This window comes from Cinclus cinclus, chromosome 3 (assembly GCF_963662255.1).
Source record: "Cinclus cinclus chromosome 3, bCinCin1.1, whole genome shotgun sequence".
NCBI classification, from domain to species: Eukaryota; Metazoa; Chordata; class Aves; order Passeriformes; family Cinclidae; genus Cinclus; species Cinclus cinclus.
In genome coordinates, this window is record NC_085048.1 from 31503316 (window position 1) to 31575404 (window position 72089).

Consider the following 72089-nt stretch of genomic DNA (forward strand, 5'->3'; position numbering starts at 1 on the left):
TGCTCAAAAGTAGCTGTGTGCATGCACACATGCACCTCTCCTTCAGCTTCCCTCTGTTGTCTCTGTGTTGATGAGTGACAACTCTTTTCCAGCAAAACAGGATCAGCCTGAGTGACACAATCATAGGATCCAGACATGGCCAGCTTGAGCTGTAGCTGCCAGTGTGCACACCCACAAGTGAGAGTCTCATTGTGAAACTAGATCATATTAATTTGGCAAAATAGATTGCTGTCAAAGATTGAAGATATTCCTGTCCCCGTTCTAGATAATGTCTATTTTCCATTACTTCAACCCACTCCCATGCTAGGTAGCAACTCAGGCATCACCTCAAGGAGTGTGCCACCATTGTGTCTTGATTGTATAAGAGATTTCTTCAGTCAATTGATTTCCAAATGGTTTGGAAAAAATTAATTCCTTGTGAATTCCTCTTCTCCTATAGAATGAATTTAAACCTATTTTGTATTATTTTGGTTTTTAGGGAAATTTCCTGACAATCCTGAAGTATTCAATATGAAGGGCCTTGAGGGGAAGCCGTGTGAGGAGCAGCTGAGGGCACTTGGTCTGTTCAGCCTGGAGGAGACTGAGGGGAGACCTCACTGCAGGGACAACTTCATTGTGAGGGGAAGAGGAGGGGCAGGCACTGATCTCTGCTCTGGGGTGACAGCCACAGGACCCGAGGGAATGGCCTGAAGCTGTGTCAGGGGAGGGTTAGGCTGGATATCAGGAAAAAGTTCTTCTCCCAGAGGGTGTTTGGGCACTGGAACAGCTCCCCAGGGCAGTGGTCACAGCACCAGCCTGGCAGAGCTCAAGAAGTGTTTGCAGAATGCTCTCAGGCACAGGGTGTGACTCCTGGGGATGGCTCTGTGCAGGGCCAGGAGCTGGACTCTAATGATCTGTGTGGGTCCTGTCCAACTCAGAATATTGTCCTGTCCAATATTCTGTGATTCTGTAATATGGCAATATTTGAAATGCGAGTAGAATAGTAAAGATCATAGTAGTAATAGAAAAAAAAAAAAAAAGTAGTTAAGAGTGGTTCTTTTGGTAGAAAACTTGCTCTCTGGCCATTAGCTCTTGGTCACAGGCTGTCAGTTTATGCTGGCCTGGCTGCTGGGCAGCTGCACAGTGAGTCAAGCTGGGGTCTGAGCAGGGTTACAAAGAACATGGGAAAATGTGAGTGCATTTGCTGAGCTGTTTCACTTAGTGGCTGCACAAAACTGGTGTAGGAACAAGTGAAGGAAGGAATAATAGCTGCTTAAGCAAGAAAGAATTAATTGTTAAGCTCAGCCTGAGGTGTAACTGAACTGTTCTGTATTAAAATTATCTGAGGGCTGAGAGAGAAGTAGAACAGTAGACAGTCTTCAGCAAAATCCTTATTTATGGAGAAAAGGGTGTGATAGAGGCTAGTTAACTTGGCAGCAAATGAAGTAAAAGGGTGCTGTTAAGGGTGAGTAAAGAAAATGCTAATGAAAGATTAAATTATTGCCAGAAAATAGGATATATTGGTATACATAATATTTATGACACAGATAAATTATTATCCATCTAGAAAATAGAATGAAAAATTATCAACTGAAAGATGCCTTGAGGATTCCAGATACAGCTACTGTGAGTAGAAATTGGGTAGTACCTCATGCATGGATAATTGGCCTCAATGTATTTCACCAAGAGGTACATTTACTGATAATCATATAACCAATGTCTCTGGCATTCAATTTTATCTATTTCTTCATCTGCCTGAGAATTATTTACAAAGTACAGGCTGGTATTTCATGCGGAAACTGAAGATGAGCGGAGTTTTTAGTACCAGGCCTGGCATAAGCAAGATACAACATTTCTTTAAAATACTTATTCAAGGAGCCAGGGAACAGTTATCAGATTCACTGTCCCTTAAAAATAACAATTCTGTGAATATTACTTAAAATCATCCTTTACAAAGCAGTCACGTCTTTTGGGTAAACAGTTCTGTGAGACTAACTGCATGTAATTCACCAGTACATATATAATTATAGCTACATATATAATTATACATCCCACGATGACTTCATGTGTGGTAAATGTCATGCAGGAAATTAACAAAGAAATAGAATTATACTAGAAATGAAGTGTAACTATGACGTCTTAAAATCACTTTCTCAAAGCATGACTCTCTGGTTCATACATTACAGGAGTTTGACAGCCCAGGTTATAACTTTGGAAATTATTTCTACGCCTCTGTTTTATGTAAATTATATCCTCTCCTGGGCTCAGCAGTTTCGGCACATTTTATCACCCTGAATAAGTTGGAGTTTGTTAGTTTTGCCTGCTTAAACTAAGGCTGGAGGTTTTTATAAGTACTTCAGTAGCACATTAGGCTTCCCCTCCCCCCCCCCCCCCACCCCCCGTTTATTTTAAAATGGCTTTTCATAACAAAGAGAGTAGTGAAATTGGTCTCTTGTAACTGCAAGGGCTCCTTAGAACTAGAATATCTTATCAAATAGTTTCTGAAAATCTCGTATATTCTCAAGAGCAAAGAAGCAGCAGCATGAACCAGCACCCTATGGAGGCACCTAGCTGTTTAAAGTATTTAGAGGCTCTTATTAACCAGTAGGCACTGGATTTTAATCCAGTTTTAAATTTACTGGATTAACTGGATTTTAAATTAACTGGATTTAAATTTTAATTTTAAATTTTGGCTTTGAACTGTGGAGAATGCTTTAAATATATGCATCTTAAGGTAATCAGCACTTCAGACAGGAAACACTTTAAGCTAGGTAGCCAGGTTCTACAGGGTAGACCATTTAGAAATAGTGTTAGGCTTGTGGGGTTACACTTTGGAAGTGATTTGTAGCCTAGGGATAATAGGAAAAGCCTAAGAAAACATAAGTTAGGAATTAAAATAAAGGACTTAATACTTTTAAAGTGTTAAGTTATTAGTTTGTAAGTACTTCTTAACCAATCTTCCCAGAGAGAAGCTGTTTTGGAGCTGTACTGCAGCAGACATTGCAGAGCTGAGAGCTCTTAATAAAGATGTGATAGAGTGGGGGATGTGCTGAACCAAGAATGGAACACGGTTCACATACCCTTCCACTAAATCCTGGTAGGGATAAACTTTGGCAGCTTTGTAGAAATGTAAGAACTACCTGAAAATGTGGCAATATTTCCAGTAGTAAATAAAGCTGGCCAAGGGCTGGTGTCTGTCCAGGGGCCACCTGGCACAGCACATGCACAGGAGTGAGTTCTCTTACATCCCAAAACAAAGAGGCATTATTCATACCACCTTCAGGATGTGGTCACCTGCTCATTGTAAACCTAAGGTACCACACAGGAGAAATCTCACCTGGCTAGGGCAAAGCCATAGAGCATTACAGCAAATCAGTGGTGGGAACAACTTCATGCCAGCACACTGACAGATCCCCTGGCCCTGATGGTTTATCAGTAAAGACTTCACCAAAGATTACAGTGGAGCAGATTCCTAGGAACTGTAGGATTACAGACAGCAGAGAGGCCATCTGGGGCAGTAGATATATTTAGGTTTTATTTTCCTCACTGAGGTTAATAGGGTTAGGCATAGGTTTAAGATTTGAAAAAAAGCCAACAACAACCAAAAGCAGGGTTCAAATCTTAGATGGTGTTCAAGAAACCTTAGAAAAGTAAGCTCCAAGTGTCCAAGGACATATTTTCCTTTTTAATGGGAAAGATTGATTTTATGAAGTGTTAATGACATTTAAAGTGAGAGATGACTGCTGCATTTTCTTTCTTGGCTCCCACTGTATATCTGGTGAGATATATAGTATATAATTGTCAAATACCTTCTAAAAGCAAGGTGATAAATAAATATATGTGAATCACCAACCCACAAGCAATCTATCAACAAGATAGTGATGTACTGGATCACTTTTCAAATTCTACTGTATTTTGCAGGCATCAAATGATCATGACAGCTTAAGGGTAAAAAAAGGTTTGTCCAAGGCTGTCATCAATTTCAAATGTGTCTTTTCCTTCAAAGGTTGTCTTTTCAATTTTCATTTTACATCCTTATTATAATGTTACTGTGTATTAATGTAAATAAATTACTATATAGTCTGTGGAAAGACCTTTATATAAATGGAATCTTGACATCTCTTTTCCAAAAAAAAAAAAATTTAGTTTAGTGGAAGTGAGTTAGAGGTGATGGTTTGCTCATATGATGTTCCTAAAGAATTTGATTTGGCTTAGGAATAAATTATGAATATTCTGCATGGAATACTTAAGAACAAATCTAAGAAATGTTAAACAACTTGTTTTTATAGTAGCCAACATTAGTTTGCATTTACAGTTCTACAGATCCTACTGAACTGCATTACAAAGTTGTTACAAGGGCAGAGTTCAAAGGCAGATATTTTGGGAAAGGCAAAAGCAGTCCGTGGTCACAGAGTAAGAAGTAAATCTCTAGTGCCTTTTATTAAAAAGAGTGAGAGAGAGATCAGAACACCTGAAGATTTTTTGTGTTTACCTACAATTTTATATGTTTAAAACTTTGCTGGTAAAAATTAAATCTAAAAGTGGCATGAATTTCTGTAACAGATCAAATGCTGAACTTGTCATGATGCTTGAAGTGGGTGCTTGTACCTTATGCCAGAATGAAATCCGGACTGCTGTGTTTGGCTACCAAAAGAAAATTGTGTCTGAAAGATGGTCATTCAGATTTCTTTTCACTGCCCTAGAGATAAATTCTATTCCTTTCACTGAATTACTACCTTATAAGAAAAGTTCAGATGTCTTCTAATGCTGAATACCTTAGTGGTTCTAACATACATCTACTAAAAATCATGATCATCAATGAATTTTGTATAGTCTCCAAAAAAAGAGCCTGTTCTGTTATCTGGATAAATTCTAAATGTGATTGATGGGTGTAAATAAATATCCCAGTATATTCACATCCTCATGAGCATGAGCTATGGGCTGTTTATTGAACAAGCTTCTTTGTGTTGCTGCACTTCAGCTATTGAGAAGGACAACACTACTCAAATTGGCACAGCATCTGTTGGGTTGTGCAAAACCCTACATACTTTTATTTTTGTTGTAGAGCTGCCAGAAATGTGTTGATTTTATTTGCACATAAAAATTTGACAACTGTGGTTTCAGGAAGTGGTCATGTTTTTAGTGTTGATTTGTATCCTTCTGCCTGTGTGAACTGTGTGAGTGTGAACAGTTTACTGAAGACATCTAAATTAAAAAATATTTATCCTATATGCATATATGTGTATATATATATACATCACAAAAAACATAAAGGCCAGGTCTTCTAGGATAAAGCTACATTCTGTTTTGCCTAAGATGGAAGCTGGCATATTTTTGGTACCTTTTCTATAGAACCTTCAAGCAACACTGAATTCAGAGTCATCCAAAGAGTGAGAGTGAGGCCACCTCTGCAAGCACAGAAAAAAATCATGGGAGATATTTTAGCAGCACATACCTATTTGAAATGTTTGGCCTGCTCACCAGCTGTCCAGCACACAGAAGAGAGTGCAAGGCAGGTGATGAATTTTAACTTATGAATTGGACTGAGCAGCTACAGCACATTTTGAAATTTGCCTTCACCACAAACCTTTTTTAAACCTGTTAAGTACCTTAACAGGTACTTCAAATGTCCTGAGTGTGTAAAGAAACAGTTTATTTCTACAATATTTGATTTCTTTCTTCTTACTGTACTTTTAATGTAGTTGGTGGTATCTAGTGAATAAAATGAGAGTGTTTTAGTAATATTTTATTTCAAATTTATCTCCAAAATAAATAATTCAATCCTGTATGCTAAGTTTGGTCTCTTTCCAATAGATAGTTTGGAAAGATACACTAAGATTTGTAAGTAGCAGATTCCAGCTATGAAACATTTCTAATTTATAAAATGCTATCTTTACATTTTGCCAGGTATAACTATTGAATTGTTATTAACACTACAAAATTACAGATTTTTTTTAAATTATTGTTTTAAGATCAATACTATGAAAGAATGCACAACATTTATTTGTTTTCCAAAGCACTAAAGAATTTGAAAAACTGTCACTGGAAGGCAGAATGTAAGCTTTGCTTCATACACATCTTTATTTCTTTATGAACAAAAGCATTGTCAGATTTACTTTTAATGGAAAGTTACTAGTAGCAGTTTCTCATGTACATTATTCAAAATAGTGTTATTCTTAACATGTAAGCAAGCTCATTATTTAGAAACCTATATAACACGCACTTCATTTGGTACAAGGACTGGTGGCATTCCAGTATTCCAGAATGGAAAATGATTCCTTTCTCAACTGTTATAGACTGAGTTTTACAGATGGTTTCCTCTCCAAAAACTGTTGAAGGGACATGAAGTCCCTCAGTCACTCACAGTCACTTGTTTGTCAGGTCACTAATCTCCTTTTCCCTCAGTGCTAAGGATTGCCATGTGACACAGGAATGCTCCTAGTGTTAATCTGCAAGTCTGATTCACTCAGTCTATATTTGATTTCAGCCTTGGTGTGGTTTTACCTTGTTGAATCTCCGTACTCTCTTGATGGCACAGGAATGACTCCCAAATCATACCAGATTATGCCAATAAATAATAATAAAAAAAAAATGTTCAGTAAGCCTCTTCTCACAGTGAACATGCTGTGAGCCTAGAATTATTCCAGTGTAATCCTCTTTTCATTTACAAGAATGGTCTGTTTATTACTATGTCTTTTTCAGGCATACACATGGGTGAGACATGTAATAGTGCTGTAGTTCATTTTTCTATCCATTTCTTAGTCCTGCTTCTTTTCCATTATTATTCCTATAACACTTTCAAACTTCTAACCTGTAAATATTGTTGTCATCTCTTGAATCTTTCTTGTACAATCTAAATACCTCTTGAATCATCAAGATTTATCTGATGTTCTAGGATTCATTATAAATTAACATCAGAGGTCTTTTCAGACTACTGAATGCTTCAACACTTTCAGGGATTTGGGGCCAGTTCTTTATTGTTGATCTTCAGATGTTTCTCTCTGTTCTTCACAGAAAATATTCTATCATTGTCAGATTGAGAATAATTTAATACAGGTGTTTGGGTCACCACTAAAAATCTGAACAGGCATCAAAAGTAGGCATAAGGATTGAATCTGTCTGTGAAGCTGATTGTAGCAGGTCCTGCTTTGGATTCAGCAGATTGGCTTCCAGCAGCCTCTTGGTCTGAATGGGTGGTGACTGTCCAGAGGAGCCTGAGAGGTGCTTTCTTCAAGAGTCCAATACAACAGAGTGCCACCAGGCATTCTTTCTCCTCTGCATGTCTCTTAGAGCCACATGTCTGCTGTTCTCTAGGAGTCTCAGTCTGTTTGCTATAGTCAGGTTCATTTTTCTGTCTCTGGAACGTCTGAACAGCAGTTGCATGGAGGAAAAGCAAGAGGAAGTAGCAGTATAAATGTATTTCGAAGTTATGACTTAATAGACCTAATAAAGACCTGGTGGGATGATTCATCTAGCAGGAACATTAATATAAGCAGCGGAATTTGTTCCGGGCATGTAGACAGAGAAAAGTATGTAGGTGTTACCTCATATGTTAATGTACACAGAGGCATCTCTTGCTCTGAGGTTAATAATAAAGAGGTTCAAAAGCTGTCTCATAATTTCTGAGTTACAATTTAAATGGCAAAAAGTGTTGCTTTCCTGATGGGAGCCAATCAGGACAACTATCAAGGAAATCACATGATGAGCCTTTTGTAAGCAGAATTATCCAAACTCTAGCACTCAGTGCAATCAGCATACTTTGATTTCAAAAATCTGCACATTGGGGAAGGAATACAGCTGCCCTCGGGCAGTTAGCTAATTTTTAAAAAGTTTTAGTGGAAATTTTCTATGTAGAGTTTGGAAAATGCAAAGAGAGATGACATTTTCCAAATATGATCCTCCCAGTCTGGTAGAACCAGAAGGAAAAAGTAACAGTTAAAAAGCAGCTCGGCACTTCTTGAGCAATGATGAAGCAGCAGAATTCAGACAAACAGGAAGAGATGCAATGTGCTTCAGCAGAGCAGATTACAGGAATTCAGAGAACTAGTAAGTGAGATCCTGTGGGAGACAATTCTAAGAGTTAAGTGCAGTAGGCAGATCTTCAAAGGAACTATCTTAAATGCAAGTTTATGCAAAACTATGCAAAAGAAAACGATGCAAAATTGCAAGTTATGACACTGCGGAGGAAGGGAAGGAGATGAGGATCACTCACCATGGAAAAGAATTTAAAGAAAGATGAATGGATGAACATGTGAGACCAAAGAGAGAGAATTAAAAGCAGAGAGTGAAACCATGTGGTGCATAGGTGATGCATGCTTCTCAGCATGCTGGTGCAGCAACAGGCATAGGAAGCTAAAGAAAGACTTAGCCCACTTCTCTGCAGAGAGAAGGACATTTACAAACAATGCCTGGAAAGCTGATAGATTCAGCTCCTTCTTTGTTTCACTCAAAAGGTCAGTGGTAAGCAGACGGTATAATGACAAAAAGGGCAAAAGCTTAAAAAGGAAAAGAAAACACTTGAAGTTATGCAAGCAAATGAGCTATTTTGTGGTCAGCTACTCCAAAATGTTACTCTGAAAATCCAGAAGAGAGAAGGTGCCTATCTTTTAAAAAGAAATGGAAGAGTGAGGTTAAAATTATAACACATGGAGTTAATTTCAATTCCTGTAGAAATGGTGGAAAAAATAACATACTGGTTATGAACATTTAAATAATAGTATATAAAGAGAAAGAACTGGTCAACAGAATCCACGTTAAGCCAAAATAAACTTAATCTCTAATAGGATAATTCTTCATGTGGCTTCACAATAACATTGGATACCACATCTTGAATTTAGTGAGTCTCCGGACACTGTCTCCTAGAACACTCTTGCAAGTGAGCTGGGAACATATGGTCTGGATGAAAAGCCTGCGAAGGAAAGAAATCAAACTATGCTGAGTGGGTTTTTTCAGGAATAATCTGTGCTTATTCCAGAATTAGTTGATATTTTCTTCAATGACTTGGCTGATGGAAAAGTGTGGGTGCCTTATATATTTGCAAATGATACCTAGTTAGGAGGAAATGCAGGTAGCAGATTAAAACTCAAAACACTCATGACAATTCAGAGAAAAAATGTGAGGCAAACCAGGAGGTAATTCAATAAGAAAAGGTCTGTGATCTGTACTGTGTTGTACCGGACAATAGCTATCTATTCAAGCACTGGACTAGAGTCTTCGTGTGGCTGTGTGTTTTTTTCGGAAGAGTGAGTAGCTCATAGAATATCATGACATGAGAATGATTTGATTAAACATTCATCTCTGAAAAACCACTTGCTATCTGCATTGTGGTGCTAATCCTGGAAGAAAATAAATCAGTTTTCTGGGCTCCGTGCCTGCCCTCGTTTGACCCCACCTTGCATTTTGGTGCTGAGCATTGGTGAGATCCTGTGATGCTTCAGACTGTAGAGATCCTCATGAACAACCTGTGCACTATCTCCTTTTGTTTCTGATCTAATAAGTCCTGAACTTTTTAAATTTAGAACTGTCAGTTCTTTGTAAAACATGCTATTCCAATACATATGCAGCAGCTTGGTCCTGCTTAGGAGTGGTAGCATCCTGTATTTGTTCTACTGAGTAACAATGTCACTAGTGTGTATTACAAAGATAGCCTTAGAACTAGATTCAGACTTGCTGAAAAGCAAATGAATGGTTTTGGGTTTTATTTTTTTCTTTTAAAGTGTGTAATTTCACGATTAGAACTACTAAAAACTTTTTTAAGGAGTTTACTCTTTTTTTTTTCTGTTTACAGTTTGTCCTTGAGTAGTTGTTTACCATCACCTTCCAATAGCTATATTCATTATCCAGACCTGCTCCAAACTCCAGCAAAACCTTTCACCAGATAGATACACTCTAAAAATATGAGAAATTTGAACTATGCTGCCACTGCCATTCCCCATCTATATCATAGTAACAGAAGTGAGATCAGCTTTCCAAGTATTGCTGATATCTGGAGTGTTATCGTTCCACACCAGCTTGGAGCATGTTCTGTTTGTGAGCTATAATGTACAACAAATGTTTTCAGGAAAGTTTTGAAGGTATTTATGACTTACATTGGAATAATTTTGGATTTCCTTTCTTTCTCTCAAAAAGATGGTTGAGTTGCAGCACAGCTAAACAAGTTCATCTCTAAAGGGGAAATATGGAAATGCTATAATGGGAGACAGCACTTCTGCTGTGTGACCAAGTCACTGTATAATGCATTACCTTATCCACCCCCAACCTTAAAAGTCAGAAATGGATTTAGCTTTTAAGTTCTAACAAGATAGGGCCTTAAAAATGGATTTCGCATTAATAAATCACATTAAATCCTCCATTTCAAGTCTTCAAGACAATGTGATGTCCTTCAGGAAAAAACATATATTTGATAAGAAAATGGAGAAATATATTTTCTAGCAGACTACTCCTCTAAATTTGTCTTATTATTATCATTTTAAATCTGGAAGCATTTGGAAGTTGCTTAAGAGGTTGGGATGTTAAATTAATCAGAGATGACAGATTGGTGGGCAGATGAGAACAAGTGCTATCATGAATTGGTGTCATATGACCCTGAAACTTAAGGTACTGTCAAATTGTGCTGTTAGTACATCTAAAAGACATTTATAAATCAGAATTTCCAAAGGAAGCAGAGGTTTTAATACCATTTTCTTCCTGATTTTGATGTTCTCTTTTAGAAGGAAATCATAAACATTAAGTAACTTTATTAAAGACTTTGAGGAAATCTATACATTTTTCACAACTGTGAAAATCTATTTATTGCTTCAGCAGGGGTTCAAAAGCAGCACATCCACCAAAACCTTCATGACCTCCAGAAGTCTGCAACCTGCCAGGCTGGTCCTCTGAGGTGAATCCCCATGATGAACCTGCCACCGAGGGCCAGCATAGAAATTTGTGCAATGGGCTTGAATCTTCCATTTTATTTTTTTCCCAATGTGTTTCTGAACATTTTTCAAATTAGAAGAGTAGTTAATAAATGGATATAGTGTATGGGACTGAGCTAACTTGCTGAAGGAAAAAAGATACACTGATATATTTTTTTTACATCTTGAAACAGGTTGCAAATAGCCAAACCCAGTAAGAAGTAATATGTTAGATTAATAAGAACTTGAATTACACATTTTATTAAATAGGCAAACATAATTGTTTTATTCTCTGGTTTAGGAGGACAGATGGAATGTAAAACAGGTCAGGTGAAGAAGGCTCAAACACAAATTTGTAACAATACCTTAAAAGTCAGATTCTAACCTGTAAGTATGAGCTATGTGATATAAATAAATGATAGCTGTGTGGCACATTTCAGCTAGATATTGGATATAAAATAGCAATCAAATGTCTGGAGAGCATCTGCTTGCCTATCTATAAGACATCTGGCTCTTTTCCTCAGTTCAGGAAGAACTTGCTGCTACATCCAACTGTTGTGTTTCAGAGACCTGTTTTATTTTCCAGCATAAAATCTAAGTGTAATGTGACACAAAGCAATTTTTCCCTTTTAAATTGCTTAGTATGTTTAGGTTTCTTCTGTGTGGATTTATCTGCATAAACCTCTGCTTCTTTTGCCACCCTTTCCTGCTGTCCTTCCTATATACCCCAATCTACTAGTCAGGCATGATCATCACAACCGGCATAAGTTCCCTGACTTTAAAAGGCTTGCTACTTTGTCTTAATGGTGTTCTTATTATTTAACACAGGCAGGGGAAAGATCTCATTAAATGTTGCTTTATGAGACAAATACAGCTTCCTGAATGCTGTGGAGTCAGAAGGCTGCAGCTATTCTTGTGTGCACTGCACTGCCTGTCAGTGCAGTCTCCTGGTGCCCCTTATAGCCTCGAGCTATAGGGCAATTTCCTTTATATCTTTGCTGATTTCTCTCCCTCCAGAGGAATGCTGAAGTGGTTAGAATGACAACACAGAGGTATTCTTTCTCTGAGAGACACACAATACAACAAAGCTATAGTTTAAAAGCTAAAATCTTTATTTTTCCAGGAACACAGAAAATTTGATTTACTATTTAATATGAGGTAAATGGAATTAATTTCTGTCTCTTTGAAAACCACTGAGCTAGATGGAAAGCCAAAAAGCCTGCCACTTCTATCTTCTGCTTTCCTTTTCCTGTTTCCAAATGTTTCCTGAAGAACCTACTGACACAAAATGAAGCTGAACCTAAGGATAGTGATCTTGTGCAGCTTGTTCATTCCAGGATGGCTGGTGAATATGTAGGTAAATTTTTCTTCTGAATTTTTAGGAGCTATCTGAGGTGTAATCTGGCATTTTATTTTTCCATGTAGAAATCAAACCAGTTTTTTTTATTTGTTGGGGTTAATATTCTTCCTTCCTTCCTTCCAAAAATGCAGTGGGAACTCATCCACTGATGATTTTTTTGCCTAAAGACATGATCCTTAATATGGCCTTTTACACTTGATGTCAACTTCTGGTTTATAATATATGATTTAACTACAACATAGATAAGCACAGAGTACTCTTACAAAGCAGACCCTTGAGGGCAATCCACAGAACATGCACCAAATTCACTTTTAGCATTGCAAAAATGATGACCTTAGAAAATTCACTCCTAAATTATCACTTTAAATTTCCCATTAAGTTATAATAGCAAATGAATTCAGAGAATGAGATAACAGATTATATAAGGAGTTACTCAACTATGTTATGTTAGCCTATAAGTGTTCCTTTAGAGTGAGAGAAAAGCTGTAGCTATAGCAGAAAAAAGTTTCTCCTTTCACAGCATTTGGTCTGAAGCCTGTTTGTTTTGGAAACTTTCTCCTTGATTGAGGTTCAGTGGGAGGAGTTTTCACAGTGGGCAATTAATTTTAATCAAAACCATCATCCATTTTAGCTTTAAATAAAAGTGTGTTCGGGTAGGTTTAAAGGAAGAGTGAACCCGTTTGTCCTTTAAAAATGCATAATCTGATTTGGCAAGGCACATTTTTGGTGTCTCTGTGGTAGATTTTCTATTAAATTTATTTAAATACCCCCATCCCTGAGAAAATAAGCTACATGAGTTGGTTTGAGACCTTCATTAGAGGCTACTACAAAGCATATTTTATATGAAAAATGTCTTTGCTACTGAGAATGATTGGTATGTCAAGAATTTCATTTCAGCCAACATTTTTTTATTAGAAGAAGCTTCTGTTGTCTACAGAGTGGTTTTGTTCAGAAAGATATAATGCAAGATACGAAAAAAGCATCCTTCCAGTGTTCTTATCTACTATGCAATACTTCTATTGTAAGCATAGATAATAACAATTCTAATATTTTTTTCATTTCCTTGGGTGCAGCTTCTTACTCACATCTTATAATGGTACTCCTGATTTTACTGCTGCTTCTCTGGGAGCTAGAAAAATAATCAAAGAGCTTGTTTGTTCAGTGTGTTTATTGAAATCTTAGAACTGGATGCCTTAAAGGTGATCATTAAAATCTCTTTTACCTTTTTGTATTTCCCATGTAAAATACAATGACTATCACATTAAAACATGTTTTCCTTATTGTTTTCTTCATCATTGAATCTTGACAGACCCATTTCTCTTCCATTTCCTTTAGAAAGACCACCAGTTTCTGAAGAGTGGAAGGAGGGAGGATTCAAGTAGGTCACAGCCTTTGGTGACATAACTATGCCAGTCCTTTCAAATGATCCCAACAGCCAGATCATCCATACATTGGAGGGAAAATGAGAATCCAATTAAAGCCAAAATAAACAGACCGATGCTTTGTTCAGTAGATTTCTGTGGTTTCTGTTGTGTTTTGTTCTTGTTTCTTTCCTGTCCCACCCTCGCCTTTCTGGAAACTTTATTATCCTATTTGTACACTGATAAGTTTTAAAATTCTCTCAAATCAGTACAACTCTGTGGCAATCCACCCTATAGGACCATATGTAGGTTTCTTTGGATAGCAGAAACAAATTTCTCTGCACCTTTGAATACATCTACCATATTTTATTACTACTGTGACTATTTTTATAAAAAGCCTTGCTTCCTGAGCAGCAACCACATTCCCAGGGACTGTTTGCATATGCTAGCAACAGATAAAGTTAACACAACTGAGGCAACTAAGGAATGGTAGTAACGCACTGGATGGTGCTTGCTGTCTCATTTCTATTTTTTGTTTTGTTTTTTTTTAAAGTGTCCTACTTCATCCTGACAAAAACAAACAAACTAACAAAACCTGACTAAAACAGAAAATGAAAGAGTGTGATGCTTGCTGGGACATAAAACATGTGATTATTTTATATTGCCACTGACATTTGGCTGACAAGGTAGTGATCATTACAAATTCATCACAGCCCCTGAAAGGGAAGCACCACATTTCCTCACCTGATCTCATGAGTTCTCAGGACCTACTGTGAAACCACTGCATGGTAGCCAACAGCAAGAGCTGATTTTCTTAATGCATTGTTTGCCCTTGTCTAGTGTATAATGTACAAAGTACAGCCCGGTCAATAGCAGCCAAAATACCTGCAGCATCTTGAAACCCAGCAATTGTTTGGTCATGGTTAGACAAGGCATCCTAGAAGCAAAGTATACAAAGCAATGATGAAAGGAGAAGCTGGGATAACAGTGTCTGCACCCAGGTCAATATTAAACACAGCAGGGAAGGGCACAGAGACTAACTAGGAATATTCTACCCACCAGCTGAGTGAGCTGCATACTGCTTCCTTAGGGGTGCCCAGGAGTACGTGTTAAATATTCCTGTACCCTATCTCTAACCAACAGGATCCTGTAATTTCCAGCCCTACTTGCTGTTGCTGAATGTCAGCAGTAGGTACAGTTGGCAAACACAGAAGTTGAAGCATTTAAAGGATGTGTCATGTGGAACATGTGGAAGTTATTATAATTTGCAGTTGAACTTGATTACTTAAAGGTCATCTCACTTCTGTACATAATCAGTTTTCTTTGCTCCCAATTTTACTTAAACAATTGTCAAAGTAAAATAATTAAGGAGGAATTACATATGGGGAAAGAAATTGTTTTCATGTACCAAAGACCACAGAATTCTGAAACAGTTGAGGTTGGAAGGGACCTCTGGAGTTCATCAGGTCCAACCCCCTTCTCAAGCAGGTTAATTTAGAGCAGGTTGCCCAGTACCATGACCAGATGGCTCCTGAATATTTCCAAGGATAGAGACTCTAAAACCTCTCTGGGCAACTTGTTCCAGTGATCAGTCAGTCATACAGTGCAAAAGGATTTCCTTTTTTTTAAGACTAAACCTCTGATCAGTCACTCATACAGTGCAAAAGGGTTTCCTTTTTTTTAAGACTAAACCTCCCATTGAAGTTTGCCCCCATTGCCTCTTGTCCTGTCAATTAAAGATAATACTCTGCAGTGAATCAAGTAGATGGAAGCTAATTCATATATTTCATTGTAGTGTCCAACTGAAGTCTGTAGTGATGCCTAAAGATGAGAGTCTCTGCCAAAATCATTGGCTCATTTCTGGGAAAGAAATGAAATTGCATGGTGAAATGCCCTCAGCAGTGTCATCCTCTCATAGATGCAGGTTTGGTGTTGCACATGTCTTTAATTTGAAAACTGTAAAATATTACCTTCAGTAAATTTGACAAGCATCATTCTTCCAACATTTAGCCTTCAAACCTACAAATCTCAGCAGCAAGTACTCCATAAATCTTCAAAAGTGGGCAGTAGGTAGGACCTGCTTCTTTTAATTCTCTTTCTGCCTTTGCTGAGCTGCTGTCCTTTACTTTTCTGCTTACTGCTATTTAATCTTCCTCTGTAGCATTACTACTTGCCCAGATTTTACTACAATGATTATTCATCAATTTTTTTTGCTCTCTTGAACAGTGAAAAACAATAGCCATGACACAGTGATGCAGCACTAAATTCAGACACCAACCCTTTTGATGCCATGGCTGAGTGACTGCGGGTAGAATGCTGATGGTGGCATGGGTGACATGGGAGGCCCAGGATGACTGCCTGGGCTGGCAGGGGCTGATGACCACGGCAATGGGGAGGGGCTGCTTCTCCTTTGTTAATTCTCCTGTCTAATACATCTGGGTGCATGGACAGGGGTGAAAACAGACCATGTCACTCTTCTACCCGCTACTGACTCTGACTCCCTATTGGAGAATATTGCAAGTTTCTGAAAGGATATTGACCTAAGGATAACAAAACACATGCAGTCCCAGTCTGTACACTATCAGGGTTCTACAGGCACCTGGAAAATCTTTACAATCCTGGATTAAGGGAGCTCCATCCTATTCTCCCTCTCTGTACTCATCCTGTTCTTACAAGGAGCTGGAAGCTCCCAGAGCCATGGAAAAATGAATGACCTCATCACCCACCTTCTCTGAGTGAAACTTGATGTAAAGTTTCTGACTCATTAACCCACTGTCTGTTTTTGGTTTGTGCTGTGCTTTTATTGGAAAATTTTAGAGCCTTTTCCTTTTGCATAATAATTGCATAAGCCTAAATTTTTAAAGAAAAGATCCCCCATTGGAAGGCTTTTCCATATAGACCAGGTCTTCAAGGGTAAGGACTCACCTTTCAGTATCTTTCACCCCAATTTCTATTTTCCTTTTTAGTCATATTTTTCCAGTTGTATAGAGCAATTTGCTACCTGACAGCAAAATTGCATTTTTTTTTTCCAATAAAGTGAGAGTTTCTTGCCATTCCCTTTTCTTTCATGCTCTTTATTTAGTGAGAGAGGGCAGATTAGTGACTCTGACCTGAGTAATTCAAGGCTATTTTTGGAAAATCTGCTGAAGATAGAAAACAGGCAGGCTATTTTGTTCTTCTTTTATGAATCCAGACCAGAAGTTACTTTCTTATATGAGAAAGCACTGTAGTGGGACTGAAGCCACTTAAAATATAGTCATACCATGTGGAACTTTTCTCCCCTTTGTTAGAGAAGGATATTCAATAAGTAACATAAGGTAGTTAAAATAACTGAAAAAACGATGCTGTAACAGAGGCAGGGCTATAACACTTTCTTGGAGACCTAAGGTATGGTGCAGTGATTTGTCCTAATTGCTGTTGTACTTTTATCATCCTTACTCATTTTTATGCTTTTCCAATTTTATCTGGGGGTTCCAACCAAGGTTAGGGTTTCAAAACCTTTTATATACAAAACATATAAAATAAGATTGTCCCTTCTCACTCATTCCAAGTTCACATGGGAGTTAAACACAGCACTGACATTTATGATAACATCACAGAAAGATGTTAGTGGTCCTTATAACCAACCCCTATCATAGCACTTGGCAGTATTAAATTTAGTGGAAGAAATTGACTCCAAAGAATAAACAGTCTTTATCCAAGTCTATCACTGCACTAAATTAACCAAGATTCCTGTCTTTAAACACAGAGGTCTTGGCCTGCTTTCTTGGGCAAGATACTGCCATGAGTAATACGGAGTTAAAGATATAGAATTTGAAGAAATAGATCAATCAAAATAATTGAAATATAAGAGTTTCATATCACCAAAACTGATAAACCTTTATACTTTTATGTAAAAAAGGATTTATCAAGATAAGTCCTTTGATGTTACTGAGATGGTGTTAGGAAGATAATAATTGCCTTTTTAGGGAAGAAAAGGAATACAGTTAATTAAGGTAGACTAAATCTGCTCTCATCTTTTGCCCTTGCAGTCCTGCTTCTTTAAAGCCAAAGCAGTAAAAATCTATGTGCAAAAAGAAAGGAAAAATTCCTGCAAAGCAAGAAAATATAGCCCTACTTTTCTAAAGTCTCAGAGAGAATAACTGAATTTAAAAAATTCTCAGGCTACCTCTAAGCAGCCAGCACAGATGTTAGAAATGCTTTAATTGTGTTAGCATAGTACTCCCCCAGGTCTGTTCTCCTGTCTGAGCAATACCATAAGCCCAGGGAAAGCACCTTATTAACACAACTGCACTTCTATCAGGCTGAACCAGCCTGTTCACATTTAGCTGATATTTTGCAAAATCTTGGCTTAGACTGACTTTGATTGCTCTTGGAGAAGTGCAAAGAAGCCAGACACTGGTGGATTTTGGCATAGGGTGGGAAAAACAAATTTCATAAACAAGCAGACTGGTTGCAGTCTGGTTGCTAATGAGAGTCTGCTGCAAGGGTCCTTCCAGCAGCACCTTCAGCTGGATCAGGTGACACTCCCTGAAGTGCTGCTCTGTTCAGCTCTTATAGTCAGCTGAACCACGGTCCAGAGTGACTGCTCTAGCCTGGGCATGATCCATCACTGAGTACCGTAAACTAAATAAAAATCACATCCTAGATATTCTTTTTACACAACCATTTCAACAGCTGAAGGAACACTTTCTACTATTTTCAAGTATCTTATATTGTACAGTTTGATCAATTCTGCAGCAAAAACCACGCACAGAGTCTTTGGGGTGGTCAGATTCTTCACACAGGTTATTAATCTGCACGCTGAAGATGTGTGCAGACTAAGAAAATTATTAATACAAATGGCTGCTATTATCTCAGTATTTTAGCCTTCAGTTTGCCTCTTGATGCTCTCATAATACTCTTAGTTTCTTCATGTCTTACCCAAAATACATCTTGGTCCTACAGGCACTGCCAGAAGTCAGTGGGCTTTTCATATGGCTTTGGAAAAACAATATTTCTTTAAAATATGTTTTTGCATTCCAAATTTGGATAGTACTGCGTACAGTCTTTAACTTCTATTGAGTTTGACAATTTTAGTAGGAAACTGTGCTAAGATCTGTCTATGACAATAAAACCCAGGCCTCTTCTTAACAGTATTTACTGTTACTTATCCTGACTTCTGTGTGATAGAAGTAATCTATCCACTTGAATATGAACATTTGGTTCAGAAAGTATTTTAGTTTTAGTAGCATTTAGAAGTAAAACCAGGAAGTTGGAAAATGGATCTCAACACTTCCTTTCCTTTAACAACAAGATTATCTTGTTCAAAAATTGGTTGCCTGTCCACTTGCATTGTTTCATTTGCACTTGAGTCTGAAGGAATCTGGTCAGTTGCTAAATTTTCATTTTCTGCTACTTCTGGCTTCTCAAACCTATTTAAATTCAGATATTTACCTCTTAGCTGACATGGATTTATGATGTCTTCATTGTTTCAAAATTTGGAGGAGAATAATTTTTTTCTAACCAGTTTGAGTGATACATATTTGATGCAAGCATTTTGACAATCCACAGTGAAACACCTGCATTAGATTAAAATGGCTTTTTGAAATACGGAAGTTCTTCAAAATACGCAAATATATTGTTATATGCTCTTTCCCATATCCCTCTACCTGGGACATACTCAGCACATCATTTCAAAGACAGCACATTAGCATAATTAACTGTGTAATCTGAATGCCAAATGGATATCACACACTGAATCACAGGATGGGCAAGGTTGGAAAGACCCCTGGAGGTCACCAGGTCCAAGATCCCTGCTCAGGCAGGGTGCCCCAGAGCACCATACTCACAATTATGTCCAGATGGTTTTTTAATGTTTCCAGACAAGAAGACCCCACAACTTTTCTGTGCAACCTGTTCCAGTGCTCAGTCACCTACAGAGTAAAGTTCTTCCTCGTGTTTGGGTGGAACTCCCCACTCTGGTCATACACAGTCTCTCACTCTTATTGCTGGAACCACCGAGAAGAGCCTGGTTACATCCTCTTGGCAATCTCCCTTCAAATACTCGCATACATTGATAAGATCCCCTCTCAGTTTTCTCCACTTCAGGCTAATAAAATATGGGGTGCTTCATGAACTTGCATATCATATTATATCATAAATGTTACTTTTCTTCTTCTCCTGATTTATTATTTATCCTGGAAAAATAAGATGGTTACAGTCCCCACATAACCAGCATTTTAGTTGAGAAGTCCCAGCTGGATCCTCCCTTGCCTTTTCATTGTTTCTGTCACATGACAGTAGATGTGGTTGGTATCCAGCTGATTAGAATTACCTTTACTTATATAGTGAACCAATCAGTACCTTTATTTAATACAGAGAACAGTCATTAAAGTATATTAACTGTACCATACACTTATGTAGAATTTCAAAAGATAATCTACCTCCTGCCCATTTGGAAAATGAAAATACAATACTTCTGTTTCCACTGTTTTACTAACCTCTATCAGTAAAGCCACTTAGCAGCTTCGTATGGTGAAAATCAGACAAGAGCAGATACACAGAACTTTATCAGTAGCTGTCTTTCAATTGTAATCCTAGACAAAAGGGGTGAAATTTACTAGTCAAAATTATATTTAGCATCATTTGAAGACATCCCTCAGAAAGATGGAAGGCCCTATATTGTCTGGTAAATTATGTGCAGGTGTCTCAGATGCTCCAGGTTGTCTAAAAGGCCATTAAAGGCCTATGAATTCAACTCCAAGTTCTCCTTGTACTCTTGGTATTATACTACAACAGAATCAAATTTCAATTGAAAGTTAAGTTAAAATAACATCACTGATTATATTTTCATTTTTGTCTCAATTTTCATATATTTTGTTTTTTTTAACTTCTTGAGATACAATAATTAGGGAAAAAAATTGACATGTATACTGCTGAGGCAGAAGAGACTGGTGTATAAAACCCACAAAACCAGAGCAGAATACTGGCAGCTCTTTGAGCAGACAACGCATGTCTAGACCTCTGCAGTAGTCATTCTTGAACTTAATTTTGTTCAACAATTTTCAAACACCAGGGTATGTTTGAAAAACCTATTCCAAAGGTTTTCAGGAAGCTTTAAACATATTTAGTCATACACTTTTGGATTTCCTTCCTTGAGCTCCTTGTCTTTTTTCCCAGCCAGGTAAATGAGAGCATAAGACCTTACTTGTTCATGGTGTACCCAGTCTACTGACTTGGACTCACTTTCTTTTCAAAATGACATTGATAGCAAGCAGTGAAGTCTTAACAATAACCTCCAAGACACATTCAAATAAGCAAGCAGTTACCTTCCTTGGCTTGCCCAGAGTGTATCAGTGTTTGGAGGAAGAGGTTACCACCAGCTGCTCAGAATTTCTTTAACTCGCTATCACTGCTGAGCAGCTTCCTGTGGTTCTTGAGGAAGAATGAAATGAGGCATCTAATTGCATTATCCACTCTTTCTTCAGAGCACCACAAATTATCCAGGAAAGGCCAATGTCAAATTATCTGGGGAACTTAGCAGAACATGAAGAGTAAGAACAATTATCTGACCCAAAGTAATTATTGAGAAGTTTGCTGAATGAAGAATGTGTTACCTTAAATCAATTTCAACACTCCTTTCCATAGACACAATTTTAGGTGGTAGTACTGAGTGTATCTAGTCACAAAATAATGATTTTGAAATTAATTTCAGTTATTTGTTTTTGAGGTTTTGCACAAACTGCCAAGAAAAGAGTACTTTCCTGCAGGATTTTTTAGTGGCATATGAAGTGTGGATAAGCTCTGCTGTGTGCAAGACCTGCATATAAATTAACAATCACATTTAAAAGCAGTGGAGTAAGAGAGGACCTTTTAAAAAGGTATATTTATTTTATCAGCAAAATATTATCTCAATTGTCAATGAGTTCATAATTTTTACTAAAATTTATCTATGATCTATTTTTCTCATACTTTTTGTGGAAGCAAGTTGAAATAACATTTTTTCTATACAGCCAAGATGAATGCATTTTAAAAAGAAACAAGGCAAAAACCACTAATCTTTCACCAAAAGTTTGCTTCTGTTTTATTGACCTTTTTTTTCCCCCTCCCAGATAATCAAAGAAGTGTGCTGGAACTCACAAGAGAAATGCATTTGGGATCGTCCAGGAGAACAAGCTCACTTCTGTGGTTTCACTGGCGGATGATTTGGCACATGCTGTCGATATGGTTAAAGTGCTTGGCTGCACGGGTGAATGTGGAGCAATCCTGAGCTTGGTGTTGGCTTGTTCAGCGCACCCTTACCCAAAGCCTGCACGTCTGAAGTTACCACTGAGTCCTCTGGCAGCACCTCACTCATCTGTGTGCCACACGGGCAAGAATGTGACAGCCCAGCTATCAGAGTGGTGTGGAAGGTGTGGCTGGAACACAGGCTTGACACGCTGGAGAGAAGGATTGTCCGTGGTTCTTCTTCATGAGGCTCAGGACAAAGAAACAGGCATGCCTTCAGCAGAGAGTGTCGGCAGCCTGAGTCAGTACAGATCAAGGAACAAATGACAAGACATGAATTTGACTATCAGCACATGCATGGTTTGGGCAGGCAATTTGGCCTTCCTGAACATCCCTGCTAAGCATATGGCAAATCAAAAACATTCCCCAGGATCTGGCATGCGGTAATTGCAGAAGAGTGAAAAAAGGGGCTACATTTATATTTCTTCTATGTACAGTTCTGTATTTTACAAGCTGTCCCTTTCTATGGGAATCTTATTTTCACTTCATATATAAGCACTACATGAGCAAGCAGTAGGCACAGTTAAACATATAAATCTATTTAAATTTGAATAACACTGTAGAATATCAAAGGAAATATTTCATGAGTAAAGTTTGTCACAGTTTAAAATAGGAAAAGCACTCCACATTAAGATTTTCAGTTTGATTGTTTTGCTTTCAGTTTCTAATTCATATTAGAATACATATGAATTTTTCAACTTGTAGAGCAGTCTTAAAATTAATGTATTATGAAAGTAAAATTATTTTGCTGCACTTTGCATCCTTTTCTTCTTATCCAAGAGCCTTCTGACAGCCACCTAATACCAGCTAGATTTTCAAGTGTCCCTTCTCCTTATTGCAGATAATTGGAAGCATCTGCTCCATTGTTAAAATGTGCACTCCTGTGCTTACAGCTGAAAACTGTGATCTCAGCATATCTAAACATCTCTTCATCTTCCCAGCTTCAATATAATTTTCTACTTCTGATCATGTCCTGGAGTAAGGAGTTGGTTATTGTAAGTAGTTATTCCTTGATTTATGTCAATTTGAAGAAATTGCAGAACTGCTGTAATTTTCCAGTCAATTGTTCCTCCTCACACCACCTGTGAACTAAAAAGGATATGCTGTTTAAAAGATATTCAGTGCCTGATGCTCAATTGTTGGTTCCTTGGCCATTCCTGAAATTTTTTAATTGCTGCATCTTGGCTGATACACCATCAGCAGTTCTGTGGCACAGAGGAAGCCAAGTATTGGAAACTATCAGTGTGGGCATGCTGTACCCTTCAGTTTGTGAGGATCCTCTCAGGCTGACTGCCCTACATATAATCCAAGAAAAAGAGATTGTTGCATTCTGAAAGGACCTGGCAGGTTTATCCATGGTACTTCTTTTTCCAGCTCTTGCTGGTTACAAGGGCCAAGAGCCCATCTACAGGGACTATCTCGATAAGTGCGTTCAGCTTGTGACAGGTTTAGTAAAAGTGGTAAAGAGTGGAAGAGGGCCTGAAAATCTTCAGCAGAGGTTGGTATTCCCGTCTCTGGGGGAGATTTCTTTTGCCTCTACACAATAGTTCCTGCTTGGAAAAGTTCAGATATAAAATGCATGAGCTGCTGTTGCAGGACAGCATTGTGGAAAGAAAGCACTTTTAAAAGAACTTGGACACGACTGTAGGTCTTTCTTTGCTACATTTGATAAGTATTATAGACATTCTAACAGATTTCAACACCCTCCAAGAAATACATATCTCAAGTCTAACTTGATAATGAATTTTTAACATTGAGAATCATTGAGATTCTTAATTTGTGTCTACAAGCAAATTAGGTGCCCAGTGTCCCATTCAAAACCAGTCTCCTAGAAAACCAGCTGATCTAGTAAGTGACTCCTGAGTAAAGCCTCACTCCCCGGGCTCTCCCTACTGGCTCTGAAGAGAGATCAGACATCTGTATCTGAAATAGTAACACCCATAAGTAGATGGTGGGGATGGGTTGTCATAATTTGCAAACTGAAGGATTCCCTGAATCTCCTGTTGTCATTGCACTGAAGGAGATATGCTTCTCTAGGAGTTAATGGTGCTGCACATGAGTGCTTGGGGTACTCTTGTCAAAAATAGGGGACACTGGGATTTCTTAATCCTTCTTCCCACTACTGGTCACTTATGAAAAATGCCTTTTCCTTTCTCTTTCCCATGATCCTCTTACAGAACATAACCCTTTCTACCATCCTCTCTTTAAATCAGCATCATTTTGAAGCTGCTAGCACATAGGGAGTTGTTTTCCCTAGTTTGCTTAATGACTTCTGTGTTTCAAATAGCAGTTTAATGGGTGAGTGTAAACAGTGCTATGGTAGCCTGAACCCCAGCCAGACCCTTTTGTGGCAAGTATTCAAGCTTGGCCTCCCATCCCTCTACAATCTTAGAGGTCCCACTACTTCCTCCACAGCTTTTGTGTTATCTACCTCCCTTTAACTTTCTCTTTCAGCTTAAACATTTCCACCATTACTTTCGTAAGTACCGCAACACTCTGAATCCAACACCCCTCAGAGCCCTTCCACTGTAGCCAGCATTTGCTGACACAATTTTTCTTTTTCTTGAAAATAATGTGACCCCTTTTGTGAACTTCTTCCTGCAGAGAACATTTCTGCAAAATAAGATTTGTTAGAAGCTTCAGCCTGCTGAAAGATTTTATCAAGTAGCTTTTTTTCAGATACTTTTCCCAACAGTCATGCTGGGCAAGGCTGGCTCATTGATTGCTGTACATAACCAAAAACTGCAAAATTCACGTAAATCAGGCAAGGGAAAATGCTTTCTGGTGAGAAAGGGTATGCCTACACAGGCAGATGGCTGCAGATGCAGTATATGTCCAGTCTGAGAGCTTCATCTGATATATTCTGTTTCTTAGAAAGGTCTGACATCATATGAGCTTGGCTGTCTGATATCCACTAAAACAAGGTATCTCTGTCAAAAGAAATTACATCAGTCTACAAAATGAGAACTACATTCATCTATAAGTTTTATTACATTTTCCTTTTGTATTACCTAACTGTGCTGCTGTCCATATCCAACTCTTCTTATGGACATGAAATAAAATTTTATATTCTGAATTTTCTCTGCTATTTGATCCTTTTTTTTTTTTTTTTTGACAAAAAGCCTAGGCAGGTCTAACACTTTTCTGAGAATTAGGCCAGTACTTCTCTAAGGTACTTTAAACTTCAGTCACCCCACTTTCTAATAGCCTCTGCAATTTGAATACAGAAGTGGATAAGATGTGGTTAAGCCACCTGGCTGATGGAGAGCCAGTATCAAATCAGGTTCAAAGATGATAAAAAAAAAAAAAAGATGAAGACTTAGAAGACCCAGAATTGCAGTCTTTACCTATCCCCAAGCCTGCTAATCACTCCCAATTTCTTTTTTTACAGCTGTCTTCACTAATGGTTGGCAATACCAGACCACTGGTATTAGTTTGAAGAAAATGTCAGCTTAACCCAAGCAGAGTGTTTAACAGCTAAGTGGCTTTTCTTGAGTAACAACCCACACTTGTAAATTAATCATTCTGCAACAGTCTCACTCTAGGCTAACTCCACACACCAGTTTAACTCATTTTTTGTGTTCTGAATGTGGAAACATTAAATCTAGGTCAATATTTTCAGTAAATTCAATAAATTATTCACTGAGTCAATTATTTTGTCGAGATTTTTTGTACCACAAATTTTCTACCTGATGCCACGGAACCATTTTAGCATTCAAGGAAAGAAACCATTCTTATCTGCAAAGGAACTATGCAGTCATGCATCTTAATTCAGGATTTAACATCACTAGGTATAGCATAGCAGGAGGGAACCAAATTTCGCCCCACCACACACTTGATTATCTTCAGTCTAAGAGGTACTTGTGCCTAGATTTGCTTATTCATGAAGTCAAGAAGGTGAAAATCCTCGATTAATATAATAAAAATTATTAAGCAATTTGTCTGACATTGGCTGGAAAGTGTAATATAGCTTCACATCACTTGCCTGACCCTGTAAATCAAAATGTACTCATTATTTAACAAATCCTGGTTTTTTGCTTATTTCCATTTTTATTTTTACAGTTTACATGTAGTATTAGTAAAATCACACCGAAGCAAAAATTTGGAAGCAAAAAGAAGTAAAAAAGGGGTAATAATCTCCGGTCTTCTAGACAGAGGCTTCTGACAGCAGTGAATTGTAAGAAAAAGTTGAATGTAAGATATGGACATTCACACACAAAGGTTCTGAAAATGAGAACTGGGCAGATGAAAGGAGGACAAAAATGCAGGCAGGAGACAAAGAGATGGTTTACAGGGAGCACTGGCAATCCCACCAGCATGGGGAGAGGTGGATTTAGAAACACTGTCATAAAAAATTCACAGAGCTCAATCATAATCAATCCAAAGTTAAAAGGAAATCTTCCAGTGAAATCCTGTCAAAACTGACATGCTCAACATTCTACTCCTTACAAAGCCAGCCCCAGCAGCTGTCCTGGCAGTGAATGGCTTGAAGTGAGATACTGCCGTGGAAGTTTCTGTCGTGTTGGCCAAATGATGCTCATCGGCTGTGGCAGGCAGTGAGGAAACTGGCAAAGGCTTCCCACTGTGTCTGTCAAACTCACCTTCCCTTCTCCCTCAAGGGTTCCTTTTGCTTTTCATCACCATCACAGCCATGCTCCAGAACAGGTCCACTTCCTCAGCTGCACTCTCAGAAAAAGCTCAAGAGTGCCACGCATTGCAGGACCACACAGCCACAACCTTCGCTCCCACTCACTTCCAAAAATTAAAACTTTCTCCCTCTCTGCAGCCTTGACCTGATAATTGTGCTGGTGGGAGGAATAAACTGTTAGTGCTGCTCCACTGAATTTGGATTTTAAATGTTCAACATGCCATTCATTAGAACTGTAATTATTAATGAGTATTTTTTAAAAAAAGGCATTAGTGTCATACTTTTTGGATTTTTTCCCACAGCTTTAATCTCATGACTAAGGAACTGCCAGAAAGAAGAGATACTTTTCACAGTGGAAAGTATTTGGATAATATGGATAATAATATAAGTGTTTAAGCAGAATTTTTTATCTTCAAGATAAACAAACAATTCTAAAGGGACTTGTTTTTAAGGGGTTTTCCAATTATATTGACTAATGTGCAGAGGAGAAAGGTCAAGTAACAACTATTTCCAAATAAAATTAGATTCTGATGAAATCATAATCTATGACTTTCTTAGCCCTGAGCCTTTTTCCCCAAGCCATTCACTATCAGAGGTTATCTAATTATATAATATTTTACACAATAAATGCAAGCATTGTGCTTTTTTGGCGTATTTTATATCTCTATTAGAAGAAGCTAATTAGACCATAATTTTCATGTGCAGGATGAATATGCACCTATACATACATACCCAGATCCTTGGTGTTGCATGTTAGGGTGATTAATGGTGGTTCAATATACAATTAGTTATTTTGCATTTGAATGTCATTGGTTACAACACTAATAGTGTACAAGGTTTTCCATTAACCCACTGAGATTTTGGGACAGGGAACCATTAACTCAAAGGTGTTTCCCTTCTGAGGGCCTAAGACCATACACAGATCCTAGTGTGTCCTTATTCTTGATTGCCATCCAAGTGCTTTCCTGATGCAGATATTAATCTCTGAAAGAAGTCAGCAGATGCATCATGTACCAATTCTTCCTGAAGCATGGACACATCATGAGCCACATGGCAAATACTTAATAGGATTTCAAGTACATTTGCAAAGCAGTCTGTTAAAAGCAGTTTGTTGCATTTATATGGCATAAAAGGTTGAGTTTATTCTAAGCTCTATACCATATATGACATTTGGAATTTAACACAAAAGAAGAGGAACAAACCAGAAGATAGTTCTGGTACCTATTTTTAGCTAGAAGAATTCCTTAACATATTGAAGCTTACATGACAGGCCCATTTCCTGTTGCAGGACACTCCCATCCATAATGAGAGAGAGAGACTGGGAAAGCCAAAGATGAGAAATTAAATCCCTTGAACACTTATTTTGGAGAGCAGGACAGGAAGTGGTGAGAACAGACATTTATTTTTATACTGACTGTCTCGGTTCTAGGGAAATGAGAAAACACAGTGTGAGTTGTATTGGCAAGCAGTGAGTCATTGATCCACTTTGTTGATAAAAGTATGGGAAAAAGTACCCCTCAAGGAGGAAATAAACTGTTGAATTTGGAGCCTTACTGGCAACAGGGGCAAAATTCTTTTTATGCAGCTCTATTGTTGCACCTGTCCACATGAAACACTGTAAAAATTATGAATTTAAATACATAATGGAAAAGACATCAAGGAATGACAGCTAATCAGCTCTATTTCCCCTATCACCCTTTTTATTTTATCTTCGTGATGCCTGATTTAGTGTTTTTACTAATGGCAGTACACAACATTCCAGTTTCACAGTCATTCTACTGAGTGCCGAAAATATTTGCTGAATAAGTTATCTTTTAGAAAAACATATAAAAGCTATAGGCACAGTTCCCCAGTGGAATAAATGGCATGTAAAGATGCCTCTTATGTGCTTCTTCTTGCCATTACTCGAATCCCCTACAGCTCCTCAAAACCCTGATGTAGTGCTTCCTGCCCAAGAAGCTCAGCTGCAGACCTGCTGATTAACAATTTTATGGAATAAAGAAGAAACACCAGGATGCAGTCTTCTGCCTGTATCCTGCCATGAGTTTTCTCCAAGGAGGCGTGGTAAGGGAGAGGCAGTGCTACAGCTGGTGCTTGCCAGAGAACCAGGAAAAGGAGAGTATCAAACTGCACTGATGACCTCTTGGAACCTGTGTGTATCTTTTCTCCTATGGGACTGAAATGTGGCTGGGCTAACTCTGCCACCACAGCCTGGGAGATCCCACTAGCATTCCATCAACCTTTTTTGCAGCCTTGAAATCCAGAATGCACCATTAGATTATTCACTGTGAACCTTCTCAGGGGTTTGAACCAAGAGATAAATAAATGAATAAAAAATAAAAAATAATAAAAAATAGGCTTCTGCCCACCTCAGGTGAACTTGGGTGGTGTTTTTCTACATCATTTCAGAGATGTCTAAGCAATTCAGGACTCAGAATTTGACGTGGGGGTTATTTCTTCCTCAAAAAATGTTTACTATTGATGCTGAAGCTTACCTTTACCACATAACAATAGTGAAAAAGTAGCTAAAACTAAAGAGAAAAACACATCCCAGAGACACAGAGAGAGAGGGAAGGATCAGAGAATGGAAGGGAATTATCAATATAATCAGTGCTGCAGAGAAGAGATGGAGCTGTTCCAAGCCTATATCAGGGCAATTGGTCATTCAGCTTGAATTTGGATTTGTCAGGAGCACAGAGCCTAACCCATCATTCACTGAGAATACATTGTTCCTCCTCCATTGACTGCATTTTTAGAAAAGTCAGCATTTTCCATTAGAAAACTTTTACAGATGCTCTAGGGTATTGAAGAATACCAGCCTTGCCAAAAGAGAAGCCTCAGATTTCTTCTTATTCCCAGGCTCTGACTCCTCAGAGTACCATCCTTCATCTTTCAAATAATTTTCTTGTCAGAATATGACTTTTTGAGTAGGATTTTTTCCCCCTTCTGTCCAGTTGCTTTTACATTTTTATCCTTCATATTGAAGGAAAAAGTTTTATCTTGGATCAGCACAGGCCCCTTTATGTTTTGCTTTCTATTTCAGCAGCATGTTGTATTTAATAGGAGACATTTCCAAAAAGGCTGAGGGTCAGACTTCCAAGTTTGCACTTAAGGGCTGCATGTGTCTGAACTGAACATCCACTCAGACAGCTATAAAGGTTCCCTTCAGAAGACTGAGCTTGGCCAGGCAACACAATGCTGCCTTGCAAATTCCCAAAGAAAATCCTAGTAAGTGGAGCAGCTCTTTGAGACTAAAATTCAAGATTTCTGTGCCAGAGTCTGGACAATATGATCATTCCCCTGCCACAGCAATTCAGGTCTGCATTGCACTGACACCATGGCATTGTCCCTTGCAGGTGGGGAGCTTATGTCCTGACTCAAGGCTGGCTTGGAAGGGGCACTTTCCCTTTGAGATTCCTGCACATTTTAAAAGAGTGTGACTCCTGTATAACAAAGCTCACATTCTAATCTCTCATTCTAGTCTTGAAGGTTGCATGGCAGCTGTGGCCTTTAAACACACCTGACCAGCATTTTAGGCACAATCTTTCTTGGATATGACTGGAGTATCTGTTAAGGTCAGTGTGCTTCACCAGCAGCCTAACTCAAAATTCCCATTTCATAGTTGTTGGATACTTTTATTACTATTTTGATTAAGACTGAAAATGAAAATTCCTACAGGCATGCCAGAATCAAACTGATCACTTGTAAAGTAAACAGTTATTTTGAGTCTCAAATTACTGAATGAAGTTCTCCTCTGAGAAGTTTTCTTTGCCATTTCCTGAAAAAATATGCCAAGTATCTTGTATGTTTTGCAGTGGACGCCCTGTCCATGACAGATTTGTTATTGCATGCTCTGAATTTTTCTGCATTTCTCCTGCTATCCGTGTAAAACTTATTTTGTACAATGTATCCACAAATAAAAGCAAAACCTATGCATTTTATAAATCATCTGACATTCCAACAGCATGCTGTTTTCTGACTTCAGATGACTCATTGTCATATTCATTTGTTAGCTTGTTCATCTATTAAATGTAACACTCTGTATGACAAGTGACCCATTTAATTTTCAATTCTAATTATGCCTTTTTGGACCCTCCTAGTTCAATTTTCCTAGTCTTAGGGCCAAAGGTTAATGTCTTAAAATTAGATACCTAAACAGAAGTGGGACACAGGCACTGCTAAATGAGTAAAGCAATTATAATTGTGCAGCTTTAAGTATTTCTTCCACTAACTTTCTATAAATAAAACTTTCCTCAATGGTTTCAGCACAGATCAATTCTGAGCTAATACTAGCTATAAAAGTTATTGTCAAATTCAACTAATTCTGGAGTTATGAGTAACAAGACAATTACCATGGAATTCTATAGAAATGCAAATTTTTTAGGTATTTTGTTCAAGTTAGAATACTTGACCCAGGTATTCCACACATACAGACACAGAATATAAGCACAAAGAACATTTTTATATCATATATTCTTGCTGATTAGTGCATCTTGAATAGCACGTATTGATGGAATGTGATCATCGATGCTATTAAAAGCACATTAATAGCATTCAAGACTGTTGATGTTTGGCAAACTCTGTAATTGCTTTAATGCTTTATAGTAAGAGTATTGCAATGATTTCTTTTTGGTATTTTTCTCTTCATTATAAATCTTGTGGATCTACTACAGCTTCTTTACTATTTGTGTCCAACAGCTTTCAAGATCTGTGTGCCTTTCCTCTCATTCTACACCTTTGGTTTTCAGCTCTTCCACCTCTCTCCCAAGGCCAGTGTAAACAAACGATTTCTGAGGCCATGGAGGCTGTGTAAAATGTCTGAATGACAAAGTAATGAACACTCTTTGTGACTGGAGTCAGCACAAGTGTTTATTGCTAAGCAACAAAGACTGATGTCAATGAGTTTTGCCAAATGCAGATGGTGAGTAGGTTTGTTGAAAAAATGAAATCACTCTAACATAACTCTTTACAGCAGATACTAATATAATAGAAATAAAATTCACTCAACTGGTTGGAGTGAAACACTCCACAGAGAGGAATGAGGTTAATTTAATAATACTTTCTGATGGCTCAGCCTGTGTATTATGGAGCTGCTCATATGTGAAAATATTCCTAACCTATCTCAGCAAGATTAAGGAAGGAAAAACATCTTCAATGCTTTCCTAAGGTGCCTGCCATCTCCAAAGTTGTGGTTCAGAATGCTGCTGTAAACAAAGGAAGGACACAATACACTGTACCTGGCTTCTGAGATGGTGGTGTTTGGAATATGCAAGTACAAGATTACTGGACGCTTCAGACTCTCACAGCGAAAACAACTTTTAATCTTGTTCAGCAGATGCCTTTGTCTTGTCTCTCTGAACAACTCACCAGGTGTGACTGGTGGGCTGAGATTGATGATTATGTTACTGTAAAGCTGAATCTCTTCCCTGAGGGGAATGTCCATCATGTTCCTTTTATCCTTGTTTGAGACCAGATCTTTTACAGTGGAGTACACACTCATTTATCTGCTTTGAGCACCTTCATGAAAACACCGTAATCTTCATGCACATCCTTTAGGCAGAGCTCAATGTCAAAATTGTATGCAATTTTCCTTCTTCCCATGGACAGTGCACAACAGCAGAATATGAAACTGAATAGGTGCGGGGCATTCTGTTCTGGTTCAGCCAAACTGCTAAAACAATTTACTATAACTCACCCCTGATGCAAACTGCACTAGAAAGCAGCTACTCCCTTCCCTGGAAGTCCAGTTACCTTGCTCACCCTCCCAGAAACAACCTGCTTGAACTCAGCTTGGAAGATGAGTTCTGCTGCCCTGCTCCCAGATGCCAGTCATGTTCTGTATAAAGAGACCCAGTGTTCAGTCTAGAATTTCTGCTAATTTCCCAAACTGGATGGCACAGAAAGACAGGCACATTCCCATGTTCTCAGCCTCCACAGAGAGTGAGTCACCCTTGCTGGCCTGCACCAATCCTCACATTGGTGCAGAGGCTGGAATAGTAGCCTGTAGTACGAAAAGTACACACAGCAGCATGGTGATGGCAATAAAGTAAACACACACAAAACCAGCCCTACTTCTTGTTGTAGAAAGTGGCTTAATTGGCTTCAAAGTAAAGATGTTGCACCTCAGGCAACTCATTAAACAAGTCTCTTGCGTCTGAATGAAAAATGTAATGTGCATGAAAATTACTATCTTAACTTGAGTGAAGGAAAGATCAGCCAAAGCTCATGTGGGACTCAGCTGGGAAAAATTATTTTACCTGAAGCTATTTTTATTTCTTTTAGGTGCGTTAGACAACCAGTTGAATTGTACCCTAAGTTTTAACACAAAGACACGAGTGGCTACTTAGAACTAGGTAAATTCACCTAAAAAAGAAATTAACCCATTTTTAACAGTGATTGCATTTGGAAAAGATTTTTGGAAATGCTGTAGTTTTTAATCACTTGCTTTACTGTTTTTATGTATTGTAACTGTTTTGAGCTTTTTCAAGGGGTTGGTATTGAAGGTCAATTGCTCTGCTTGCAAATGTTCATAAGCTGGAGACAATAAGTGATATTTCAGGACCTGAGTTATTAAAAAATGGTTTACTTTTACAGTTCACTACTGAACACTTGACCACATAGCAGGCTTCTGGTGTCTCATCAGGCAAGCAAAAATGGTGAAGTGGTGAAAGTGGCAGTGACAAATGCATACCAACTCAAACAACCTCTGAATTTATTTCTTGGTGTTCAGAGGCTTTAAAAATATGTTCAGGAATACTGAGTCATTCAAATATTCAGGATATTGTGAGAAATATCAGTTGAGCAATGGAAACTTAATTTAATTTCATCCCTTTAATCAAAAGTTTCTTTATGAATTTATTTGGACTGGGGGGAAAACCTCCATTTTTTCAAACACTCCTAGCCACTGTGCTTTTTCCCTTGATCACCAGACATGTACACAAAGCCACAAAATTCTGTTTTCTCCATCTCCAATGCACTGCTGAAATATCTAGCACTCACGTCATTTAGCCTTAAAAGCTATTCATGCATTTTGTAAAGATGAAAAGTGAAATATGAAATCTTGTCGAGCCTACTGGAAGCTGTAGTTAGTCTTTTTTAATAAATGTTTTTCAGAAACTCAGTTTTGTCTACTATAAATGCACTTTTTCAAGTACAGCACCACAGATTTAGTATTAAAAAAAAAAAATCTGTTTACATCTGCTGAGTTCTGAACTTTTTATTTAACTGCAGAATGTCCAAAGTGCACACAAAGACGGCATAAACTTTCCAATCCCATCAAAGTTGTCTGTCCTTGAAGTGATCAGACCACCTATAGATGTGAGAGGACACTGCCTTTTCCATGTCCACTCTGCTGAGCCTGGCAACAAGGGCCTGAATTAGTGTCAAAATATGACAGTGGGTTTTAGACATTTAGCATTGTGTGCTTGGATGTTGAGTTCCCACATGCCACCCAAGTCTCTAGACTACAGAGTGTCCTTTGACCCAACAAATAGGTGCTGGTTGTTCATAAATAAAGGAGTGACTCCAACAAAGCTTGGAGACCTCCCCCCATCCCAGCCACCACCAACCCGGGGTGTCTGCCCCAGGAGTGGAGGGCATGTGCTCACAACCCTGAAACAGGCCTGAGCCTCAACTTCCTAAACCCCAGACAGTTTCTGCAGCCATGGGGCTCCTTAAAATGGTTTCTCACCCAGCATGCCTAAAGCAGTCTCTGGTTTCATCTCCCTCTCCCTGTGAGAGGGCTGCAAGCCAGAGGGAAGCTCTGTATGGGATAAACCCTTTGAAGCTAAGGACTTAGTTTTCACACAGGGTGCCCCATAATGTCCCACTGACTATAGTCTTTCTCTAAAACAGGTTTATTGAAGAAAGTGCAGAGTATTTTAAACTAACATTTTTCCCCAGGCACATTCTCCTATAGTTTGAAGCCTCTATCTCATGCATATTGGTTGTAAGATTGTTATCAAAGAACCTTAACAGCTTTATGGAATATAGAAATTTGCTGTCATTGTACTCTGAGCTCTGTAAAAAATAATGGACCTCATTTCAGCTTTTTAAAAGGCAAACCCTGCAGTACTTGGGAATAACTTGAAATTTAAATTACTATACTACTATTATTATTGTTATTATTGTTGTTATTATTATTATTACTACTACTACTACTACTACTATATTAGATAGATTTCAGAAATCAAGAGGTAAGTCTAGATGAATAACCAGTCTCAATTTACTAATTTTCCAAACCTAACACAGAACCAAGGTCCTTTTAATTGCAACTACCCATAGGATTAGTTGCTGTTTGAACTACACTATATATCAGGCTACTCTTGTCTAATCAGGTCCCTTTGTATTTGTGTGGTAATATTGCCCCACAGCTAATGATGTCTCAGCAGACACTACAGCTCTCCTTCAACCAAAAGCAAACATTTCAAAGGCCATTTAAAAATCAAATCTTCCCCTCAGTGTAAGCGAGAGTCTGGAAAATACCACTAAGCAAGGAAAGAGTTTTGCAAGGAATATATTTCTTAAGTGTTAATTGAGAACAATGTTGGCATATTATAGTACCCTTAAAATAATCTAGCATATTAAAATACATTAAAATGTTATGAGCTATTAGAGCTCTGACACTGATTTGGAGTAAGTATCTTTCGGCTGCCAGCCAGTATTGTTGAAAAGCTGCAAATTTATCCTGTTCTGCTGGGAAGATGAAAAAGTTTGAAATCTTTATTTTTATTCCCATTTTTTGATGTGCCTTACCCCCTACAACATTAATAAGGGGCTGCAATACAAACTTTAGTGCTGCAAAATGTGAGTGCATCTTCCTTGGAGAAAACAGAGAAGATTATTTGAGAATAAAGCTGTTAGCTGCTCCTGACTGTAGCCCCAGAAGCTTTCTGATGATTCTGACTTTAAAATTCAAACTTTCAGCTCTGTCAAGATGTATCAAATAAAATACATTTATTTGGCTCCTTGGATGTGCTCTATATTGAAATGTCTGGCAACTCACTAACAAATTCATATGTTGTCTTTTTAGAGAGATTCAGGAAAATAACGGGCCTCAAAGGAACTACCTTTCAGAACAAACATGTTCTCTTGTTGTTTACTTAGAGAAGAAAACAAGGAAAATTAAGTAAAAGCAGATGGCATTTTATGTCAGAAAACCATCTCAGAGAATCATGTCATCTAAAAACTCAATAACTCAGTTACGTGTCTGCTACAGAATTTATGTTTGCTATTAGGCCCATGAGATCCTGTACCTATTGCTGTGAAAGGTTTGAGGGAAATGCAGTCAGGATGTCACAGAAAAATGGGAGATATTTCATAATCTGTCACAACAAATATTTCCCACCATTTCTTATTGAAATTGTGCTTGGCAGAGATCTAGAGATCCTCTTTGACACTCAAGTCAACTTCTGAAGAAAATAAAATACCATAAACAGAGAAGGATGGCAGTATTGATCTTTATGGTGATGAAAATTAGGATACCGGAATGCCAGATATACTGAAATGCCAAAATTTTGATTGACTTTAAAAAACTTATTATTAAAAACTTTTTAATTCAACCACATAAAAAGGTCAACAGAATTTAGCTGATCTTTAAAAAGAAAAAAAAAAAAAGGGACAGAAAATGTCAATGGGTCTTTTCTATCTCCCCAAGATTCAGCCTCTAAAAATATGCACCTTGTTCAATAATTAGACAGCTATATCATATTTTATATGCTGTTTGTATGCTGACAGGCACCACTGGGTTTAAAGTTAACCTCTGTGTGTGCATGATTTTTCTGTGTGCCTTCTCTACTTTTTCAGCATGCAGAACTTGGTTCCTCTGAAGGTGGGACACAGGTCTACCCTTGCTGCAAGAAGAGAGAGGGAGGAGCCAGATTTCCCACTGCTGCAGGTAGGAGATCCCATGAAATCGTCACCAGCCGTTCCCTGGTCCAGCAACCAGCTGGATTTGCAAAGCTTCAGGACAGATGAAAGAGGCAGATGGGCTGTGGCTGTTTAACTAATCTGGCACTGCCTGCTTTGCCCAGAGTTGCAGTGGTCCCTGCTAGTCGCAGGGGACTGCAGGTACCTTGCTACATGGTTCTGCTAGTTCTCACAGAAATTGCCTCAGTACTGCGTGAAGAACAAAGACAAATAATCTATTGTTGTACTACTTACATTGCAGTAGTTGGGAAGACTATAAAGAAACAATCTCAGAAGCTTCAGCTCAGGAAAGATCCAGAGAAAACTGAGGTGATGGTAGGTTTTTATCCAAAATCAGCATGTGTGAAGAGTGATGTGCTAGGGTACAGTTTGTTCAGAAAAGATCTATTTTTTTTCCATTGACATTAGAAAAAAAAATTCTAGAGGAAAAAACCCAGAATCTTAATACTCCTTTAATAATCTGAACTTTGGTATGACAATAGAACAGCACATTGATGGTGGTACAAATCTCTTAACAATGTCACAAAACTCCCAGCACAAAAAACCCTCAAGCAACTCTATTAACAATAAGCACTGCTCACTGCAATAGTTCCAATTACACATTTACTGAACTGCATGCCAGCTAACTTTGAAAAATCTCCATATAAGACAAGAATAAGACATGACATACAGTACACAGTTTATACCAAAAAGAGAGGACTAGCTGCTTCTATGCTTGCCTGGAACTGTCTCAGCTAACAAAGTTCAGCAAGATGCTATAATGTTAGTTGCTGAGACTGGTTTTGGCTTACATAACGATATAAACTTATTTCTGAATTTCCCACTTGGTTTATGGTGTCACAATAGGTTACCTGACCTACAGAGTCACTGGAATATCAAAACCTCTGAAGCCCATCACCACTCTCTATCCTTCTTGGAAGTAATTGCAGTGGGAGATTGCCACACATGGTTTGTAAGAAGCTTGTTGGGATCACATCACCCCAAAGTGATTAATCACCATTGTGTCTGCTTTCAGTCAAGACCCACTTATCATGGTTAGATATTTGTATCGGACATTTTTTACATATATCCAATATCAGAGAATATAAAGTAAGTTTACGATAATTTCACCATTTAAGAGTGAAAAAAGGAGGAGGAATAGAGAGAGCTCCCAGCTCACAGAAGTTATTAATTAGCTAGTCAAGGACTTTGTTCTAGCAAGAGACATTTGCATCTCCAAGGAGCTGAAGTAAAAATACTTATTTTAATTGAGAAGAATGATCAGATGGTTTCTTCGATAACGAAACAAAATAATTTATCTGGGCTCCCTAGAATGTTTCAAAGGATAAATTTCTTATAATAGACAAACCTTTGTGTAAGGGGAGTGAAAATATAAGTATACACCACAGGACTAGCTCAGTCCTCAGGGTATGCTGAAGGCCTGCTCTGCTGGATATGCCCTGACCATGTTCGAGCTCTGTTTGGGAGACCTAAGCACCATTCTGACCCCCTTGGAAGTCGTGGGGATGTGCCCTTAGGCTCAGAGAGATTAGGTTGTTTCTGAGGGCAGTACAGAAAGGGTCACAAAAAAGGCAATAACATTATGGACATGAGCATTTGCATGTCTAGGACCATGTAAAACCACCACATTTATGCCTCTTCTGAGAAAAGATCGTTTGTGTCATAGAAAATACTTTTGGTGTGAGAAAAACCCTACTACTTGAGCAGCAGTCCCATTCTTCCTGTGTCCCAGGAGCAGGAGCAGCAGCATGCCAAAACCCCAGAGCTGTCTTGCTACCACTGCTCAGGCTCCTTCTGACTTCCACAGTGGAAGAAGCCAGGCTCCACTCACTCAGCCTTAGGATGTCAAAATTAACATCTGCCTACTCCACTAATGAGCCTTGAGCTGGTGATTGAAAATGCATTGACATCCCTAGTTTCTCATTTAAAAGACTGCTTTTGCAGATATTAAACCTTTTATGCAGCTCTTGTCTGAATTTCCTTCAGTTCTGCATCGTGCTTTCGAACTGCAGCCAGTCTTCCAATAGCAGCATTGCTAATTCTGCAGACAGGGTCCTTACTGCCCCTCTGCCCATACAAGCAAGGAGACTGCCTTCATCTTAAAAGAATATTAACCCCTTTTTGTTTGGATTCAGGCAGGGCAATCATGCTTATTTTGATAATTTATTGATATATCAGTTTCTTAAGTGCCACCTCAGTGTGTGTGGGGATGTGTCCCATTTAAAAAGTCTTTTGTATTTGTTTTGCTTTGGTGAGGCTAATGCTGGCAATTCCTTCTACCAGAGAGACAAAGAAGCAGCTTGCAGAGGGAAGACCAAAGCAGATCAAAGGCTTAGCAGCTTCAAAGTGGGGCTGGCTGGCTCTACAACATACATACCTGTCACAAGGATTGTTGCAGAGTCCATGAGAATAACATCTTAGACACCGCAGTGCTGCTTGTTAACTACAGTATGGTCCAGAACTGCATCCCATCTAAATAAAAATGCAACCATTTATAGTGGGGGCAAGAATACAAACTGTGTCAGGAATCCTCTTTATTTGTAGTTATAGCAATAGCTAAGAGATAACATACCAGGAGGCAGAGCTTGAGAATATGGTTCTTAGGGTTAAGATCAATAAACTATGGACATGGTAAATTGTGCTGTCTGTGGAGATCTTTGTATCAGCTTCAGTGCTTCCTCTGAGAGCTGAGAGGTGCTCCAGAATCTCAGGAGTCAAAAGCAGAGAAAAGGTAACAAAGCAGGGGGGAGGAGAGAGATGGTTAAAAGCAATTAGGAACCTTCCTGCTATTCAGGAACTTGACAAAAGTTTCTTGGAGCACAACAAAACTCCCAGTAGGAACTGCTCTTTTCTAGCTGGGAATGGATTTCTGAAAAGTTGAATAGCTCTGTAAAGCTGGCTGCACAAGGTCAGAGGAATAAGAGATATCTCTAAGGAGGGCCCTGATGTTCTGTCTCATCTTTACTTACTGTACTTTGTGCTCAGCCAGTGTCTTCCCAAAACACAGCATGACAACCCCAGAAAAGCAGCTCTGAAGACTATAGGAAGGATGTACTTTTGGAGCTCTACTGACACATGCTGAATTCAGCATCTGCAGATAGCTTTTTTTTTATCCCCTCCAGCTAATTATCCATGAATTCTAAATTTAATCACCATCAGATATTTTCTTATTTTGATTAGCTCTACTTCAAAATAATTTAAATTAAAAGTGAACCTAAAAATGTACCCTTGGGACCTGAGCAGGTGTCCTCCTACAGAAATGGTTTAAGAATAACCTACCTTGGTGATTTCAGCTGACCCAGATGACTTTATGCTGAAATAGGCACTTACATTTTCTGTTCTGGCACCTTGACTTTAGGGAAGTCAACTTTTCCTGAGGGCAGTACTTCCTACAGTGCTTCAAGAAGATCCCCAGGAGAGATGCCTCACTGAGTGCTCTGACACAAGACATAGCCTTTTCACAATCAGCCACTGCTTACATGAAAATCAGTTTAAAAAAAATCAAGTAAATAAAAAACTCTGAAAAATCCTGTGTCTAGATCCTGAAATACAGGACATGAGGACCAGAAGCATACATTGGATTGGACAATCCAGTAATTGAAATCTGTACTTGTAAAATACTTGGAAAGGCAGGTTCCTCAAAAATCAGTATTTTAATCCCCTGAAATCTGGTTTATAGGGGATATACCATCTTTGTTAGGGATGCTTTAAATATTATCAACTTATGCTATAAACTTGGTTTGTTACAGTGAAAACAGACATACTCTTGTTCCTTGAAATCAGAAACAGGATTTGGCCTTTTATATCTCTATAGACATGATTCTACGCGGGAAATTGGTTATTAAATGGGCAACATTGATTTAGGATGCCAGTTGCTCTTTGTGGTTGGGTTATGTATCATATCGAGTTGATGTCCAGTATCCAATTCATTTGACTGCTCTTCCTTATGTACTTGCAGCACATTTGGAAGTCAGACAGGGCCAGACTGTGTTTAGAAATAGCGGTGAAGAAGGTGTCTGAGGAATCCTGCTCTCACCCCATTAACAAAATGGGGTTTTGTTTCTGTCAAACAAAGCAGCAGTCCACGTTGCAGTCCTCCACATGGACTGGACAGGAAGAGGCACCACATGATGCCCTTTTCACCTTTCTTGAGTCCCCAGATGCTGTGGCTCCGACAATCATGCTGCAGGTCTGTGTTGCCCACCCCAGCGGGTGCAGCTGGCAGGCAATGCAAGTCACCCCCAAAGAGAAAGCATAGCAATATGTTTGCCTCCTTGGCAGGCAGAGGCTGCAGAAGGAACACTGCCTCTCTGCACAGGCTACTGCCAATGAGCCACAAAGCTGTAGATCTCTGTAGCTGTGGTGATAATTTCTAAAGGTTTCACAAAACAATATTTAAGAAAGGCAAACTTGTAAACCCAGTAAACACAAACCAGGGAAATGGTAGCATCTCCACGCACAACCTCCTTCCTCCCAAAAAACCAAAAAAAAAAAAAAATGCTGAGAATCACTGAGCTAGGACTCCTCTCAGAGCAGAAAACATTTCATTCTTTCATGACTTCAGTTCAAAAAGAGCAAAAGGTATTGCGACATTGAACTTTTGGAACACGCGATCAATAGGATTTCAGACAGCTTCCCTGCCAATCTGATGCCCCTGGGGAAGAAGGAAGAACTGCTGCTCCCACAGGCCTTTGACCCTACACTGAAGGTCAGGAGCACAAGGGCTGAGTCTGCTTTTCCCATTTCCAGAGGACTCTGCCCCAGCACAAGATGTGCGCTGCTCCTCTGCAATCCCTCCGGCTCTCTGCAGGGGAGAGGTGAGCCTGCTGCCAGGGAGCAAAGGGAAGCATGGCCAGTTTGCAGCCTTTGCTCACATCCTCATGGAGCAGAGAGGCCTTGCAGATGCTGCTGACCCTTCTCTGTCAGTGTAGGAGAGTGGCAGTGATTGCAAAAGGTTCTGTCCATGCAGAACAGGGCACAGGGCTGTCATTGCAGATACTCAAACCACAGCAGTATTGCGGCACAGCTCTGAGGCTGTTTGAAGTTCCATGCCTTTGACTATGTGGTGCTGCATTCGTCACCCATCATTGAGGCCACACCTAGAAGATGTCACTGATTAAATGATATAATAGAACTCAAGAGTTTAAACATTTATTTAAAAAATGTTTAATTTTAAAGCCACTCTGTGCAGATGACAGCACATATGGGTATAAAGTAGACAGTTTCTTGAGGTATGAAACAGACTTTTGGTAGCCTCAGAACCAGGTACACTAGAGCACTATCTAAGATCTCCATTTAAGAGATATACATGCATAAGGAAAGAGACCTTTTCCAAACAAGCATATGTGCAACAGAGATAGGACAGATTAAAACATGTGTTGTTGCCTCTAATGCTTTTACCGCCTTCATTTTAGGGAATGAAAACCAACTTTAGTCCAACATTTTCATCACTAGCACACCATTATCTTTCAGTGCTGTCTACAATATCTAGATGAGATTCCTCTTCCATACAAATTAATTTGTGCCTTTTGTATTCCTTTCAAAATCCTTTTGAGACAACCTCTAATCATTTTCTTGATCAAATGGCAAACCTGGTGTTTAACCCACCCTATTACTGTCTTCTTCTTAGCAGCAGAATATTCTCACTTGATGTCTGTAACTTAATCTTCACACAGTTAACCTTCTCTCTCTGCAACTGGTCCTGTAGCAGAGCTCTGAAGGTGCTTATTCATTTTCTCCATGACCTGCACTCAGCAGAAACTTTGCAGTCTTACTCCCTCTATGCTTTTTGCCCATAAATAAGCCATACTGGTAAATAAAAAATCATCTATCATTTTTAGGTCAGTGACCAACAGATTTATTACCCATCCATAGACGTGTCTCACTTAACTTAAGCTAAACTAATAGTCCGCTGCACTGACATTTCCTCTTAGTGCTCTGACTTAAGACTTTAAGATTTAGTGCAAAATGTTCAAAGCCAAATCCTGTCTTTCTTCCCATTACCTTTAGCCTTACCACTGGAAAATACCACAGCGACTTATGATTGTGAATAATCTTTGATGTGACCTCCTTATCCATGTCTACCTTTCAATTCTCAGGGCATAACACTTCTTCACAGCAGAAACCTACAACCACATCACTCACTCTGTCATTACTTTGCTTCCCACGAATATTCATTTCCCTGGCTTTGACAAATACCATCTTGCCTTGCTTCTAGCCTGTCAGCAGCAAAGTTAGTTTTCTTAGCTCATTGTTTTGACTGTACCATTCTTCTCCTTGCACTCTGTAACAACAAACATAAGCTGCTCAGAGTGCTTTGAAGGCTTTGTGACTGATCTATCCTCACCCATTTACTGTATTACCACATTTAAAGGCCGCATGGATGGAATCAACCTTCCCACAGATTCTCACCTCTCCTCTACATCTAAACAGATCAATTTAAGTCATCCATTGGTAACTGCAGCCAGATTGCTGGCAGCCAAACTTAAAGGCCCAGCTTGCTTCCTTGGTCTTTTCAGCAGGCTGAAGTGTGGAACCACCTTTTCCACCTGAACTACAAGCCACTTGGTTTGAGACTGGTCAAGCTAAAGGCTGCAATGAGCATGATTAATGGATGATATGAATGCCTCAGTAGATCAGTCATAGTACAATTTGCTGACCTTCAAAAAACCCAAGAAAACAACCCCAAACCACATGTATTCTTACAATTTCCAGCTACATTCATTAGCACAAATTCATTTCAGTCATTAGAATTCTACTCCTCTCCATTAGTTATGAGTTTTCAGTATTTCCCATGGTTTAAGCACATGGTATCTTTCCAGTGATGCAAATCAAGCTTCCCATTGACTCAGTGGGAACAACAGTTTCTCTAGGTGGCAATCCCAAAACCAAATGGTGAATGCAAACATGAGACAAAAAAGCTACAATAATCTTATTATTAGGTGGAAAAAATATAAGAAAAGCAAGAGTTCAGCTGAAACAGAGTTATTTATTAACAGGTATGATTTGGAACAAATTTGAAGAAAAGATTTAAGGACTGTATAAAGATCAAAAGAAAGGACTGGCTAGGGCTAAATGCAATCAAAGAGAGATCAGGAAAAAAAGTAAACTATAGGTACTGATATTAAAAAAAATAAACAAAAAAAAATTGTGTAAGTCACCTGGTGCTTGCACCTCCTCAGGGTTTGACTCATGGGCAGAAGTATATTCAGGCAAATGTCGGTCTTTCCTCTCTGTATCTTGGTCTTCTAAAACATTAATTCTTCACTGCAGGTTTTTTATTTTTCTCTCATAGATCTTTGTGGTAGTTTTTGAGGGAAGTGTAGTTGCTAGAAAAATCAGTGCTTTCAGTTGGTAGCACCAAAATAAGATGTTGTATTCACTAAAAAATATTTCCTTTTTGGTCTATGTGTGTGTCTGAAGTCTGACTGCAATATGTTGCTGTCCAAGTAATTATTTTCAGATGACATCCTGCATGATTTTTAAACTGTCATTTATTCTTTCCTCTTTAACAAAAGATAGATCTTCTTTTTTATTTCTTTTAACCCTCATAATCTGCACAAATTGTTACTAGTGCTGCTCTTCTATCAATGAAAAGGTGAGGTGAGATCCTCTTGACTTCTTTCTGTGGCTTCATGTTCAGGAGTTCTGCTCTTTCCAGGAATGCACAGTGTGCACCCAGCTGACAACAGACATTTGGCCATGCAAGCTGTGCAGTCAGGGGTACCTGAGTATGATTCTGGCTCAACACTGTGACATCAATACACACTTGAAAACTGGCACATTAGATCAGCATCTCAGTCGATGGCCCTTTGACCTTATGCTATTTTGGCCCTTAAAATCTCCACCTGAAATTTGGTCTTCAGCTGGAGTAATCTCTGTCATAATGCACAGAAGAGGACTGGACATGTCAAAAGATTTTGCAGTCATAATAAACAAAATGTAGAAGAGAAAGAAGACATACAGAGACCAACATGATGATTTAGAATATTCTCAGAGGTAAGAGAGAGAGATTGGGCATACAGTTAACCCCAAATGCACCATTGCCCCAAAGTTACAGGTTACTGTTAAGTCTGGTCTCAGTTAAAAGCCATTAAGGAGCCTACCAGTTACACTTTCAGCCTTTTACTACTGGTCAGAGAATTTCACTAGATATCACTGGTCCCAAGAAATTTTTTTTTTCTCTCCTAAATCTCATGACAAATTGCCAAAGAATCTCCAGAGGGATTTATCCTACTGCTCTTTAGATAAGAGAAACATAAAGTACTGTGTAACTCAGCAATTTTTAAAGGTGTCCAACACCACAGTTCTCTGATTTGCAACCAGCCAGGGTAAGGGATGCTTTGCTATATGTCAGAGAACTAGCCAGGTTTATGTTTTGACATAATTACTGATTAAAACATAATTAAGAAACATAGGATTTCAGTCATGAAATACAGTTGCAAAGGATAAAATTACAATGGCAGCATTAATATTACATTTAACAAGATGTTCTCCCTAACTGAATTCGACAGCAGCTACGTTGTGCCCCTTTTTCTCTTAGGTTTAATTGAAAACTTACCCACCACTATTGAGTTAACATGGGGCGATTTTGTCATGATGGCTCTTGCACATGCCACAGACCTTCTTTCCACACTCACATCCACTTGCACACGAAGAGCACAGGACAAAGGCTGAGAACCCCTTTGTGACTCATCTCAAAGCAGAATCTCTCATCTCTGGGAGAAGGCTTTCCCCCTCTTTGCTTATGAGTGATGACACACAACACTGAGGAACAAGGAGTTACTTTACTCTTTTCCTGCCTCTTTTCCCAAAGTTTCCATGAAGATTTTCAGTGTATGTCTCAATTAGCACATTCAGCCTGTGCATTTAACAACCATTTTAAAACAAGTATGTAAGACAATGCAGGGAGGAAATACTTATAGATAGTATTCATTATTAGCTCTATTAGTCTCATTCTAAATGAATAAAAGTAGATAACAATTTGAGTAACAGATCCACCTTAATGCTTCAGGTTGCATGGATTTTCTTCTACCATATCAATTGCATTTGTATTGCTGGGTACAGTATGATGGATAATATACACATATATAAGAAAAGCAAGGATTGATGGATGGGAAGGCTTCCTTGTTTAGATTACTCTGTACAATAGGAGTGCTCTCAGCAGATTCATGATTTGCTAGTGGTTTAGTCAAGCAGAGAGGTCCCAGTGAATTTTCTTTACTTACTGTCTAGACCAAGCAAAGAACTGCAGCAGCTCAACACCCAAAGAAGAGTAGCATTTCCAAAGCTAGAGGGAAGAGATAAGAGCTTTGCCAGGAAGAACAAGGGAGTCAGGACTCTTTCCTGGCCGAGTTGAGAATTAACTAGCTGCTGGAAATGACAAGCATCTGCCTGACTGCAGCGTCCAGGTCTGTGTCCAGAATACAAAAGAAAGTGGGATCTGACACTTTTGGAGTTTGCCAAAAGGCAAGTGGATGCCAGTCGACAGCAGAGATAGTTATGAGTCTCCCATGTAAAACATGCTGGGTAAAAAAAAAAAAAAGTGTTAAAACTAATTGAAAGGTCTGCTAAGTGTGGAGTTATTTACTGGCACTCTGCACACAAGCACTTATTTCATTCTGTTGCCTAATATTGACATATATATATGAAAATATTTCTGTTAAAATTAATTTGAAACTTAGAGTTTAAAAGAGTAACTCTTTAATGGCAACACATTTTATCCCTCTGTCTTTGACATTCCTCAAAATAAGACTCCTGGGATACTTTAGGGATGATTTGCCAGCTTATAACAAAGAAAACACAGACAAGAAAATTTTGTAGCATGCATCAAGGTAGAGGACAGCATGCACAAACCCCGGGAGTTCTGAGGAGCAAGTGGCCCTCACACCTGAAGATCAGGGGCATTGGTATGGAGCTGCAAGCTCCAGGGGACTAGTGGACTTCTCTGCCTGGTATTGAAGTCAGGCTGAACTTTCCATCACTTTCTGCATTAAAGATGGATATTTCTGCCTACATTTGGGTTCTGATATCTCCTGCATTTTGCTGTTTCTCAGTCAGATTGTAGGCAAATCACCAGCTACTCTCAGCATCATTTTGCACTGTATCCTGAAACATGGAAAAAGGTAGCTCTCAGAAGAGAAACTTGCTTTGAAGTACTGAGAAAAGAACTTCTAGATCTGGCCTAGAACAGGCCAGAAAACAACATCATCTGATTGAAAATCTCTGCTGTCATCTTATATCACATTTTCTGGAACTGTGGGTGGGGTGGGAGGCTGCAACTCATCATTTTTTGTTTCTGAAACACTAAGGGCCAAATCATGTGAGTACTCTGATGAATTCATGCTCCTTTGGAAAACAGCTTTCCTAGGACTGACACAAACATGTTCTTTAAAGTAGAGGATGATAATAACACTTAGTTTACCAAAAGAAGATTGGTATCATCGGCTTCCTTAACAGAGGAGATCTAAGGCACAGAGTTACTCAGGGACACTTAACAGGTCAAAACCAACCCAATGTTTCTTCTGTTTCCATATCTAGTTGGCAGTGCCTCTAGGGCAGCCTCTACAGGGCCTCCACAGCATGGGGCAGTACCCAGGAGATGGGTGCTGTGGAGGCTGATGTGGATTGGTGCAAGGGAAGAGCACTGCAAAATACAGCTTGGGCAACCACTGGGGCCAGCTAAGGCTTGGGTCCCCTTCAGAAGCTAGACATAGCAACATGCAGGGCACAGAACAAAAATTATTCTCCTGGAGTAGGAGGTCTCAGCAGTATGAGGAGAGGTTGCCTCACACTGAATTTGAGCATTTCAAGAAAAAATGAAATACATTTAACATCTTCTTACATGCAGTGGGGATGGGAAAATGAGTTGTTAGGCTGCTCATGGAGGTCAAGCAACATAAAAGCACTTATCTATCTATTGTTTCTTTTGATCATAACATTTTGAAGTGTCCAGACACTCAAACACAAGGCTTGTTTGCACTAAACATCAGCCGTCCTTCAGACAAGCCCCGCACCCTGACTCTGCCAGATGCTGACTAAATGAAGGGAAAAGCATTTTTCTCTACCTTCCTTATTCCTGAGCTGCTTGCCAAGTTCTTTTCCAAATCCTCGTGACTCTCCCTCTAGAAGTGGGAGCTGGTTGTGCCTCTTCCCCAAAAGCAGCAGGAGCCATCTCGGGCACTCCTGATGACCCAAGATGCTGCTGTGGCAGCAGTCCCAGTCCTGCCCTGCCAGCATCTCACAGGCCCTTCCCAGACTGGTGTGGGGCTGCCTGGCTCTGTGGACCAGCTCCTGAACTCCATTACTCCCAGAGAATCTTGCCAGCCCCTCCATGGTGTGTAACATACAGCCCAAGAGCAGCTGACTGCAGGCTATGGCTGCTTTCACCCCTGAATGAACAGAGCTTTCTAGACAGAGAGCTGACTGATTTACAGATGTAATATCACTGTCTACTGGCAGCCAGAGGTCTAAAATCCTTCCCAAATAATGATGCTTGGTCACTAATGGAGCCCGTGATCCCTCAGTCAAAGGGAGTGGTATATCCTCCACTGCCTCCAGCAGCCTTTTACGCAGTACATGGAAGTAAAATTGCAGTAACTTCAGATATTAAAGGAAATAAATACATGCCAGCATGAACTCCACAGCAGTGCTGAACAACTGTACTTTTTTTACTAATACAGTGGGTCTGAAAATATGAAGTTCTGAGCTAAATGAGACTTTTAGCCCTGAAAGTTTTCCTTGGGACTTAGCAATCATTCATGTCGATACATGCAGATCCCTCAAATAAAGAACTGCTGCCACATTCAGGGAATCTTTTAGAGAAGATATAATTTTCCTTGCCAGTATTGATACTCCTTTGCGTTTCCTTTCACATAATTTTCAGTTTCATAAGTCATGTTTTAGGAATACATAAGACATTTGGAAAGGGAAGGACACAAATCTTGGATTTGAAAAATGTAGCTTCATAAACTTCAACCTTTCAAACAACTGAAAAGAACACTTAGGATTAGTTTAAAAGCATTAAAAATCTCCACTTTTTGATTTGGTTTTGTTTGTTTGTTTGTTCGTTTTTGTTTCTTTTCCCCCCCCCACAAAACTATCTGCAGCTATATAAACCCAGTGCTGCTCCTCTGCTTAGGAACAGCTGCTTCATTAAACACTAGGGGAAACACTGCATCATTCTTTCTACTGTCTTTTTAATATCAGGTTCTGAATTCTTATAAGCAGGAGTATTGTCTCCAGCCAATTCAAGGATTTAACCCACATGTATTACTCGGGCAAAAATCACGCATGTAGAGGAAGTTGAAAGAATGTGAAGAACTTCCTTCTATTAAAAGAACTAGTAACCATGCAGCTTGGAAAAAGCCTGGAGGAATCCCTTTAGGATGTTACCCTAAGCCTGATTAAAAGAACTCAATTATATCTGCTGACAAACCACTCAGAATATTTTGTGAACTGTAACTGAAGTGTGACTGAAACTTTTCCTTCAGACAGAAATCAATTCACTGTTCCTACAGCTAAATGTAAAACTCCCAGTATTAGTAACTTTTATTTAATTGAAATAAATAACTTCAATTGTAAAGACTAGCTGGGCAAGAGTATCCTACAGGGTTTTGACATCCAACTTCCTTCTGTGGAAGTTGAGTTACAGTAATGCCAATTTACAAATAGTGAGAAGGTTTGTGATTCAATTAAAAACAGAAGAGATAAAAATCCTTCCTTCATAAATGAAAGCTAATGCCCTCTAATTGTGTATAGCTGAGTTAAGAATACAGAGGAGCATGTGTGAGCCTTCTTTCCTTACAATACTCTGGAGTCTCCAGTTTTGGGAAATTGCACAATAACTGCTTTTTTTAAAATATTTTATTCTTGTGTATGTGTAGAGATGCACCTAATAATCCAGAGTATCGGGAACTGGAGCCTGGATTTTCAAAGCAGTCTCCCAGCTCCAGAAACCTCATTGCTGGATGCCCACCCTGCAAAACCTAAGGTGATGCTTTCCTTTGAACACCATCATTATTGTGCTATCCAGAGTCCATTTTTTGGCTGCAACTTTACATATATTAGAACAATAATGGCTGGAAAATTGACAGAATAGTTAAGTGTCTTAATTCCTCTCCACCTAATGCAGAAGCAGGGCACGATGGGCTGGGGAATCAGTACTCATCAGTACAACTCAAGAGAAGGATCAGAAATGCTTCCTTCCTTGAGATTTTCAGACCCAGTGGAATCAGACCAAGCAGGAGGACATTTAGAGATGTGTTGTTTCCTATAATAATGGTTGCACTCTGAATGTGCTTTCCCTAGCTGTGCTCTTGAGTTGTCCTTGCATGGTACAAAGAGGAAGCCTCAAGTACCACCTCAGCTATCTTGGGAGCTGGAATATGAGCTGGATTCCTTGTGCCCAAATGAGGCTTCAGAGACACCCTGAAGACACTCTCTGTTTTCCTGAATGTTTTCTATTCTACTATATCATTTCTGAGGCAGGTTTGACCTTCTTGTAGCATGCAGGATACAGGACACACAATTTATAAGTTGAAGCAATGTTGTCTTCTGCCTTGTTTTCTATATGCAATCTTTTGTTTGCTCTTTTGACTGCAGTTGTTTTCACAGAGAAGTGTTCCTACTGTCTTTGTGATTTCATTGTGCATTCGTAAGTGGATTTTTTTCCCCATATAACATTATTTTGCCCTTCTCAGCATCACTTGCCTTTGTTCACTGATTTTCCAAGCCTCCCTAGTGAAAATATTGAATATTCTATGTGTCATATACATCCGTGGGACTCGGCTGTTGTCCAAAAGGAGGACAGTGCTTCTCCTGAATGTTCCTGTGAGGCCTCAGATCACACACTTGAGATCATTTCTTGCTCTTTTTTGAAAGCAATGAAAGTTATTGGTTTCCTGTTTTAGCTGCATGTAAATATACTGCTCAGAAATATGAGTATTAAGAAGTACATTAATGTGTAAGAACTATATTAATGTGAGTACATTACCCAGGCACCAGTACTGACCAGTATCTTACTGGAAATCTCAAAAGAAACTAATGGTGGCTCCTTCTAAAATTTTAGCCAAAGCACAAGCATATATAAATGAAAAAGACTGATCAACTTCTCATGATGACTCCTTCAATCATCTTCTCCATTGGTGTGGATCAAAGTACAGAACCTTGTACGAGGCACTTCAGACTTAGGATAAAGGATCTAAACCTGGGTGATGAAAACTCTGGTTCTTACCTGACACAAAAAGATCATTATTCTTCAAGGTCCCAAAACAGAGAATCGATCTGAAATATTCATTTGCGATGTTTTCTTTTTGTGAGCTAAAGATTGCTTAGTGGCCATCTAAATAATCATATTTTGCATATTTTGTGACGTCTATATATTCATTGAATGTGAAGACTTCACAAGAGATTTTTTTTACGTTCTTGCTAGATTTTGTTGGGTAGTTTCTGACATCGTAATTAGTTCAAATTAAATTAGATATTTAGTCTTCTGGCATCTGGAACAGTGGCTGCCAGCTATTTTCCTTCTATTTTTTTCCTGAAAGAAAGAAAATGTCAGGATGTACAGCAAAAGCTTATCTGCAAGCTCACAAAGGAACACAAGGACAATGACAGGTGAGGCAAGCCAAATAATATTCTCCCTCAGCTCCTCTCAGACCCATCATGGAGGGGCCAAAGGGCCATCAAAGACCCATCCCCACAAGCCCAGAAGAGCACAGATGCACAGTGGCAGGTAGTTCTAAGGGACACAAGTTCCATGTCCAGGCATAAAACCCACAAGGAGCCAACACGAGCACCTTCAGGACTGGAGAGAATTATTCCCTGTGGATATGGAATGCATTATGAGATGCAAGGGAAGAGCATTTAGGGATAACATGATATTTAGAATTCAGTGTTTGGTGGACAAACCAAAGCTGAGGAATGGAAGGGCTCAAGACCATTTGCAGAGGAACAAGTTTAGGAACAAATGACATGATGAGTGATAAAAGGATAAAAGGGGCTGGCCCTGTGTAAAGGAGGGCTGTTTGGTATCAATTGTCTGGACATACCCTGTGTCTCTATCTTGTGTGTGTATATGTGTGGCTGCAGGTCTGAAAGCCAGTAACTGCAGTAGGCTCGTGGGTGGGAGGTATGGTGTGCCTGCAGTGCAAAAACTGGCGAGGGCAACATGAGTAAGCATGTGATCACTTGCAAAGATTAAGTCAGAGTAGCCAGAGAGTGGGTGAGGTGCCCTGGGAGCCAGGTGCATGCATGTGTGTGTGTGTGGTACTGTGACATCCGTTCTGGATGTGTGCACCTGTGTGAATGTGTGGTGACCTGTACCAGCAGCTGCAGCAGGGCTACAGACTGGGAATTCTCATGTCCAAGTGAATAAATCTGGACACTAGGATTTGGTATTTGAGCCCAGCTACTAGAGGTATCCACCCTATAAATATATATATATATGCAGATATACAGATATATAAATAGTTATTACTGGACCTCCAACCTGATTGGCCAGAGAGCCATGAAGCCCTCAGGGCTGTTTGTGCTGGCGTGAGCACTGAGCACCTCTGTCTGTGCTGATGTCTGTGGCTTGCAATGAGTATGTGTTTGTGTGTGTGTGTGTGTGTGTGTTTGCACATATATACACGTCTGCATGTGGCTGGAGAAAAAATGCTCACTGTTGATTGCACCTGGGGCATGGAGCTGTGCAGCCTGACCTCTACAAGGCTGCTGGATTTGGCTCCCCTAACACTGTTCTCCCAGTAGCCCGATCCACGGCCACGTAGCTCCTGTGTCAGAGCTGCCCTGAGCCAGGGCCATGCAGACCCAGGGGAGAGAGAGCCCGTGGGGCCTCCAGGGAATGCCTGTTCTTTGATCATCTCTCACCTATACACCACTCCTTTGAATCTTTCTGGACCCAACTAAAATGCAGAGTTTTGGCATGACCCTTGTGAGCCAGTGAGACCTGTCCCAAAATGAACTTAGCACTGATGCTTTCCTTCTGCTGCCCAAATACCTGGCTGTTCTCTACATCTGTACTGGTTTATGGTCCAGCTTCCATCATATCTGCATCTTCCAAATCCACCTTAGATTCTTCTAGGAACTGAGTACAGGGAAAAGCAGCCTTCACCTGTAGAGAGGAACAAGGAACCTTGCTTGGTTTTGCACTAATTCACTTAAATGTACTTATCTCAATATTCCTTTTGAAAACACTATTTCTCATCTTTTCAGAGACTGGATATTAGAAAGCTGAGTCCAAATGAGATTTGTGTTCTAACCACAACATACAGGTAGGAAAGGATATTAATTGAAATTTTAAGTCTAGAAGAAAAAGAATGGATGAGTTTGGGAAGTGTATGCCTTAATATAAAAGCAGACATTAATGTATTAAAAATGTTAATTTGAACATATTTGAGAATATCAAGACTTTTAGAAATAGTGTTACACAAGTAAATTATGAAAGTGGTACCTCTGAGGTACCTGGATGGAAGGAAAATTCTAATTTAATTTTCACTTTTCTGAATTCTGGAAATACATTTATTGTTCTTGCCCCATTCAGCCCTAAACATGTTCCTGAAATCTCACGTCACATCATTAATGCTTAAATTTTCCAGATCTTGTTTTTTTTCTTGTTGATCTTATTTTTGCCTTGGTTCTGCATAAGGAAAGAAATACCAAACAGGGGTTGTTTTACATAATCACCCCCCGCTCATCTTTCCTATTTTTCTATGACCATTCAGCCTAAAAGATAGAACATATGATTACTCAGTGAAAGCCCTGCAGCCATGAACTCCATCTGTTTGTAGCCTTCAAAGTATTATTTGTATAAAGACAATAAAAAGTCTAGTTCCTTTATAAGGATGACTACAAGAAGTTTGATCTCTGACAAAAACAACAAAGATTTTCTTTCTCCAGATCTTGAAAATGACTCAGTACATGATTTTGATCTCTATATTGTAAATTTGATATCCTTAGGATCTCCTCCTCATCTCATCTACTAAGCTGCTTGTTGTATTACATCTTTCAAGCTTAACACGTGATTGATTTAAAAGCCTCATTTTTGGCTTGCTTTTCTATATGATTATTCTCTGTTTAAATGTTTCAAGCTCATTATCAGCCAGACTCACTGCTGTAAGAAAACTCACTTAAACGGCTTCTGTGTTTTAGGTACTAACTGCTGGAATGTAAAAAACTTAATATGAGCCACTAATCATTGTGTACTGACATAGAGGGGTGTTTAAGGATATATCTCAAATACGCTTGCTTCCTCTAGTGACAAAAAGGTTACCAACTCACAAAATGGAGTTGGCATCTACTTCATTCTGTATATGCACACCTGTAATTTTCTTACATGTCTCTGGGCATGGGTCTTCTTTCTGAAACTGCCTGCTCACCTGTCTGCTGGGGTCATGAGTTGTTGTAGTAGTAACCTTGGTTTTTCTCCTTACACCCTGGTCAAGGCTTAAGAGATTTTGGATGATTTCCTCAAAGTCTTTCTTTGTTCCAACCTCCCTTTGGTGGAGAAATCTGTCCTTCAACCTCTGCTACTTTCCAATTTGAATGGAATTTTACTATTTATCTGCAGAATTGCTCTCAGACACATTGCTCAACCTGATTTGCTGCTACAAACCACAAATGCTTATTCTCCACTGTTACCACTACTTCTCATTTTCACTTTGCTTCCAGAAAGAATAGCTTTAGAGTGATCTGGAATTTCATGTAAAAGTGCTTACTTCTGACAATATCCAGTCCTTTCTGACCAAGGGAACACAGCATTTTCAAGTCAGAAAGCACTTGGAGTGCTCTCCTGATGGAACGCAGAGTGGCTTTTTGCAGGCAGGGGCAATGGAGGGTGGAAATCAGCTGCTCCAAATGAAGTTGTACTGCACATGGCCTTGCTGGAGGCTGAAGGCTGGGCCAGCTTCCTCAAATGCTTCATCAGGGAATATGGTGTAAACATCCAGACATTTAGTTGAGATCCCTTTTATCACATGGAGACTTGGCACATTAGTCAAGGCATTTTCTTCTTCCTCTTCATGCAGAAAAGGCAGAACGTTGTTGGCTGCTGCGTGGCTATATGAAGGTTAAGTGTAAGGGATTTCCCCTCTTGATTATGTTAGGCATCTGTGTTTTATTAATTGGAAAAGCGAGAAATGCCTCTTAAATAAAACTGTAGAATATTAGCAAAAGAGTGCAGCTATGGGGCTGCAAACAGCTGCTCCCACAATGGCAGCTAGTGTTGAACTGTCATGTGTCTCACAGCACTTGGAGTCAGCACCGCTGTCACACTCGCATCCCTTACCATGAAACCTAGGAAACACACGGTTTGCAAGGGTGTGTTCAACTTCAAGCCTCAGTGCCCAGCAGAGATTTGTATCAAAAGCATCATTTGTGTCTGAACCCAAGGCAAGAAATAGATAAAAGAAAGACATGCTCCTTCTGTAATCAAAGACTGGAACAGCATGGGCTTAGGCACCTTTGGAGTTTACCTGCAGAGTCATGAAGAGGCTCCTGTGAGAAAACACCCAGAGGCAGGATTCACTAAGCCATTTCCACAGGAATATAGACATAGGCTGGACAGAAAGGCCAGACTCTCCTACTAAAAATTTCAGATGCTCCATCCTTCCAGAGGTAGAGTGCAGTGACCAGGCACACCAGGGAGCAGAGAAGCAGGACAGCAACATTCTCAGACCTCTTCAGAGAGAGTCAAAACTTTACCACCACATCCCTGAGCATCTTTTAAGATCTAGGTTCAACCAGGACACACTCTGCTAGTCACAGAGACACTAAGCTCACTCGGGACACTCTTCCCACCCTAAAACACTCTACGTGAATCTTGGAACATGCTTTGCATATTTATACTTTCCAGCACTGAGCAATGTTTGCCCTACATTTCTTCTCTTTCACTGCAAACAGACGTGTGTCCTCACTCTACCCATCCCCCTGTGTGAATGGTTTTCTGAAGTAGATGCTGCTGCTCCAGTAGCACAAGGCTTTTAGCTACCAGGTACCTCAGCAGGGCTCAAGTCAGCCTCTTCTGCTGTCTCTAAGTCACTCAGGGCAGCCTCCACACTGCTGTCTTCCCAAGAGCAAGTATGGCTAGAGAGCTGTTCGCTTGTGCAGAAAGCTCAGAGCCTCAGCATAAACTCAGAAGGGTATTTTCCTGACGAATTAGCTCCTCAGCAAAACACTCACATCACAACAGGGAGCTGGGAGCAATTCTGGCCTGTTGTTGAAGATGAAGGGGTACTCCAACAGTATGAGGAAAGCCAAGTCCAACTCCTGAACTTCCCTGCTCTTCAAGTCCCCTAACTTTGTAAAACTGACAGAAAAATCAACTCTCTGGAAATGCTGAGAATACTCGCTTTAAATCTCATCTTCCATTTTTCACACATGTAAGAAGCCTAGTGAGAAAGAATTTGGGGTAAACAAAACTCATTCTACAAGATCAAAAAATGACAAATGAAAATTGGTTAAGCATTATTTTATGTTAACTTCCTTGCTTTCTTTTCACACCATACATGCAAAACCCCCCATATATTTAAGATTATTATAGGCATTTCAAACAAGTAAGACATTTTATAAGACTCCTCTTACCCCATTTGCTTTAATAATTTAAGAGGGTACTTTCTAAAACCACAATATAATAGTTTCTCTTTTTTAGAGGTATGTAATTTCAAGGCAGTTTTTTGGACTTCTTCAAATTACAGAAAATGTTTATTTTCCACTGCTTCGATTAGTATCTTACAGACTTCCTCCTGCCTATGACCAGTAGAAGCACAAAGGGTCATGCACTCTCTTTACTATCCAGTTAAGTAAGTCCTTATTACTTGAATAACTCTCTGAAGAATAGCAGGCAGATAAATCATGTAAGATTTTTCCAGTCTTTTAACAGCCCCCATACAGAATACATACACACAATTTTAAATTAACATTGATTACAGTATCCACCAGATGCTAAAGTAAGTTTTGTTCGATTTTAAAGGAGTAGGAAAAATATTTGTGAAAGAAACCTAAACATTTTTCTAACATTACATGAAATAATAAGAATTATGCCTAGCAGAACTAGCTTTTAATGAAAGTAAAGCTTCCTGTTAAAAAAATGACAACCGATTGAAGCTTGTAATTACAACCTTCATCAATTGCTTTCTTGAGTGACTCATCAAATCAGTGTTACCTAAAAAGTCAGTACTGAGAAAGAAGGTAAACCAATAAATACTTCTTTCAGTCACACAATTGCCACCACTCTTGAGAACACAGTCAAGCGTTTTATTGTTTATACTCATTTTCATTTACACATAAGAGGAACAATCAATGCAGTTCTATCACAGCAGGTAGACCATATCCTGAAACTCTGCTGAATACGCATAGAAGACCTATGTTGAGGTCCAATCAGGAGAAAAAAAAAAAAGAAAAAACCAAAACAAAAGAAGAAAAAACTAAAAAACATGGGGGGGAAGTAAGGAGGTGAGAAATTTCACTAACATCAGTTAATTAATGATTCATGGGTATTTATTTTGCAGGTGAAATAGCTCTTCTGAAAGAGCAAACTGCTTCACTTCTTTACAAAATACACTAAATAATATTAAGTACTTAGAGAATTCTAAATTTCGCAGTGGTTCATGCGGTAAGGGTGTGCAACCGACACAAAATGGAAAACATGGTTACAGCATCAAACTGCTACTTCTATTCCCAGCTGGTTTATGGAAAAGGTCATTGGACTTCTTGATTTCTGCTCTTATGGAGTAAAAGCAAGAAGTATTTCCTTTCTAAAGGCAACTATGAGGACAGACTACAGATATGCAGTGCAGTTGAACAGGTCTACAACTTCTGTTTCTAGAGTATTTGCATTTACTACTGTTTTGAAATACAAATATAAAACTTTTGCACACTGTCACTTCTCACATATGATCAGCTGAAGGAGTCACTTACAGAATTTACTGTGATACTCCTATTTTAAATGAGTTTTTCTCCTCTTGGCCTTATGGGTGAAGGGAGCAACTCTTCCCACTGAAAGAAAGGACGAAATTACAGGTGTGCAGAAGTACAACTATGCTACCAACACAGACAGAGACAACTGTGCTCTTGTGCACACCCTTACAACCTGCCAGAGAACAAATTAAGAAGTTAAGCCTGCAAAATAAATGGAATTTACTCTCAAACTTTTTTTTCTTCATTACAGATGAATTATAGACCTTGATTCGAGGCTGCCCTCCTTTTTTTCTCCTTTTTTTTTTTTTTTTTGCAACTGATCTGCGTGCCTATTGGAACAGCATCTCTGCCAGAGTCATTACACTGAAACGCAGAGCTGAGCAGTTTGGTGGCAGAATGTATTGACGTTTTTGCAGCATCATGAGTCTGGCAACTGGGCTTGGGGAAGTTTCAAGCAGTGGGTCTTTACAATAGCAACTTGATTCTGCAGACAAAAAGCAAAAGATTGGCAGAATTATTAAAGTATCACAACAAAGGAATGTATGCATTCTGCAGAACGTGGCAATGAGTTTAGTGATGAGCCGGCAGCCACTGCCGTCAAGAGGCGCGGAAAGGCAAAGCCCTTCCGCGAGTGAAGAGACACACCGAGGTGTCAGAGTCTCCCACACTGAGAGCAGCTTCCTCCCAAAGGAGCAGCTATCCCCTCGGGACGCCTGGAGCAGGAGCAGCCGGAGCCGCGAGGAGGGCAGAACGAAGTAAGGCTGGACTTTGTCAGCAGCCTTCATCGGGGGCCTATCCTACCTCCCTTCCTCGGAAAAAAAAAAAACAAACCAACAACAACAACAAAAAAACCAACAAAAAACAAAACCAAACAACACCACCCAAAAAACAGCGACAAACCAAACACACCATCAAAAACCAACATGCCGCTGGTTCCGGGGCTGCACCGAGTTCCTCCCAAGGGGGCTGCACGCCCAGCGGTGCCCGCAGGTGCCGGCGGGGGCCGGGAGGCGGCACCGGGGACCGGCCCGGCCCCGGCGCTCTCCGGGGAGCTCGGCTGCAGGCTTGGAAACCGAGCGCCGTTTAGCACTAATTGGCCGAAACACGGGCATTAGCATACGAAATGGCGGCAGATTGGTTTAATAGGTGGAATAAAAAGCAGACTGCCGCGAGTCACTCCCTGCGAGCTGGGAGGGGAGGGGGGCACGCTCGACGCGCTCAAACACAGATTGTGAAATGTCAGGAGCGCGCAGCATCGCATCCCCGGCGCTCGCCGCCACTTGCGAAGGGTCTGAACAGCAGCTCAGATTTATGTGGTCGCGCACCAATCCCCCCCTCTCCCCTCCCCGTTTGCAGCCTCCCCCCGAGCACCGCGGCTCTCCGGGCAGGGCGGGGTGCGCGGACTTACCTGTGGCGCCGGGCGCGGGCGTGCATGGGGGCTGCCGCGGGGAACACATCGCATTCAACATTTCAGCCTGTGCATCGGAAACGTATGAGTTTGTGGAAAGCTTGCTTGAAGTCTTCGTTAGACATAGTATAGATGACGGGGTTGATGAGGGAGTTGAGATATCCAAGCCACGTGAAAAAGTCAAAGATGGCCATGTGGAACCAGCAAGCGTCCTTGCAAATAGGCATCACCAAGCTGATGATGAAAAAGGGCAGCCAACATACGATGAAGGCTCCTAAAATAATCCCTAAAGTCTTTGTAGCTTTCCGCTCTCTAGCGGCCGTCAGCTTCTTTTTCTCCAGCAGGGCGTCCGAGACCTTCACCTTCACCTGGTTCATGTACACGGGGGAGCCCGTTTCGCTGGATCCCTCGGGAGCCTTGGAATTTATGGACGTGACGGAAGAGGTCGACCCCGGGGAGTCTGTAATTAACTGTGCCCGCGTTAGTCTTTTACCTGCTTTCTTTGGCGTCTGCTTCAAAATCCGCGACCTGGCTTCCACGTAGATCCTCCCGTAGAGGGCTATCAGCAGCAGAGTGGGGAAGTAGAAGGCTCCTACTGTGGAGTACACGGTGTACAGGACGTGGTCCGTGTTCACCACACAGTAAGATACTTCCTCGGCCTTCGCCTGCCGCCAAAACAAAGGGGGCATGGAGATGCAGATGGAGAAGATCCATACCAGTGCGATCATGCCCGCTGCCCGCTTGGGAGTCCGTTTCGTGGAGTACTCGACGGCGTCGGTGATCGCCCAGTAGCGGTCCAGGGCGATGACACAGAGGTGCAGGATGGACGCCGTGCAACAGGTGATGTCCGAGGACAGCCAGATATCGCAGACGATCTGACCCAGCGTCCACTTGCCGGTCACAGTGTACATGGTGCTGATAGGCATGACAAGGATGGAGACGAGGAGGTCGGTGACGGCCAACGAGGCGATCAAATAGTTGGCCGGCGTGTGGAGTTTCCTCGTCTGGTAGACCGTGGCGATGACAAAGGCGTTGGAAAGCACCGTGGCCAGGGTGACCAGCGCCAGGACGACGGCGAGCACGATCTTCCCGGAGAGGGGGGTGGCATCTTGGTAAATCACTTCCTCGGCGCTACAGTTTCGGTAAGAGTCGTTAGCGGAGCCCAACTGCGCCCGGCAGGGGCCGGCCGGCTCCATCCCTGCGCGGCCGCCGCCCCCGCAGACGGCGGGGCTCGGCGCGGCACGGCGGGGCCGCTACCCCGGCAGGACCCCGTCGGCGCCGGGGGAGGGCTGCAGCATCGCCGCTCCGGCACCACCTCCCGCCCGCCTGCCCGCCCTTCCGGGCGCTCCGAGCGGGCTCCGCGGAGCCTCACTCCCCACGGGCGAGGGAGCAGGGCAAACCGGGGACCGGGCGCGCCCGCTCGCCCCGGCAGCTCATCGCCCCGCCGCCTGCCCGCGGAGCGCGGCGAGCCCCGGACATGGGGCTCCAGCCCCGGCCGCCCCTAGGCGCAGCCCCGCCGCCCGCGGCTCCGCACCGTGTCTCGACGGGCGCGGTGGCAGCGCCGCATGCCCGCGGGCGGCGGCCTCGCCCCCCGGGCTGCGGGCGCGACGGCGGGGGCTGCGGGGGCAGCGGAGCCGCCCCGCCGGGCCGTGCCTTCACACGCAGCCCGCCGCAGCAAGTTTGCAGCCGCCGCCGCGGGAGGAGCAGGAGGAGGAAGAGGAGGGTCCGCGGGAGGCAGGAGGGGAGACCACCTCCCATTGCGCCCCGCCGCGGGCCATGCTGTCGAAGCCCGGCCTCCGCCCAGCACCGACAGCCGCGGGCAGGGGCCGGTGTGAGTGAGCGCCGAGCAGCCGCCGCCCCTTATATAGCGGGCGGCGCGGCTCCGCCGGCACCGAGCAACCGGTGCCGCTCTCGGGCGGGCTGCCCGCCCGCCTGCCCGCGGAGGAGGAGCCGCCACCGCCCCTCCTTGGCCCTCCCTCCCTCCCGCACCCACCAGCCGCCCGACGGGGGGGAGGGGAATTCGGCCGCTCCGGCCCCGCGCACCTCCCCACCGCCGTCCCCCTGCCCCTGCAGGCGTCGGGAGGAGCCCGAGCTCGTCCCCCGCCCAGGCGGGGAGCAGCCCCTCCCCTTCCAGCCCGAGGAGGGATGCCATGGCACGGGCGGATGCAGGTGTTCTCGGTCCTGCCGTTGTGCCCATCCTATCTTGCACCGTGCCCGCTACGCCGCGAGGCTGGGCGATGCCAGGCTCCCCAGGGAGCCCGGCGGGGCCGAGGTGTACTGCCCTCCACCACGTCCCTCGGCGGCGTTACAAGTGCCCCTCGGTGCCGGAGCTGGGCGTGCGGAAAGGGCCGTGGCGACCAAGACGGTGCGGGACAGGGGCGCAGCCGGAGCGGGCGGGCAGCACCTCGGGACCGCCCGCCGGGAGAGGGGCTGCGCAGCGCGGCGAGCCCCGCTGCAGTCGAGGTGCGCGGCTCACAGGATCACATCGCCTGCTTTACACTTCTAGTAATCCCGTGTATGGGCGCAGGCTTTCTTCCTTTTTATTCCCTCCCTTTTCTATTTTTCCCTTTATTTTTCTGGTGTGCTTGAAGGGGCACGCCCGCGGTTGAGCAGCCTTGATGTACCCCGCAGGCTCCTCCGGCGCTTGGCAGGCGGGGACAGGGGCAGCGGGAGCACGCGTTTGTCCAGCTCCCGCAGCTCCTGACAGCTTTTGTTCTCAGCAGCCGCAGGAAAGTTTTGCACACAAAGGGAGTGCGAGCTTGCTTTTTGCTGGATCAGGATAATTCCAAGCTAGGTGAAATGTCTATTCTCCAGCTCGATTAAATCTCCCGAAGACACCACAGTTAAGACAAATTCAGTTAAGAGGCGACAAGCGTTTTCTGTCTGTGCACATCTCCACGTGCTGCTACGTGCCTAAGTTCCCTGTAAACTCTCAGCACTTCCCTCTTGGACATCTCCTCCTTGCTGTTTTCCTCTGTGATGGAAAAGCAGTTTCCCTGTGGCCCCGTCATTTCTGGGCTATGCTCAGCACCACAGAGGGACAGGCACTGCAGTGTTCTGCGTGGGACATCGAGCTCATGGACAGGGTGAGAAACCGCGGCGCTCTGTTGGTCACCCGTGAGCAAGAGGGACTGGCTCACCTGAGAGGGCGCAGCTCAAGGAAGTACCACAAGAGGAGGCTGGAGAGGAATCCGCTGTGGCCCAGAGGGGCTGGGAAACTCTAGGAAGAGAAGCATTGAACTGAAGAAGAGCCAAGGCTGTACAGCAGTTTGGGAAAGTCAGAGCCCTGCAGGGACAGCCCCTTCCTCCCTGCTTTGGCACAGGGCAACGTGTCCTGATCTTGAGACGTGCTTAAGACCCACAGGCCTCCTGACATTAAAAAAAAAACAAACAAACAAACAAACAAACAAAAAAAAGTGGTGGTGCTTGAGATTTTGTAAAATCTGTCCCAGATCTTTAGTTAGACTTTCAAGAAATGAGATGGGGGAAGATTGCCTTGAATTAAAGAAAGTGTGGCAGTCGAAGTTTGCCAAAGTTCACTGACCTGGCAGGAGGATAACATGTCAGTGAGCCTTTCTGTTTTCCCAAAGGGTTATGGGCACAGGGTTTGGTCTGTTTCTATGTTTTTATTTTGTGGTGCCTCCTTGTGTTGAAGCAGGCACCACCTTGTTTTTGTGCCTGTTAATTGGTTGGAGCCTCAAGACTTTACTGCATTAAAAAGAATAATACAGAGCTGTCTGCATTTTTCTGATCTCTTTGATAGGCAGAGATTTTATAATCCTGGCTTCTAATACAGTGTGATACTGCTTTCACTTCTGCTCAGCATTTCTGGCTTAATTTAGTTGTGCTTAAGTTGGCAACTGCCCTCAAGCCTCTGTAGCTCAACATTCCTCCCAGATAGGGCTACATATCTGAGAGGAATTTAAATTTAAAACACCAATAATAACAAGAGGAAAACCTAGCCTTTCATTCAGTTTTGGAACAGCTTGCCTCTTGTGCAAAGGCTCTTCTGATAAAACTATAGAGGCTTCCAAGGGCAATGTTCTAGCCCTAACCACTGTCGCCAGCCATGGTGTGTAGTGTAGACAAGTATTATGTGAATGGATAATGAGTTCTGGCCACCCTACTAATGTCACTGTTTATCCTTGTTCTAAAATATTTGTGTTCTGTGCACAGCTTTTGCTGTTGCCCTTCTCCATTAATTCTGGGTCATTATTCATCAGTAATCATTGTTCATTGCTTCTCTCTTTGTCTTGCCAAGATGATTTTTTTCTTCCCTCATTTGTTTTCTTCCATTGTGCTTGCTTGTTTCTCACTCATTTCTGTAGCACTGCTGCAAGTGGTCAGCAAAATGTTAACACAGCACATGACAGGTCTAGCTGTGGTAACCTCAGCTCACCTGAATTCCTATAGGGACCACCCAGTCTTCCTGGGCAGGCTCAGTTAGCATTCCCCATGCTTCTCTCTGAGGCTTCAGACGTGGGTTATGAACAGCTGCAGGAAGAAAGTAAGGTCAGCTTCCTAACAGTGGTCCATGTCGTGGTGCTGCATGTCACTGCTGGAGAAGTACGCAGAAAACATGTCCCCACCCAGGCACTGGAACTGCTGCTGCTTTCTTCAGGCTGTGCATGCTGCCTCCAAGGATTTGTGTCACAACAAGGGGTTTTAAAAGACTGCTCTTCCTCTCTGCTCTGCCAGGCTGCACATAGCCTTCTGTCACAACTGGACTGCCAAGGCTTGGTGAAAGCACCAGATTCTACCTAGGTCATCCCTAAGTACTGGAGTCTTGGAGTGGCAGTCAGACATGCATTGTGAATCATATGTATTATCACATGAATGATCATATCTCACTGCTGTGCTGTTGTCCGGAAGCTTGCATTTCATTGTTTATTTTCTCCTCTCCTAACTGGATCTGAAAAGATGCTTATGAGAAGAGATCTTATTTCCTGAAGCTTTTGGCTTCTGTGCAGAGGCAGGCATAAAATTAATTTCTTTCTGCTGGCATAAGACTGTTAATACTTCTTATATCCAGATTTTGATGTACTAAAATACCCAAATACAGAAACTGCAATGAAAACTGAGCCTATTATTGGTTTATTGCTTCACAGACTGCCCATGTATGGCGTAAATATCTTATAAATAAATTAAAGAGAGAAGATAGACACATAGAAACAAACCTAAGTACAGTAAGGAAAAGTCCTCATTGTACAGTCAGATTTTCCTGGCCACAGATAAGGTGTGGGTTTTGGCTTTTGCATCTTTTAGGTATATTTGAGCACGGGGCTCAGTGCACAATACAAACTTCACCTCTGCTCTTGACTCAGCTCATATGTTGTGTGTAATGGCATCTGTAGCCTCCTGCATTGTGATGAGATACATACTCATATTTTAAATAATGAAATTCTGAGTCCTTCTGTTAGCAAAGATAACCTTCACTATCAGCACAGTGGTATTTTGTTGGGTTTGCCAACAGGCAAATAACACTAATGTCTGTGTGAAGTTTCTCACTGTTAACTTTGAAATATAGCTAAGGCCATTAAAATGCCATCACTTTTAAGTCACTAGTCAAAATAAAATCACCCAGCTTGAGTTACTGAAATTTAATTATAAGGAACAGCTGGGCCTAGTTTTGATTTTTTACTCTAAGGACCCAGGCAAAGAAGCAAGCACATGGGCTCAGAAGGCACAAATACATACTGAGTTTCTCAACCCATACTGGTCAGGCACAATTACTGAAAAATGCACTCAGATGCCCTCCAAAGATCATTCAGTAGGCAACTGAGGTCAAGCAAAAGCAGCCCCTCCAGTCCTCCCTTACAATGCCTCTAGCAGCTAATCTCCATTCATTGCACTGATCCTCACACATTTCAGTTCATAGGGGTAGAAGTTGAGGTTGGTGTCTGTTCCTCATTGATCTACAAGGAATTTGAATTTTAACAATGTTCCTGGAGATACTCCAGAGGAAGCCACTTCAGTCCTGCCCTGTCTCGTCTCTTTGAACACTGGCTTTAATCTTCATGCTTTGGTACAAATCAGAATTTACTGCTTGTGTGAAAAGGGCTGTGGTTTTTGTCTGAGGGTGCTGGAGCCTCTAATTCACACTAAATTCAGTGCAAATGCCTGTTTTGGTGCCAGAGTATCTGGCTCAATGATCATCCCTCCAGTTCAAGCTGTCTCCAGTTATATATCTGAAGGGATTTTAACTTACCATATTATAACCTGCCTGCTATAATATGGGTGGATTATAACCTGCTATAAAATGCATGCATATCCCTTGGGGAATGAACTGTGGAAAATAGCCATGACAGTATGACATAAAGGTACAGCTGTCTAGGAATAAAAGTCATGGCATAACCTTTAGCACCTGTTCAGCATTAAGGGAAAGTACAATGCATTTAGGCTTTGTAGGGATTCAGATGAAAAAAGGTCTCAGTTTCTCATCTGCTCAGGCCTGGCAGAAGATAAATTCTCATTCAGATATGGACCTGTATCAGTTTTAAAGCATTGTCCCACTTCTGTATGTTCCAATCTTTCTGTCTGATTTAAAAAAATGGAATCTCTAAAGGTCTCCTTTCAGGATCCAGAGTTGATTTCAAAGGGGTCCAAAATATCAAGTTTTCAGAAATGAAACACTGAACACTTCTAGTGTTAAAAAATAATAATAGTAAAAAAAGCCTGCACACATTTATACATTTTAAAGCAACAAGCTACTAATGCATAAAGCTTGATGGAAACTTGTGTAATGCAGTGAATCACTGCAAAGAAGTAAAACTGCTGAAAATTAAGAATCAAATATTTTCCTTGTGAAATTATCATATCAGCATTGATTTAAGGGGAGCTACAAAGATTCTTTCCTATTAGAGATCTGCTTCTTCTGCATGGCTAATTAATATTTATCTAGGAAAGAAGGTAACATATGCTAAGCCCACTGCCACTATTTATAAGCATGCTCTAGTCTTTGTTCCCGGAGGTAATCAGAAGCTAGGAGCTTTTGCTGGCATGCAGATTTGAGCTGCTAATTTAATAAAATGCATCACCCATTAATTTGAGTCCTTTTAGGATGTTTACTAGTTGACAGTTTCTTTTGCGGTATGAGACTTAATTGCAAAATTCAGTTGTCTGTTCTGCTTAGCAAGAGGCTTAGAGAAAGATGCTTCTCAGAACCTGCTGAAATTCAGGAACAAAAGCAGTTTTGAAGGCCACAAAGGTCTTGTAGGCCTACTTTCATCAGCAGATTAGTGTAGCAAGACTAAAGCAGTAGTGAATGATCATAGCATCATCCAAATATCAGAGCTTTGCAAGGTCAAGAGGCCTTTTGAGAGATTCTGGGCATGTACAGTTATTCTCAGCAGCACTTTGCAAGGTAGAACACAGCAGAAGATCTCATTCTGGTCACAAGGGGCAGTTTCTGTAAACCAATTAAATCCAGTATAATCTGATCTTGGAGAGAGGCTGTTAGGAAACTGATGGTCTACATGTTTCAAAGCGTGAAACCCATGAGTGAATCTACTAAAAAATAGTTGAGTCAGCAAAGGCCATCAGTATCCAGCAGTGATTTATGGGTAGCTCTTTAGGGAAGAAAACAGAGGCCCAGAACAGGTAGGTAAATAAAATTGTGTCACTTGAGGCTTCTTCAAAACACAAAGTGTTCATGCATCCCACTGCTTGGAAGCAGAATGTGTCTCAATCTGGCTTTTCTCAAAGTAACAAAGTAGAACTACAGAGCCAGATCAGCAGCCTGGATCATCATTGTCCCAGTTGTAAATATTTTCATATTTCTTTTCTTATTTCCCAATCTTTTCATTACCCCAAAGAATGTTTAACTAACCATCCTAGCTGTGAAAGTGCATGTCTTTTTGTCTCATGTTTAAGTTTCTTTATTGGGGAAGGGAGTATTTAACTGTAAAAGATAGATGGGATCTTTATCTTATTTAGAAGGGTGTCTTAATTCTCATTACAGAAAGAAGTCAGTCTTGAAGGATTCAGATCTCAGGTAGAATATGCCCATAAAGAGGTTTGGAGGTGATCTGAAAAAATACCTTGGCTTCTAGATGTAGCCTTTAAAGCATTCGTGGATTTTTAAAAAGTTGAGATGGGGACTTGTTTGCCAGATGGTCATGTCTGTGTTTGTGGAAGCAGAGTCAGATAATTGTATTTTGTAAGTTGCAAATTTCATGGGTTTCTCTTTCTTTCCTTAGGTGAATCTTGATATGTCCCTTCCCCAGTTCTTACTCTCCATAGTTCCACCTCTGCACTCTAGGAGCTCTGCAAAGGTACACACTGGGTGCACAGTTCACATTTTTAAGAGCAAACCAAGGTTTCCAGACATAAGCAATCTGCTTCTTACCAACTGCTATAAAAATATGCATCTATTATTTAAAAAAAAACAAAACAAAACAAACAAAAAACCCCCCAACAACAACAAAAAACCAACAAAACAAAGAGCAGACCAAAAAAAAAAAAAAAGCAATCTGAAGCTCACTCTTGGTTTTCTTACTGCTCTCAAACTTTTCTGGGCTTGGTCCAGATCTGTCCCTGCATCCCCATTAAAGTTCATGACTTTTCATCCTGCTGATGAACTTTCTCCCCCTCATTTCAAAACTGCTTTAGTGCCTTCTCCATATTTTACTCCTGCAGCTTGGCACACATCTGCATGGGAGCCTGACCTGTGCCTCCCACTACTGTCCTTGGGAAGGAGGAGGGAGAATATCCTTGCACGTCCCCTCAAGATCCACAGCCTCTGTCATGTTGAAAACAGAGTCCTAAATCCTGAGGGACTCCAAAACCATAAACCCCTATCTATGAGTCTAGAAAATACTCAGGTGAAGTTACCTCATTGCCCGAGTTGCCCCTGCATAAGAGCAGCTCGAAGCTAGGGAGCCTTAGTTGCTGAAACTGCCATCCTGGTTTCTATAATGTTTCAATTATGTTTTTCTGAGCTTGGAAGTTGCATGATACCTACCTAAATGCTACCACACAATTTACTTCAGCCTGCTGTTGTGGCCATGACCCTCTTCTCTCTTCATCCCTTCTTTGTGTATCCTTTTGCTTATCTCATTCCTCCCTTAATACCTCACTAACAAGCAAATTTTCTTTACATGATTTTCAAAGCCTTTGGTAGTTAATCTACTTTTCATCATATATTCAGGTTAATTACTGCCTCCAACTAGCCTCTGATGCTGGCCCCTCCCAGAGTATTATTCAATTTCAGTCAGACATCTTCATGCCCTCCCAGCCTTGAGACAAGTTCCCTGTAGCAGGTACAGATATCCTCATTATAAAGGATAAAAATCCTCCCTTGCTGTGATGCCAACAAAACACACTTTACAAGTCAGGCTGTTGATTAAACTATGACTGCTACCTATTATTCTTCCTGGTAGTATTTTGTTTGCTGATGTTTTCCCATCTGTGTGCCTCTGCTAGTGCTAATCTTAGACTGAAATTCTTTTGAGGAAAGACATTGTATTTGCTACTATGAAAATATCTTTGAGGGTCCTGATTCTACACTTTGAGTGGCATGGAATAAACTCTCCATCAATAGTAGCTATTAATATCTTCTCTTGTGTTGTTTTTAATCTGTACAGTTCAGAAATCACTGTCAAGATCTAAGCTGGGCAGGGGAGAAAAAATATAATGAAAGGCTCGTGGGTTGAGGGCAGGGAGAGATCACTCAAGCAGTTACTGTCATGGGCAAAACAGACTCAACTTGAGGAAATTAGTTTAATTTATTACTAACCAAATCAGAGTGGGGTAATGAGAAAATAAACTCAAATTTTAAAAACCTCCCCACCACCTCTTGCTTCTTCCTGGGCTCAACTTCACTTTTGATTTCTCTACCTCCTCCCCCCAGGCAACTCAGGGGGATGGGGAATGAGGTTGGCGGTCTGTTCATCACACATTGCCTCTGCTGCTGCTTCCTCCTCAGGGGAGAACTCACACTCTTCCCCCGCTCAGCGTGGCGTCCCTCCCATGGGAGACAGTCCTCTCTGAACTTCTCCAATGTGAGTCCTTCCTATGGGGTGCAATTTTTAACAAACTGTTCCAGCATGGATCCCATCTGCAGGGTGCAGGTCCTTCAGGCACACCCTGCTCCAGCATGGGTACCTCACAAGGTCACAAGTCCTGCCAGCAAACCTGCTCCAGTGTGGGCTTCTCTCCATGGGTCCATGGGTTCATCCAGGAGCTGGCTCCAGCACAGGCTTCCCCGGGGCTCCCAGCCTCCTTCAGCTGTACCCACCTGCTCCTGTGTGGGGTCCTCCAGGAGCTGCAGGTGGATATTTGCTGCAGTGTGGACTTTCATGGGTTGCAATATCTACTCTGGCATCTGGAGTACCTCCTGCCCCTCCACCTTCACCTTCACTGATGTTGTTAGTGTGGAGCTGTTTCACATATTCTCTCCCTCTGCTCTTCTGCTACAGCTGCAGATACACAGGGTTTTTTCTCCCTTCTTGAGTACATTATCCCAGTGGCACTACCACCATCACTGATGGGCTCAGCCGTGGCCAGCAGCGGGTCTGTGTTGGAGCTGGCTGGTGCTGGCTCTGCTGGACACAGGATGAGCTTTAACAGCTTCACACAGAAGCCCCCCTGCTACCAAAGCTTGCCATGCAAACCAAATACAGCAACAGGTGGCTGATCCACATAAACTGACATGGTCAGCACAGTGGACAGTTCAAAATAAGATCAACCAGAACCTACAAAATAGAAAAGTTCCTCACTTTCTGTTTGAGAAAAGCAGCTTTGCTATATGTTTTGCTATATTTTAAAGATAAGAACTGTCCGTCCCTTGTTTACCTTATGCAAGTAGGAAGAAATAAATGAAAGTAAAAGAGCAGACTATTAAAATGTCATGCATACCTGACTGTTTGCTTCTATTGCAGCTCTGAATTCTGTGCTATAGAGATAAAGGGGGGAAAACACCCAAACCTACTAGAAATTATGTTCTTCTAGACTGGGGTTTTGAGAAGTAGAGAACATGATTACGCTTTTCCCTTCTGCATCTGCTTCTTACCTGCCCTAAAAGATTAAGTTCTCCAAAGTCTCCCCCAAGGATAATATCTTACTTAAAGTTTGATTATAAGAATTGGGAGTTTCATCTTAAGTGAATCTGCATAACCTCTGCCTAACATGCGTACACTTAATATAAAACTTTAAGCACATGGTCATGGCAGACAGGACTTACGTTATCAGTGACTTTCCAGGCCTCTTCCTCTCTCCTTTTACTGTAGTACAAATATTGGCATTTATTGTTGGAAATGTCTTTTATTGGAGTACATTTCTTGCCTCAGCAGAGTTTCTTACTGGCTTCGTACTATATGTAACATAAGGAGTTAATTTACTCCTGTCTTCTGCTGTGCTGCCCTATCAATGACCTTTGGACCAGTGGTGACAAACCCAGTAATGTAGACTGCTCTTTTACATGATTCTAAATATAAATCTGATAAAACCTCAGCAGTGCTCCCACTTCCTACATCTCACATTTACATTTACACTTTGTAAATTCCTGAGAAAAAGAATTTTTAGTTCCATGTTCTGAAAGAGACCTGCAAGAGTTCAGTCGTTCCCTTTACAAAAAAAAAAAAAAAAAAAAGCATTTTGGTAGCATTGTTCAGTCTTTGACATTTTGACTGCCAGCAAGTACACAAAGTCCTTTGAGACATCATCCTCTGAGGAGCCACGAAACATGGGTCAGCCAGTTATTGACAGCCAAGTATTATCTGGATGAAGCAGTATGAGGAAAGCTATTCCTGGAAGCTGATCGTTGTGTGCACTCCCTTTCTTGGATTTCTTGAAAATTATTAGAGCGAGTTTAGATGTCCTCATTTCCTTAATGAAGGGAGTGTGTTAAATTTGTTTTGGAGATATTTAGCATAAAATCATCTGCTGTCTTCCCACTCCCTTTTCTGTACTCAATTCTCCTTTCATTTAAAAAGGTTAGACTGCTGGTTATCAAGGATCATTTGGGCTGAAAAAGATCACTGAGTCTACCTTGATCAACTGTTTTCAACCCCTCTGACATTCCCTCATGTATCAGCAATTTCCAATTGGTTGCCAGTCAGATTTCCTAAATGCCAGAGAAATGAAGAAACAAGTTACTTGGATGTCTAATCATAAGCATGTTTAATATGACCTTGAGACAGGAGAACTTGATGAAATGGTTCTATTGCTCTTTTGTCAAAGTCTATGTATTTGAATATATTTTAATCTAAAGGGCACAGTTTCACTTTTTGTAATTTTAAGAACACTTGGTGGGCACAGCCAGATGAAGAAAAGCAACAGAAAAATTTGTGGATATTTATCAAACAGTTTTTAGATAATTTTAGTCTTTGCATCTTGATAATAGTAGCTTATACAAGCGGTAGCTTCACTATATTATACAATATTCAGATGGAGGTGATTTGCAAATAGATGTGTCTCTATAAGAAAAGTTTTGTGTGGGTTACTCCAAAAGCCAGAAATGTGAAAATATAGAAAGCTAACAGCAAATGATCTCAGGGATCAAAACCAAATCTTGACGAAATAAGGACTAAACCCCACTGTCATTTAAGCAATGTAACTGTGTACATTTACAATTAAATTCCACCCACACTACTTACATACTGGGTAGCATTTTTTGAGTATTTGTAACTTGCTAAAGAATTTGAGCATCCACCTAGTGCAGAAAGAAAAAAAACAACAGATTTTTAAAGATCCAAGAAATGTTAGGGATCTCTACCAATAACTACAGGCCACACAGTTTTACCAAGTACAGTTTTACCAGTAGTCTAACTCAAGAATTTGTAACTGAAGCAAGAATCAGGTCACAGAGGAGGAAGGCAAGCAATATATTTTATCAGCCCAGCTGAGATAGCAGGACAAAAAGCAGAAAAGTCCTCAGGGACAAAAGAAGTCTTCAGTGGGTCACATATTCTGACCCATCCCAATTCATTCTTCCAGATTCCTTTTTTGTCTATTCCACTGGTGAAATGCTGGTAAAATTTTCATCTTCCTTTTAGCATCAGCTTGTATGCTTTAGGTGTCCAACAGTTGATCCTTCCTCTCTTCTGTCTGTTAAATTAAAGAGTACTTGGTATCAAATTACTCCTGCCATTATAGTTCTTTGTAGCCTTCAATCAGCCTGCGATGAAGGTTCATTTTTAACCTGTTTCTACTGGTTAAACAGAGTTGCTGTCTTTAAGTCTTTGTGCTCTCATGCCTCTATTTTCTGATATTTGACTTCTCAGACTCATTAGTTTCTCCTACACTGTTCTCTTAAGCTTTTCTCTTATGTCACTTGAAATTAGTGTAAGAAGACTGACAGATACAGATAGATATCAGATATATG

The 72089-nt window shown here is 40.7% G+C and overlaps 1 protein-coding gene across 3 annotated transcripts; it reads right to left on the reverse strand.

Moving 5' to 3' along the window:
• Nucleotides 1-21658: 21658 nt before the first annotated feature.
• Nucleotides 21659-60072, reverse strand: HTR1B (5-hydroxytryptamine receptor 1B). 3 transcript variants are annotated; one of them, XM_062489828.1, is made up of 2 exons: nucleotides 58766-60072; nucleotides 21659-22952 (listed from the first exon to the last, which is right to left on the reverse strand). In XM_062489828.1, the coding sequence occupies exon 1, from the start codon at nucleotides 59959-59961 to the stop codon at nucleotides 58828-58830; it is 1134 nt and encodes a 377-aa protein (XP_062345812.1). In that variant the 5' UTR covers nucleotides 59962-60072; the 3' UTR covers nucleotides 21659-22952; nucleotides 58766-58827. The 3 variants fall into 3 exon arrangements, with proteins under 3 accessions (XP_062345812.1, XP_062345813.1, XP_062345811.1); XM_062489829.1 differs by lacking the exon at nucleotides 21659-22952 and adding an exon at nucleotides 52473-52555; XM_062489827.1 differs by lacking the exon at nucleotides 21659-22952 and adding an exon at nucleotides 56674-57841.
• Nucleotides 60073-72089: the final 12017 nt, after the last annotated feature.

Bases quoted from the DNA above. Each gene is read 5' to 3' on its own strand.
- HTR1B (XM_062489828.1), bottom strand. From the start codon at position 59,961: ATGGAGCCGGCCGGCCCCTGCCGGGCGCAGTTGGGCTCCGCTAACGAC.